The sequence below is a fragment of the Hordeum vulgare genome, chromosome 3H (assembly GCF_904849725.1).
Source record: "Hordeum vulgare subsp. vulgare chromosome 3H, MorexV3_pseudomolecules_assembly, whole genome shotgun sequence".
NCBI classification, from domain to species: domain Eukaryota; kingdom Viridiplantae; phylum Streptophyta; class Magnoliopsida; order Poales; family Poaceae; genus Hordeum; species Hordeum vulgare.
In genome coordinates this window covers 322,783,084-322,855,172 of record NC_058520.1, presented here as the reverse complement: position 1 = coordinate 322,855,172, position 72,089 = coordinate 322,783,084, and the positions used below count along the sequence as shown (strand labels likewise).

The window sequence follows — 72,089 nt, the reverse complement described above, 5'->3', positions numbered from 1 at the left end:
AGATGGGGAGTGATCGGTAAGTACCATACAACTTTCTGGGGGGATTTCTTCCTTGCCTTCTTGTATCGAGAAGCATTGCACACCAGACAACTTGTTTTTTCCGCGTGCTCCTTGCGATAAATTATGCAATCATTGATGCATGCATGGTATCTAACGTGCGGCAGATCAAGAGGGCACACGATCTTCTTGGCCTCATCCACGCTAGTAGGACAAAGATTCCCCGCGGGAAGAACATTCTTTAGGTACCTAAAAAGCTCATCGAGACTAGTGTCGGTCCATTTGTTTTTAGCCTTCGTCTTCAGGAGATTGAGCGTGAAACTCAAGCGGGTCACCTCGGGATTGCAACCATGATAAAATGGAGTGTTCGAGTCTACCACCAATTGCTGCAGCTTGGCCTCCTCTCTAGAAGCAGCTCTCTCAGTACTTGTCTCCTTACGAAGCACTGCTTGAACATGAGGGTCACGCACGATTGAACTTAGTACCGACGAATTCTGCGGCGTGGAGCCCATGTTTTCTCTGCCGCCATGTCCGGCCCCTTCTCTGCCGCCATGTCTGGTGCCCTCTTCCCCGCCTCCATGTCCGGCCCCTTCTCTGCCGCCATGTCCGGCCTCTTCCCCACCGCCATGTCCGGCCTCTTCCCCGCCGCCATGTCCGGCCCCTTCTCCGCCATTATCGATCATCTCTTCATCTTGCCCCGTGTCGTCATTGCCTGCCCCACCGGCGCCCTCAACATCATCATCCTCATCTTCCATTATCCACCGAGTATAGCCATCCATGAAACCAGTCCTGAGCAGGTGCGCCATCACACGACCATCGTCATAGGGGTCAAGCCAAGCTCGTCCTTTGCATCTTCGACACGGACATAAAACCTCTGTCAGGTTATTTTCTTTCATTTCGTGCACCGCCGATCGCAACCACTTGTCCACCACCATTCCACTAACCATCATGAACACCTGAACCGTAATAATAAACAAATTGATTATAAAAATGCATTCATGCATCAAAGTCATACAAAAATTCGGCATGACCTTCCCTAAAAATAGGACATATAGAGTTTGCCCGGAATTCGCCGAAACGGAAATAAATCGACATTTCGACAAAACAAAGGCAACTCACAAGCACAATTCAGCGGCAACTCATGCCACACACACAATTTCCATCATATCGCTCGATTATGTCATATCGCACACATACACATATTTCCATTCTTACAAAATCATAAATCTTTAATCACCTATCTCGAGATCGAGCACGGTGATGATAATGTCGATAGGTGTCGCCACACACACCTATGGAATGATCAAAAGTGGACAAAGCTCTTCTTGACAAGGCTATAGATCTAGTTAGGGAAGTACATAGGTCACTTCACTAAATGCTAGCTAGATCTACGAAGCTTTCTAGTTTGGGAGGAGACAAGTTCAACTAGTGGAGGGGGAAGGAAAAAGAGAAAGGAGATGCATTAATGGAGGTTGGTGTCGTTAGCTAGGAGTAATAAAGAGAGAGAAAGATAGGTAGAAGAAGGAGAGTAATGGGAGGAGAAGTAGTGAGGAAGAAGAAAAGTGAGGGAGAGAGGAGGTGGGAGCTAGGGGAAAGTGAGTAATAGAGGAAGGGAGGGGAGGGGAGAGGTGAGGAAAAAGGTGGTATGTCTACGGCTTAGCAGTAGCGCGGGTAGAAAAATGCGCTACTCCTAATAATGTAGCAGTAGCGCGTCTTTGTCACACGCGATACTGCTAAGCGGGGCCCGCCATGTGGCCAGTTTCAGAATTAGTACTAGCTACTACTATTACATTAGCAGCAGCGCGGTTATTCTAAGCGCGCTACTGCTAAACCTAGCATGGCGGGAGCGGTCGGTCAATTTTAGTAGCAGCACGGTTCTACAGAGTCGTGCTGCTGCTAAGTACATAGCAGTAGCGCGTGTATTTATAACGCACTGTTGCTAAGTAGCAGTAGCGCTCCATCCTATCCCGCGCTACTGCTAAGATTATGTGTATAAGGTTTTCCCTAGTAGTGTTACTTTACCCACGAGGGATTGACAACCCCTCCACGCATTGGGTTGCAAGGATTTGTTATTTGTGTGCAGGTGCTGCTTACATAGTCTTGTGGATCTTCCTACTGGATTGATACCTTGGTTTCTTAACTGAGGGAAATATTTGTCGTCGCTATGCTACATCACCCTTTAAGCTTGGAGGGAAACCAACGCATTAGCAAGGCTAAGCAAGATTTCTGGCGCCGTTGCCGAGGAAGATCAAGTCAAGATATAGCATGTTCCTACACACAAACTCGCATCACCTTGCAATTACATTATTTTCCATTTGCCTACCGTTTTCCTATCCCCCACTTCGCAAAAAAATCCTTTTTTATTTTCCTTCTTGTCGTTTGCCTTTTTCTTGCTTGCTTGCTTCTTTTGCCTTCATGTGAACACTCAAAAACAGAAAAATAAATAGGAAAAGTAAAGACATATGAATCTTTATCCACTTGCTAATATTTTCAATAGTTCTAATTATATTGAAACAATTGCTAGTGAGTTGAGTGCTCTTGATTATTTTGTGAAGTTTTTCTTGAAAATCGTGAATCTGAATATTGTGATGAAGTGTTAAAAGAATAAATTTATGAAGTGCTTCATTATATCTCCTTGAATGAAAAGCATGATTGCAATGATGATATTATAAATTCTATTAATGTCAATTGTGCTAATAGTATGCAAAACTACAAGATTGGGGATGGCAATTCTGTCATGCCCACTACTCATTGTAATGCTCATGATTGGGCTTCTTATTATCTTGAAAATTTATTTAATCATCATGATGAATATGATATTGATAATAATGTTTGCAATGGTATTGAAAGTGAGTTTGGAAGAGTGTTAATTTTAGGTAATAATGATCCATATTTCATAGAATTATCTACCTCTTGAATTGTTCGATAAAAGTGGGTTTGAAGAGGTCATGACTTTAGTTAATGTTAATCCCACTACCTTGGAAGATTATAAGATTTTTATGCATGTGGATCACGAAGAGAATATTTTATGTGATAGCTATATTGTTGAATTTGAATATGATCCTACATTTAATTATTATGAGAGAGGTAAATATGGTTACAGAAATATTCATGTTACTAAATTATATCTCTTCATGTTGAGATTGCTTTTGTTTCTTTATTCTTCCATGCATATGTTAGATATTTCTTGTCTTGATAATTTGTTTTATTATGACATGCCTATGCATAGGAAGTATGCTAGAATTAAATGTGTTTGTATTATTCTAAATGATGCTATTTTTTGTTTCAGCTACTATCTTTCATGTGAATATCAATAAAATCTCAAGCCTATCTTAATGGCTATAAAGAAAGAGCTTGTTGGGAGGCAACCCAATGAATACAATTTATTTTTACTTCATTTTATGTTCTTGAGTGTTTGAGAAATTATGCTACTATTATAATTGTGTTTTTTGTGTTTTTTTAGTTTTGTGCGAAGTAAAGCCTTTGGGATCATGTGGGGCGTAAGTTGCTTTAATCATGTTCAAAAATAAAAAAAATGCATAAAGTAGAAAAAATCCTAAAAATCACACAAACATCAAAAGTGCCTGAAGTTTTTACACAATATTAATATACAAATTCCCTGCGTTTTCCTAATTTTTCAAAAAAATTGGAGTTACAGAATTATAAGTAAATTATGAATCTTTATAGATTGTTCTGTTTTTAACAGATTCTGTTTTCTTTGCGTTATGTGCTTATTTTAATGATTCTATGGTTTATAATGGGGGAATAAGCCATGGTAAAGTTAGAATACAGTAGGTATAATACTAAAACAAAATTGGAATTGGTTTTCAACAGTACCTATAGTAAAGTTTGGTTTTTCATACTAACGGATCTCACGAAAATTTTGTTGAGTATTGTGTGATTGAAATTTTCAAGTTTCGAGTAAGATCACAATGGATGAAGGAATAAGGAGTGATAAAAGCCTAAGTTTGGGGATTCCCCATGGCACCCCAAGGCAATATCTAAGGAGTACCAAGCATCTAATCTTGGCGATGCCCTGGAAGGCATCCCCTCTTTCTTCTAAAAACCATCGATAATCTTACTTGGAGCTATATTTTTATTCGTTACATATCATGAGTTTTGCTTGGAGTGTCTCGTATCATTTGTGTCTTTGCTTACTTTACTAGTTATTTTGTCATAATAAACCTTGCTGGACACACCCATTTGAGAGATCCAAATTATGTTATGATTTGTTATAATCGCTCTCTATGCTTCACTTGAACTTTTTGAGCCATGGAATTGCTCAAGTACTTCACTTATATCTTTTTTATCACGATGGTGCTGTTATTTTGAAGAAATTATCTCTCATTCTTCACTTAGATTATTTTGAGAGTTTCTTAAATTTTTAATAAATCCTCTCTTGCTTCACTTATATAATTTTGAGAGTTGGAAATATTATAGAAACTTGTGCTCTCGTTCTTCACTTATATTTGTGTGAGAGCTTGTTATTTGCATTGACAATTTGCTTTAAATGAAAATTAGTCCCAAAGTGATGAATGTAGAGGAAAGATATAATAAAAACTTTCTTGAAGATCATTGGATATTAAACTTTATTATTTGCAATAGTTTTGTGATATGAAGATAGTGATATGTGAGTTATGTTGATGAGTAATTATGCTCTAGTACGAATTTTTGTGTTAAGGTTTGTGATTCCCTATGCATGCACATGAAGTCAATAATTATGCTATGAAATTGCATCCTACTTGTGTTACATTATTCCGTGTTAGTTATGTTTAATGTTCACTTATGATGATTTTTGTTCTTTGGTTGGGCGCTTCTCAATCTATTTGCTAGCCTTCACTTGTACTAAGCAGGAATGTCGCTTGTGCATCCAAATCCTAAACTCAAAGTTGTGCCAAATGAGTCCACCATACCTACCTATATGCGGTATTTCAACGTTGTTCCAAGTAAATTTGCAAGTGTTAACTCTAATGTTCAAAATAAGTTTATGTTTTGTGTGCATGTACCGCTCATGAAGGGGCGAGGGGTGGCCAGTATCTTCCTTGTTAAATAGGTTATTATCAAGATGAGTGTTTATTCACTTATCATTGCACGAGAATATGGCGGTAATAGGGATGCCCGGTCCCAAAAAGAAAAGAAAAGGTATATATGTTGTCGAATAATAAATTCATTGGGAAGTGTTTGTATGGACGGTACCCGTGGATATGGCTAGACGTGGAATGTGAAAGAATGGTGGAAAAACGAATAAATATTATTTTTAATTTGGGAACCGCCTATGATTTTTTTAGCATGGAGGATATTGGAAATTCTTAGTCATTCTCGTTGACAGGAAAAGCATACCACCTAAAAAAATATCTCTAAGTTTTTCACTTTGAGCTCTGGCACCTCTACAAATCCCTGCTTTCCTGTGCGAAGGGCCTATATATTTACTTTATTTTGAATTTGAGTCTCCATCTTCTCTCATAAATCACCAACTAAAGAATACCATTATCATACTTGAGCATTGGATGTAGTTAATATTTGAGTGTGCTGCATGAATGGATCAATGATAGAGCATGATGGGCTAGGGATAATATTCTTTAGCGTTCATATTTTGAAAGACTTAGTTGCTTGTTGATATGCTTTAGTATTGAGATTTTCATGTCAAATTATAGACTCTTGCTTTGCACCATCTATAAATCCATATGTCCATTCTGAAAGAGAAAGAATATGATGAACATGTGATGCAATATTCCACATCAAAAATTCTATTTTATAATTTACCTACCCCAGGGCGAGCGGGGATTAAGCTTGGGGATGTTGATACATCTCCAACATATCTATAATGTTTTATTGTTCCATGCTGTTATATTATCATTCTTGGATGTTTTATAATCATTTCAGAGAAACTTTATATCATTTTTTTGAGACTAACCAATTGACATAGTGCCTAGTGGAAGTTGTTGTTTTTTGTTGTTTTTCCTTCGTAGAAAATCCATAGCAAATGAGGTCCAATTGCCACGAAATTTTACGGAGATTTTTTTGAACTGGAAGGAAACTTGGAAGCCAAGAATGAGAAGAAGACAAGGCCCAAGGGCCCCACTAGACATCAGGGCATGCTAGAGGCCCGTGGCGCAGCCTGGTGTCTAGTGGGGCCCTCGGGCACCTCCTCCACTGCCTCTGAGCTCTATAAATACCCCAATATTCAGAAAACCCTAGAGGATTAGATGAAAAATTGTTTCAGCCCCCGCAAATTCTAGAGCAACGAAATCCAATCTAGAGCCCGTTCCGGAGAGGAACACAATCACGGAGGGGTTCACCATCCTCATTGGTGCTCCTCCGATGATGCATGATAGTTCATATCAGACCTACATGTCCATAGGCAGTAGCTAGATGGCTTTATCTCTTGTTTTGTTTCTCAATACAATGGTCTCTTGGATATCCATATGATGTAACTCTTTCTTTTGAAGTGTGTCTGTTGGGATCCGATGAATTGTGAGTTTATGATCAAATCTATGAAAACATATTCATGCTTGATTATTATAGCCTCGTATTTCTTCTCCAATATTTAGTTTTTGTGTGGCCAACTTGATCTTTTATCTTGCAATGGGAAGAGGTGCTTTGTGATTGGTTCGATCTTGCGGTGCTCAATCTTAGTGAAAGAAACAGACATGACACGCATGTATCATTTCTATCAGGGATAAAATGATGGAGTCTATTCCTACATGAATAGATCTTGTCTGCATCATGTCATCATTCTTAAGGCATTACTCTGTTTCTCCATGAAGTCAATACACTAGATGCATGCTGGATAGTGGTCAATGTGTGGAGTAATAGAAGTAGATGCATGCAGAAGTCGGTCTACTTATCTTAGACGTGATGCCTATATACATGATCATTGTCATGAATATCGTCATAATTATTTGCCTTTCTATCAATTTCCCAACAGTAATTTGTCTACCCACTCTTTGCTATTTTATCGACAGAAGCCACTAGTGAACCTATGGCCCCTCGTTCTACTTCACATCATCTATTTGCAATCTCTATTTTGCTATTTGTGTATCTACTTTATTTGGTCTTTTGTTTTCAGATCTATATTATCAAGAAAACCCAAAAATACCTTGTTGTGTTCTATTCACTATCACTCTTATTTGCATCTACCAATCTATCCTTACTTTAGCCACGCGGGATTGACAACTCCTCCACGTGTTGGGTTGCGAGGATTTGCTATTTGTGTGCATGTGTTACTTACATAGTCTTGTTGATCTTCCTGCTGGTTGATACCTTGGTTTCTTAACTAAGGGAAATACTTGTCATTGTTGTGCTACATCACCCTTCACACTTGGAGGGAAACCAACGCTTCAGCAAGAATAAGCAACGACCATCAGATCCAAAGACGAAATCAGCTCCCGCAGGTCGTCCGAAGTGATGTAAGTAGGGTCGGATGTGATTGCCTCTAGATCCATCTGTGGGCCACTTCTGTTAGGGGTTCGTATTCGAGGATCAGGTCAAGAGCCGTCTTCAAAGAGTTTGCGTCCGAGGATTCCTCAAGTGTGATCATGTATTGTCTCGGTAGGACTAGATCGCCACACACATTCCCAAAATATTCCAGGCTTCCAAACACGATGACGTGGTTTGGAGCAAAGGTGTCGACGCGACCTAGATGGCCGTCGGGGTTGGCGTGTAGTACAACACTACTGAAGAAAAGAAAAAAGCCGAGGGTGAAGGCATCACCACAGCCAATGCTGCTGTCAAACTTCACACAACCCATCAATCCTAATGATTGCACAATGAGCTCTCAATGAAAGCACCAATGTCAGTGTCAAAACCGACAGATCTTGGGTAGGGGGCGAGCTGTGAGATCAGATCGGGGGTAATACGAGACAAAGAACATGAGGCTTTTACCCATGTTCAGGCCCTCTCGATGGAGGTAAAACCATATATCCTGCTCTTGTTGTATTGATTTTGTAGCGATTACATAGTTGATCTACCTCAAGATCGTGAGATAGTAGGGTAAAAAACTAAGGGTTATGATGTTGTCTGTATGGTTCTCTTCTACGGGTAAAACCCCATGGTTTATATAGGCACCATGGGCATCTAGGGTTACATGAATGTCGGTTTCTATTTATGGGTTACATGTCGAATGAATAATCATTTCCATGGAGTGCACGCCAAGCCTTTGATATAATCTAGAGTATCCACGCTTCATCATAAGGCCTCTGAAGTCCTTCTCCATGATGAGCCCCCAGTCCGGCCCATAGACTAAGCCACCTCGGTTGGGCCCCCTGTAAGAGAACAATTTCTCCAAAGTAATTTTGGTGGTTGATGACGATACCCTTTGTGGACTAATCGTGTGTGATATCCTTTCAGAGAATTATCACGTGGCACGAGATGCTTATTTTCCCCTCGGTGAGTGAAAGTGAAGACGGTGCTTAGCTATCGATTCTTGGTTGGTGGACTCGAGTCATAGATAATCCCGTACTATCAAGAGGGGATCCGCATTTGGAAAGGATGGGTGGAACAATATCTCTCACTCTTTCACCCCATCCATTTCCCAGAGCAAAGGAGCTCCCATGAAAAAGTGCCCAGAAGTTTGCCTAAGCGGTAGTACCGCTCTGGTGAGCGGTAGTACCCCTCCAATGGTACTGCCGCCCACCAGAGTCGGGCACACTACCACTTATTTTATACTTCTCGTGTGTTTGGGCATTTTTCTATGTTTAGGCGAAGTACCACCCACGGGGAGCGGTAGTACCGCTCTAGTGGTACTACCGCCCTCAGTTGTCGCTCCCACTTTCGCTTTGAAAAATTCTATGGTGTCTTACCTCCCCTCAACCAGGCTAAGCAGAAGTACTGCTCACTACATGATGATAGTACTGCCCAGGCATTGTTGAGGAAATCTTTAACTAGTAACTGCTCGGTTTGCTGCCGAGTAGGGGATAAGTAGGCTAGTCGGCAAGTTAATCGGCCATTTATTCCATTAATCAGGCAACTTATTAGTTAATCGGCTACTCAGTGACCCTACGAGTAGGGATTAATTGGCAAGTTAACTGGTTAATCAGATGAATTCTTGAACAGGGCGCCCAGGTGCATGCTACTACCGCTTAGCTGAGTCAGTAGGGGTTGGTAACGGCCAGATTTCCCCCCACTATAAATAGGGGTCTTCTTCCCTGAGGAGACTTCACCTTTTTCACTTAGAAGCTCCATTGTTTCTCCAAATCTCAAACTTGCACGATCTCCCTCCCTAGCCGTCAACTCTTGTTGATTCTCTAGGGTTTGGAGGAGAAGGCCTTCCCCCACACTTCCACCAAGAGAAAAGTTTTCCCCCATTAATACCTCGCGGATCTTGTTACTCCTGGGTGTTTGAGCACCCTAGACGGAATAGGTCAGCTCGAAGCAATATTCCATTATGTTGAAGCTTTGTGGTCTCGTTGGGAGCCTCCAATTTAGTTGTGGAGATTTCCCCAACCTTGTTTGTAAAGGTCCAGTCGCCGCCTTCAAGAGCACCACTTAGTGGAATCATGACACCTCTCATCGTGTGAGGGCATGAGGAGAATACGGTGGCCTTAGTGGCATCTTGGGGAGCATTGTGCATCCACACCGCTCCAACGGAGATGTACTTCCCCTCAAAAGGAAGGAACTTCGGAAACACATCCTCGTCTTCCTCGATTCCACTTGTGGTTATTTCTTACCTTTACTGGTATTTACTTATTGCTTACTTTTTTTGTTAGCATCATATAGGTTGCTCACTTAGTTGCATATCTAGACAACCTATTTGTTGCTAAACCTAATTTTCTGAAAGAAAAGACTAAAATTTGTGAGTTGCCTATTCACCCCCTCTAGTCAACCATATAGATCCTTTCAATTGGTATCAGAGCCTCGTCTCTTTATTGAGGGCTTCACCACCCAAAGAGTATGGTCGACAGTGAGGTTAGTCCGGTGGAGTTGCATGAGGCAGCTGTTGCAAACTCGGTCTCCTGAGAGGACCTAAATGAGTCCATGTCCACATTTAGATCCTGAGTGGCTATCGAGGTCAAGAACATGCTTAAAGATATCCTTGATAGTTTCAAATTGTCCACAGACCCGTTGCATGTGGTTAATACCACAACTTCAGATATGGGGACCAATTTCGAAAAATAAAATGCAAGTAGTGAAAAGGATAAATTTCCTCAAGGAAGGAGTGGGGCAAATACATTTGCCTCGGTTCCTCCTCCCATGGTCTATGGAGGACCGGTTCACCCACCACATATTATTAACCTAGATCCTCCACCTAAGCTTGTTAAGAATGATTTTGCTAACTAGGTTTTTTGTATAAAGGCTCATTTGAATCACAACTCAACACATCTTTGGAGAATCCTCGAGCATGGCTACTACCCTCATGATTCACGAAACCTCACTCCAAGAGAAGAGGTTGACAATCAACTCAACCATTCAGCCTTGTTCATCCTTCAAGCGGTTGTTCCTATTGAAGATCTTGCTCATTTGCGTCCCTTCACTCGTGCCAAAGATTGTTGGGAGCACATCATTTCCATGTACAAGGGGAGTTCTAGTATTCAACGGTTGAACTATGAAGTGATACTTGATGAGGCCGATGAATTTGTTATGATTGAGGATGAAGATCCTCATGAGCTATACCGAAGGTTGACGACTCTTGTTGTCGCTCTTCAAGATCACGGAAGCACGGATGTGGATGAAAGTTGGATCAAGCGTAAATTTCTCAAGGCTATTATGCCATTCAACAAATCTATGTCCTCCATCATCCGGCAGAGTCCAGACTTTCACTCCATGTCCTCAAGTGATGTATTGGATAAGTTCATTGCCATGAACATATTGAACAAGACCATTGACAATGCTCAAGCTCGTGTTCAACGGTCAAAAAAAGACTCTCCCAACCTTGCTTTGAAGGCCAAGGCTGTACTAGAGGAAGATGATGAAGAAGAAGAGGAATTGTGCCCCGAAGACACCAAGTATGCTTATCACGAGCATATGGATCATGCATCAAGACAGTTTGGGGGCAACAAGAGAAACTCAAATCCAAATTGCTCCAAGAACAACTAAAATGGGCCCAAAGCCAAGCAACGTGTGAGAACTTGCTACAACTGTGGTGATGTGAGTCACTTTATGGATGATTGTCCTTATGAGAAGAGGGAAGACAATGGTGGCAAACTTATTCGCAAAGACAAGGTCAAGCGCTTCCCCAACAAGAACAACTTCTTCAAGAACAAGCCCCATAAGGTGTTGGTGGCTCAAGAAGAGTACCTCTTCGATGAGAATGATAACGATGAAGCAAGTGGTTAAGTGATGGGGATGGCCACCGTGGCCATTACATCCTCTTCTCCAAGCAAGGTGTCCCTCTTCAACGCCCCCAACGAGAACTGCATTGCCAAGTGCCTTATGGACAAGGCATCCAACAAGGTAACATCCAACATTAAAACTTCCAACCTCAATGCTACCATTACCACTACCCCCGTTAGTGGTGATGAAAAGGAAGAGGTAGAGGATGAAGAAAACTCCTTTGATAAATTCATGAGAAAGATCAAGGGTAAATCTAAGAAGCATTTTTTTGCTCTCTTGGAACAACTAGGAGAGGCTAATGACCTCATTTAATCTCATGAAGAAACTATCTCTACATTACAAAGACATAGTCGTGACTATGTCGGTGAGATAGAGGATCTTCTATTGCTCTTGAAGAAGAGAAAGGACTTCGTTTGACTCTTGAGGAGTCACACAATGATGACCTTGCTAAATTAAAGAAAGATCTTGATCATGCTCTTGTTCTTACTCGTATGCTCCAATCCGAAAAAGTTGCACTTGGCTTGACCATGTTAGACTCAAGGAAGAGCTTGCAAAACTTGGCAAGGCTCACGAGGCCTTGAAGAGTGTTCATGCCTCTTTGGAAGAGTCTCATGCTCAATTCCATGTAAAACTCACTAAGGAAATAGCCACTTGCTCTCCATTTGTTTTAATTGATAATGTACATGCTACTAACCCTTGTTGTGAGCATGCACATCTTGTGGAAGAGAATGCCAAATTAAAAGAGCAGCTTGAGAAAGGCCTTGTGACATGCATCCAAGGTCAAAAGAATCTTAATGAACTCTTGAGCAATCAAAAGGAAGTGGTGGCAAAGGAAGGAGTTGGGTTTGCACCCAAGTCCAAGAAGAACAAGAAGAGGAAGACCAAGCAACCTCCCCAGCTTATGGAAACCTTTGTTAAAACTGGGGAGGGTACTCATGTGAAGAAGAAGGACCAAGATAAGGGTGATAATGCCAAGAAGGGCAAAACCCTCCTTCCCAACTGATGACGAGTTGATGGATATACTTCTCGCCCCTCGTTGGTTACCCCATGTGGAAGGTGGAGATGTAGTCAGCAGCAGATTTCCCTTACATGGGGACTGTAAGGTTTATGGAACCAGGAGGACTCCAAGGATCAACAAGTAGGTGTCTGGTGCTCCGGGGCTAGCAAAAGACGTGGACCTGCACACACTACAAATAACTTTTCTCCCAACGAGTACAAAGAGGTTGTCAATCTCTCCGGCCTTGTAGTTTGCAAAGGATCAAAACACAAGCGGGAATAGTGATAGTGATTAACGAAAAAGTAAATGAAAGCAGTAAATGAAGGAGGTTTAAACAATGGTGGTAATATGGACCTGAGTCACATGATGTTCACTAGTGATGTCTCTCTCCCAAAAGACAGTAAACAATTATGCATGGGTAAACAAATTACAGCTCGGCAATTGACAGAATTATGAACGCACTGCAATGCTAATTATGCTACTTGAAAGTTAGAGGCTCAATAGTAATGGGCAATACGCCAAGACAAGTAGACCATTTATTCATCAGCATCTACTTACTAATCATCCACCTTGAGATATCTATCCAGAACATCTCGCTGGTATTAAGTTGCGAGCCCCACCCAAAGTGTAAACTCAATGCAACGGACAACTTCATTAACGAACTTTACGTAAGGTAAACAATCCTTGCAACCATGGTCAAAAGAACTGTTGTTTTCTCCCTGGTGGCAACAGCACATCCCCTAGTCTCATGTTTCTATCACTCAAGTTAGACATCACGGGGCATAAACCCACAATCATGCATAACGCTCCCTCTTGGAGTTACAATATACTACTCGGCCAAAGCAATAAAAAGCAACGGGGAACATGCATGAATTACTCAAGAACATAATATAAAAGGAGAACCAATCATAGCAATAGCAGGAAAATTACATAGATGCCTTGATCATGTACGGCGGCTCACAAGGGCTAATCATTGAAGCACAAGATTGGAGAGAAGACATCACATAGCTACTGGTCATGGACTCATGGTGCAAGGAGGACTACTCACGGCACGTCCGAGAAGCGTCCATGGCGGTGGAGAGGCTCCCGGAGGTCAGTCCTCCCTCCGGCAGGGTGCCGGGAAGAGTCACGCTCCAGATCTCAGAAGCGCTGCAGCGGCGGAACGATGGAGAAATTCGCCATTTTGGATCTGATGGAAGGGTTTTCGATCGGAGAGGTAAATATAGGACAAAGGAGGGCGTCAGAGGAGTTGGGCCCCATCCAGGCAACCCGTGGGCGTGGCCAGGGGCCAGGCCGCGCAGGGAGGTCGCGTGGGCATGCCCTGGCTCCCCTCTGGCCCATCTTTGGTGCTCCGGAAGCTTCTGTCACGCTGATTTTTATTTATTTTTTCTCGGGATTTTTGGGACTCTGTAAATTGGGGTAAAAGTCCCTGCAAAAAAAGACATCAGCAGACAGAAACTGGCACTGGGTGCACTGAGTTAGTAGGTTAGTCCAAATATGTGTAAAAACATATAAAATTGTGGCAAAACATATAACAATGACACCCAAAAGATCATGGAACAAGTAGAAATTATAGATACGTTTGGCACGTATCACCAACACAGTCAGCGACTTTAGCCCCTCTTATGTTTTATGTCGTGCCAGTGATGCGAATATTTTTGCTAAGTTTGTTGGTTCTCCTAATGAGTACATTGAATGGTCTATCTGGGTTCTTAAGACCCTTGTCACTAACTTGAAAGGACCCATTAAATAATGGGTACCTAAATCCAAGCATTGATCTTATGCAGGAGTTTGCTTCCGGTTGGGTGTCATGGTTGGTTGATAGTGGAGCAACAAATCATATGAACGGAAGCAAGGAGTTGGTGGTGGGCGTTCATCCCGACCCATCCGTTGCCACCCAAGTCTCCTTTGGTGATGATGTGATTTCAAAGGTGTTGGGTCTTAGCAAGGTGATAATTTCTTCGGAACTTACCATTGAAAAGGTTATGCTTGTTGAGACCCTCGCATACAATTTACTTTTTGTTCATCAACTTGCACTTATGGGTTTTAGTACCTTCTTTGGCATTGACTATGTGGCCCTTTTGTGGAGCAAGACTCTTAAAGTAGCTTTTGTTGGGCATGTCAATAACGGTCACTATGTGGTTAACTTTTCGGAGCGACCCACTAAGACCGCGACTTTCTTAATGGCTAAAGTTGATGCGGGATGGTTTGGCATCGCCGGCTAGACCATGCCAATATGATATCTTTCCAAAGTCTCCTGAAAGGGGATCACGTTCTTGGATTAACAAATGTGAGTTTTGCCAGAGATCGTGCTTGCACTGCCTGTACTGAAGGAAAGATTCATGAGACATCTCACCGCCCCACGACTACCATCTACTCAAAAAGGACCTTGGATCTCCTCCACATGGATCTCTTTGGTCCTCCATCCTACGATAGCCTTAGATGAAGAAAGTATTTCTTGGTTATTGTGGATGATTATTCAAGATATACTTGGGTATACTTCTTTAAGAGAAAGAGTGAGACTCAACAAACCGTCATCGACTTTGCCAATGAAGCTCAACGACAACATGATGCAAAGATATTGATGATTAGAAGTGACAATGGCACCGAGTTAAAGAATTAACCTTAAATGAATTTTTGAGTGATGAAGGAATCAAGCATCAATACTCTGCACCTTATACTCCTAAACAAAATGGTGTGGCGGAAAGGAAGAACCGGACATTGATGGACGCGTCAAGAACCATGATGGTGGAGTTTAAATCTCAGTATAACTTTTGGTCCGAAGCCATCAACACCGCATGTCATGCATCCAATCGGCTCTACCTTCACAAAGGCTTGAACAAGAATCCATATGAAATTCTTACCGTAACAAGCCCAACCACAAGTACTTTTGGGTATTTGGCTGTAATTGTTTCATTCTTAAGAAAGGTGCTCGTTTGACTAAATTTGAACCTAGAGCTCAAGAGGGCATATTTGTTGGTTATGCTACAAACTCTCGCGCTTACCGTGTCCTCAACAAGTCCTCAGGACTCATTGAGGAAACACGTAACATAGATCTTGATGAAAATAATGTCTCCCAAGTGGATCAAAGTGGTCTTTGTGATGTAGGTGATGAAATTCGTCCCCAAACCATAAGAAGAATGGGTGTGGGACACTTCGTGACGGTTGAGGAATCCCTTGTGGCTGAAGGAGAAGGACAATGTTCCACTCATGTGGAACCATCACCAATGCAAGACCCACATGCTTCTGAAGAAAAAAATGGAGGCCCTCAACCTTGTGGTCAAGATCAAGGAAAATATCCAATACATGATGGTGGTTCACCAAGTGATGACCTTGATCAAGCTCACCCCTCCGATCAAGTTCAACATCAAGAGCAGGCTGAAGCTCAAGATCAAGATCAAACTCAAGATCCATAGCAAGCTCCTAAAGGCGGTAAAGTTCACAAAGAATCCTCCTCAACTCACTCCTGAGGAGATTTGAGAACGACTTATCGCCAAGAATGCTCCCAAGATCATCAAGTATTCACATATTTTATAGAATGTCTACGGCAGCGTGAAACAAGGGGTAACCACTCGCAGACAAGTATCAAACTTTTGTGCGCATCATGCGTTTGTTTGTTTCATTTAACCCCTTAAGGTATAAGATGCACTCGAAGACATGGACTGGGTTGAAGCCATGCATGACAAACTCAATAACTTCAAGCACAACAAAGTGTGGCAATTGGTGCCAAGACCAAAGGAGAACTAAAATGTCATCGAAACCAAGTGGATCTTTAAGAACAAGCAAGATGCAAATGGAGTTGCCATTCGTAACAAGACAAGATTGGTAGCACAAGATTACCCCCAAGTCAAGGGCATCGACTACGGTGAAACCTTTGCTCATCTTGCTCGCCTTGAATCTATTCGCATGTTGCTTGCATTTGCTTCTCATCATAATTTCAAATTATACCAAATGGATGTGAAGAGTGCATTTCTTAATGGTCCCCTCAAGGAGTTGGTATATGTCAAGCACCCCCCGGGGTTCAAGGATCCCAAGTTCCCCAATCATGTTTATGTTCTCAATAAGGCACTCTATGGCCTTAAACAAGCCCCATGTGCGTGGTATGAGCGCCTTACCGAGACGTTACATGATCGTGGGTTTGAAGTTGGGAAATTTGACCCCCGCTCTTTTTACTAAGAATGTCAAAGGGGGTTTGTTCATATGCCAACTATATGTTGATGATATTATCTTTTTTTCTCCTAACAAAGCTTTTAATGAAGAATTTTCCGCACTAATGACTAAAGATTTTGAGATGTCTATGATGGGAGAGTTGAAGTTTTTTGTTGGATTCAAAGTCAAGCAACGAAGTCAAGGAACCTTCATCAATCAAGCAAAATATACTCAAGACATGCTCAAAAGGTTCAGGATGGATGATCTCAAACCGGCCAAGGCCAACACTCCCATGCCTCTTAGCTACCATCTTGACCTCGATCCCAATGGTAAAGTTGTGGATCAAAACGTATACCGCTCTATGATCGCCTCTCTGCTTTACCTTTGTGCATCTAGACCAGATATTATGTTGAGTGTGGGAATTTGTGCACGATTTCAATCTGCACCTAAGGAAAGCCACTATGTGATGGTCAAGCGAATCTTTCGATATTTGGATCATACCCCAAACTTTGGCTTATGGTATCCCAAAGGGGCTTCACTTGATCTCATAGGATATTCGGACTTGGATTGGGCGGGAGACCGTGTGGAGAGGAAGTCAACTTCTCGAGGTTGCCAATTCCTTGATCGCTCTTTGGTAAGTTGGTCTTGAAATAAACAAAATATTGTTTCTCTCTCGTCCAACAAGGTCGAATATGTAGCTACTGCTAGTTGTTGTGTTCAGTTGCTTTGGATGAGGAAAACTTTAAAGGATTATGGTGTAATTTGTGACAAAGTGCCTCTTTATTGTGATAATATTAGTGATATCTCGATCTCCAACAACCCAGTTCAGCATTACAAGACGAAGCATATCAATATTCATCACCACTTCATCTGGGAGCATATCAAGCGTGGGGAAATTGATCTCATTTTCCTTAACACTAATGATCAACTTGCAGATATATTCACGAAGCCTTTGAATGAAGCAAGATTTCGTGAGTTAAGCCATGAGCTAAATATCATTGATTTGAGCAATGTGGATTGAAATTAGGCACATCCCACCACTCTCATCATTCTATTCTGTTTAGATGTATGCATGGATTTAGGGGGAGTGTTGTTCTCTCAATGAACTCTCCCTCCCCCTATTATGCATAAATCTATCAAGTCTTTCACATTAGTCACTAATGGTGACACGTGTGCTTCAAAGACTAGTTTTTTTCATGGGCCCAAGGTTAAAATCTTTGTGGTGCCATACCAATTAACTCAAACATAGGTGGCCTTGGCCACTGCCCCTCTCTTTCGCACAAGTTACTTTCGTTAATTGAATGAACGGTCACTACACAATTCGTTCTACTTCTCGTTTTGCACTTTTTTAAGGTGGAGTGCCTTCTTGATTTTGTGCCATTCTTCTCTCCATTTCGTAGTCAAATAGGTCCCATTTTTTTGCTGCATGTGTGCTTGTTGCTTGGATCACAGGCGGTACTACCACTCCAAGGCCGGTACTACCGCTCTAGCGGTACTACGTGCTGGTGGGGAGTACTACCGCCTCGAGGCATTTGTGGGCAGTTAAGTACAGGGCAGGGGAGTTCTGACTCCCCCATACCCATTCCCTCCTTCTTCCACGCCTCTCTCTCTCTTTGTGTGTGCCGACCAAGAACACTACCGGAGGCCGGCTCTGGATCCCTCTATCTGTGCTGCCCTTCACTCTTTCGTCCGGTGGGATCTCTCCCCCCATCTCCCTCGTGCCATGGAACCTGGTACTACCCTCGACCCTTCTCTCTCATGGTATTTGGTTGAATCTTGATCTAGGGCAATGCGTGTGTATTTCTTGCTTAGTTTATTGTTGTTACCTATTTTACAATTGCAGTCTTTTTACACATGTTTTTCCTGCCATTCTTCTTGTGAGTTCCAGGTGATGACTCTCGTCCTATGACTCGTGGCATGAACCCTAAGCGTGGCTCCAAGCGCTCATGTGCATCTGAGGAGGCAGCGGCTGGTTCCAGTACTCAGCCACAAAAGCAGCATGTAAGGAGGACAATGAGCAAGAATAAGGGCCCCAAAGAGCCCCAAGATTTGCCCCAAGACGAGTTTGTTGTGCTTCACAAGCAGGATCCCTATTGTCTGTCTCGGGATGAAGCTCTTGTGGGGTGTCTGTTATGGAACAAGACTCAATCTCTCATTTACTCCAAGATCATCAAGACAAGGATCAATATCTTTGTGGACGTCAAGAGCATTGACATGGGGCACATGACCTCCAATCCCCATACTGCTTATTTTGCTGAAGATCATGCTCTCTGCAAGAAGTGGGGTCTTAGTCCTATCATCAACTTCAATAAGGACTTTGACATCGAGCTCGTGGATTAATTACATGCCACTGTTCACTTCCATCAAGATGATGAAGAAAGGCGCATGACCTGGATGACTGGTGCGCGTGTGCTACACTCTGATTGGAAGACTTTTATGGGCTCTATGGGCTATGCTGACATGGGTCTCGATGAGCCTATTGGCTCACACTAAGGGTATTGCTTCTATTCACAAGTCCAAGCTCATTCGTCACTTGAGGATTCTGAAGACTGCCAGGGGTGAACGTATTGAGCTCATCCCTTTTCTGGACATCAAGCACACGATCTTTCACAACACTCCATTTCCTCGTGTTGGAAACAAGGACCAGGTGCACTCCTATCTTGTGAACCTCCTCCTTTTCTGCATGAAGGGGCGAGACCGTCGGTCCACCTTGGATGTTTCCCACATTATGTCGATGGAGTTGAGGTCTGATGTGTTTGACAAGAAGAAGGTGCCCATCGATGTTTCATATTTGTTCAAGCTCATTGAGGACACCTGGAATGCTACCTTTCCTTCTGAGATTTTTGTGACTGATCACATGGTCCCTCATGGTGTACGCAAGCTCTGTGTGAAGGAAAATTGGGGCATTCCACCTGCTGTTCCAGAGATTGCTGCTACTGACTCGGATGACGATCCTTAACCGGATTATGAGTTTGTTCCCAGATCCGGGACTGAACCTTCTTGGGCATATAAGCTCAGGGAGAAGATGAAGGCTCTTTTCTACTTCCAGGCGAAGGGTCGGTACAAGGCGCATGTTGACACCAAGATGGTGCACATTCGTGACAAGATGATCATGCGGAAGATTGGCTTTGATGTCCAGAGCGGTTCAGAGGACAAGATCACTGATGAGGATGACTGGATGAAGGCCAACTGCGAGTGGACGGAGTCTGAGGAAGAGGTGTCTGTTGAGGAGGTGTGTGCTGCTTCAGATGAGTCTGAGGGAGATGATGACGAGGACTACTGAGCTTCTCTGGTCTCCTCTTTTTGGTGTCTCGATGCCAAATGGGGAGAAAGTATCTTAGTTTAAAATGGAATTGCCTTGTTGAGCCACGAGTGTGTTTAGTTGCATTTATTTTCTCTATCTCGTGAACTCGTTTATTGCTTGCTTTAGTTTGTGTTTGTCCAAGACTTGTGTGAACTTATGTATGCTGTAAGACATATGCTACCCCATCTATCATGTTATGTCTTTACCTTTGTGGTGTGAGATCCCGTGTCTCATATGCTTGCTTAATTGTTTTACTCTTATTCTATTCACGCAAGTATATAGCCTTGTCTATAAAATATAAGGGGAGTATTTATCCTAGTGTGTGATCTTTGCATTCCAAAAGCATATTCAAATTGAGCACACATCTAGGGGAGCTTGTCTATATTTTGTAGGTATTGGGAATGCCTAAGACTTCTTAGTTTCTTCTTTTTTATCAAAACCCGTATTTTCATCAACCCACCAAAAAGGGTGAGATTGTAAGAGCAGAATTTCTTCTAAGTAATTTTGGTGGTTGATGACGATACCCTTTGCGGACTAATCGTGTGCGATATGCTTTCAGAGAATTATCACGTGGCACAAGACGTTTTTTTTTCTCAGTGAGTGGAAGTGAAGACGGTGCTTAGCTATCAATTTAGGGTTGGTGTACTCGAATCATATATAATCTCCTACTATCAAGAGGGGATCCGCGTTTGGAAAGGTTGGGTGGAACAATATCTCTCACTCTTACACCCCATCCATTTCCCGGAGCAAAGGAGCTCCCCTAAAAAAGTGTCTAGAAGTTTGCCTAAGCGGTAGTACCGCTCTTGTGAGCGGTAGTACCTCTACAGCGGTACTGCCGCCCACCCAAGCTGGGCACACTACCGCTAGTGTGTTGGGGCATTTTTCTCTGCTTAGGTGGAAGTACCGCCCAGGGTGAGCGGTATTACCGCTCTAGCGATATTGTCGCCCTCCTCTGCCGCTCCCACTTCCACTTAGAAAAAGTCTCTCGTGTCTTACCTCCCCTCGATCAAAATGGTGGTACCGCCCCAGCGGTAGTACCGCCCAGGTGCACGGTACTACTGCTTAGCTGAGTCGGTAGGGGCTGGTAACGGCCAGATTTCCCCCACTATAAATAGGGGTCTTATTCCCCGAGGAGACTTCACCTTTTTCCCTTAGAAGATCCATTGTTGCTCCAAAGCTCAAAGTTCCCCGATCTCCCTCCCTAGCCATCATCTCTTGTTGATTATCTAGGGTTTGGACGAGAAAGCCTTCCCCCACACTTCCACCATGAGAAAAGTTGTTCCCCCATTAATACCTCGCAGATCTTGTTACTCTCGGGTATTTGAGCACCCTAGACGGAATAGGTCACCTTGAAGCAATATTCCATTGTGGTGAAGCTTCGTGGTCTCGTTGGGATCCTCCAATTAAGTTGTGGAGGTTGTCCCAACCTATTTTGTAAAGGTCCGGTCGCCGCCTTCAAGGGCACCACTTAGTGGAATCACGACACCTCGCATCGTGTCAGGGCGTGAGGAGAATACGGTGGCCTTAGTGGCACCGTTCCAACGTACTTCCCCTCAAAAGGAAGGAACTTCGGAAACACATCCTCATCTTCACCGTTTCCACTTTGTGGTTATTTCTTACCTTTACTTGTATTTACGTCTTGCTTACTATTGTTGTTGTTAGCATCATATAGGTTTCTTACTTAGTTTCATATCTAGACAACCTATTTATAGCTAAACTTAATTTGCTAAAAGGAAATATTAAAATTTGTGAGTTGCCTATTCACCCTCCCCCTCTAGTCAACCATATCAGTCCTTTCACCCCCTAGTCCAAAACTTCCTCGACATGGCCCACGATGACAATTACGACAACTAATCATGCGACTCAACTTCCCCTGCAGGCTTTGTTCGATTAATCCCTGTCCCAAGGGGATTGGAGGGGATTTGGGAGAATTTGACTAGCATGCGATTCAATCCCTGCCAAACCCTCTCCTAATCCCCGTCAACCGAACGCAACGTGATGTGTAGGTTCCGCCCTTGCCCGGGATGCACCATGTAACCGACCTAAATTGGTTGTGTGAGCGTTCTGGATTGTCAATGGCATGGGATCATTGGATACGGTGGAGGTCCCTATGTGCTAGCCAGCAACACATGTAACAGTGGCATAGTCCTAATTGTGTGGTCCAGGGAAATACTCTTTTGGGTCTTGGGTATGTATACACATGGTATGGAGTTTTTTTATTTTAGTAACTTCAAAAAAAGTGAAAAGATTCTTGATTTTTTAAATAAACTTGACCATCTAGTATACTTGTACAAAAAGTTTTGTGAAGTAAAAAAATTCCCATCCACTTCAGGGAAAGAATATAAAACCTCAAGGACACCTAGTGTGAATAGTAACCTCTATATAGTGTTTATACAAATACAACAGAATGCCAAGTTTATTTCAAAAAACAAGTTTTGGAATTTTGTGACATTTTTTGTAGTTATTGTTTTCTGGTTGCATATAGAGCGTATATACACCCATGGACCAAACGTTTTCGTCAGTTAGGTCCACCAGGAATGCGCGTTTGAGCGGCTGTGCGGTGATGGATTGGCATGCGGTGTCAACACACGGCAACACTAGCTAGGTGGTGCCTTTTGAGTGCAGCGACTCGAGTTCCATGGATGAAAACTTTGTGTTCGACTTTCACTACATGAACCTGGCAATGACATCATTTACGTGGCATTACCTTGTTGAATACATTTCATGGGAGTTTACTCGCACTTCTCTTCGGGGTGAAAACTTATGATCTTGCCACAATGGTTGGGTCTAGCTACAATGGCACTCGTAAGTCGTTCCGAAGGCATTGTTGTTAGAGCACCTATTTGGTTACCTGGGTTGTCATCATTGATGATTGTTGATGTTGTTTGATGCAGTTGTTCCATTGATTTTCTTTCCATTCTTTGGTAATATTTCTCTTCCAAAAGGTCAAATCTATTGTTTAAGTTCACGAAATTATAAAGCATCACAAACATAATAAAACTTACATCCAGATTCTGAGACCACCAAACGACCACTACTGCTGCCAAAATGAGCCGCGACGCTCCCTCCATAGGAGTGAAAGTATGTTAAAGGGCTGGTGAATAAAGTACTAGCAAATTTGAAATGTTTTTCCCTAATTTTAATTCTCAGCATATTTCAGCTTTAGCTAGCAAGTTAAGGAACATCCTACACATGTGAGTCTAGAGTATAATCAGCTAAAAGTAAAAAAACATTGCAAGTGATATTAATGTAGAGAGTAGAGTTTAGATATATGCAAACGCAATGTTGACATGGAATATTTTGACTCGTGGTTCTAATAGATGGTGATATCCTACGTCCACGTTAATGGAGGATTCAATCTCAAGAATCCAAGATCACGAGGATTACTATTGCGAGATTCCACGAAGGAATCGAGTCTATGAAGGGCTCACATCCACAAAGGGACCACGAAGAAGTAACCTTGCCTATCCCATCATGGCTTACGTCAATTAAGGACTGGACTCACTCAGGTAGATTTTCACGAAGTAGGCGATCTTCAAGCCCTCACAAACTTCTTGGTTTATCCACAATGATTTGGAGACTGCCAAGCTATCTAAAAGGTAATAGATGGTGTTTTTTATGATGAAATCTTTGCTCTTACGACTCAAAAGATAATATACTCAACACTCAAAACACTCTCTCACGGTTTTTGGGTTTTGGTAGGAGAGGTTTGGGTGGAAAACAATGAGGAGATTAGAAATCAAAGGATCAATGATTAGAGTGGAGTCCCTTTGAAATCAACACAAGGAGTGTGAGCTCAATCTCAGAAAAATGTATATCAGTGGTGTTTGCTCCAAGATCCAATGGTGGAGTGTGTGGGGGTATATATATGCATGACCAAAATCTAATCGTTACACATACTTTTGCACATATCGGTGAGTCTGGATGAAATGACTCGGTAAGACCGATCTGTACAAAAGGTACAAACTTTGAATTCTTTAGCCATACCGGGTGAAACTTATTGGTGGCTTCGAGCGATGCTGGCCTAAGCACTTTACACAATTTGGTGACACCGAGTGAAAGAAATTTTGATCAAATGACAAACGGATACAAAATGTTGGCAAGTGCTCTTCGTTGAGACCGAATGGTCATCTCGATGAGACAGATGCTATCAGAATGGCTCGGTTACTCCGATGTGTATTACTTAAGTGAGTCCAAGATAACTTTAGGGTTTGATGTAGTGGGAGCTTGGAAAATTGGTTGAGACTTTTGCAGTTTGATCTTTAAGCACTTGAACAGGAACTCATCTTGTCAAATTCATCCTTTTTTGATAGTATTGGCATACTTATGGACTCGATGTAATCTTTGATCACTTGATAAAATGAAGAGTCTTAAGGCTTGATACAACACTTGTCCTTCGCACTGTGAGAGGTCCATTTTCACATCCTTTGTTGTACCTAAATTGATTTTTTTAAATGTTCTTTGAGCATGCATTAAGTGAACAATATATTCATTGTTATGAAGTACCAAAACCACTTGGTATTACTTGCATTTTCACGTTGTCACCACCCCCGTACTGGAGCCGATTTGACCTTATCATTGACAACCGAGAAATATTCTTGCACGTGCCCCCTAAGGACAAACACCTTGGAGCCGCAATTATCGTCGCTACCATACTAGAGCCGGTTTGACCTTGTCGATGACAACCGAGAAATCTTCGTGCATGTGGCCCCTAAGGACAAATGCCCTGGAGCCGCATTATCGCCGCTCCCGTACTGGTGCCTGTTTGACCTTGGTGATGACGATAAAAAATATTGTGCATGTGTCCCTAAGGACCAAAGCCATGGAGCCACAGTTGTCGTCGCTCCCGTATTGGAGCCGGTTTGACCTTGTCGATGACAACCGAGAAATCTTCATGCATGTGCCCCCTAAGAACAAATGCCATGGAGCCGCAGTTGTCACCGCTCCCGTACTGGAGCCGATTTGACCTTGTTGATGGCAACCAAAAAATCTTCATGCACGTGTCCCTCAGGACCAACGTTGTGGAGCCGCAGTTGTCGCCGCTCCCGTACTGGAGCTGGTTTGACCTTGTTGATGACAACCGAAAAATCTTCGTGGACCAACGCCGTGGAGCCGCAGTTGTAGCCATTGAATCTTTGCACAGATCTGAAGCACATGACATCAAATCTCGCAATGTGACAAGAAATCCTAACCTCACCTCTACATTGAGTGGCGGGAATCTACGGGGAGGTCCATCAATTACGTCTATACAAACGGACTCGAGAAGGATCCTAGCCCGGAAGACAACTTGAAGAAGAAGCACCACCATTCACTTGAGCGTTGCATCTATGGTGGGTGAAATAGCGTGGCCTAAACTAGTAACCAAACGGATGAACAAGAATTCTCCTCCTCGCTACAGCCGTCGGACGGACGGACAGACGGTAGGCAAATTCACGGGCTCGTCGGTGAAACTTGGAGTAAAGAGTCTACCCTAGACTCCTAGGGTTAGGGGGGGAAAGGTGAACGGGGTCTATACAGGGCTCATCGGTAATAATTTAACTATGTGCATCTTCCATGTTTTTTAGTCATGTTGATGCAAAGGTAGGGACGTAGGGCATAATTGATACTCCCTCTGTCCTAAAATTCTTGTCTTAGATTTGTTTAGATATGAATGTATCTAGTCAAGTTTTAATATTTAGATACATCTATTTTTAGACAAAGTTAAGACAAGAATTTTGGGACGGAGGGAGTATCTTCTAAGTAGTCCTTTCCTAAGTGATCTAAATGCTTTTATATTCTTTTAGGGAGTGAGTATATTCTTTTTTATAAAGGAAACGGAGGGTCAAGTCATGCATTCTATAGGAAGTTGGCAACCACCAGGAATACAAATGGAGTGGAGTACGTGCGTCTCACAACGGAGGGAAATATCCGATCACGCAATCGAGACCGACCAGATGAGTGTGACCTTCAAATACGTTGTTGATAACCACATGCCCTCAGTCACAGGGAACGCTTCAATGCGCGAGAGAACACGGCAGATGCACACGTGTTGGTCCGATCAGTAGCGTACGTATCCGCGGTTAATCTCTTCTTCTTTCTCCAAATAAAAGCATGTATCCATCTGTGTCGGTTTTCCAGACGCTACTGCCTGTCGAACAATACGCAAATTGGAGCTCGGATCCGTTACAGCGATGGGCATCCAAACTACTCCCTCCGTTTTTAAATATAGGTCTTTTAAGAGATTTCATTAAAGGTCTACATACAGAATAAAATAAGTGAATCTATAGTCTAAAGTATGTCTATATACATCCGTATGTAGTTTACTAGTGAAATCTTTACAAAGACTTATATTTAGGAACGGAGGGAGTATGTACGTATCCTATCCGCGAAGACTAGGACAAAACTATTTGCTTCAAGTCTGCCTTGTGTTGCGACGTACGTACACGCTAAAGTGAGTGCACGAGATAGGCTAATGAGACTCCTTGTGTAGCACTTCAGCCTCGACTTAAAGTTTCCTGTTACCTGCAAATCCTACACGCTACACGTGGTCGTCACACGCCGATAAGCATGCTTGTGCTGGTTAAGTCAACACAGAAACCATGCTCATAAACTAGTAACCGCGTTTTGATCTCGTGTTGTTGGTTTACTAGATAAAGAAATGCAATGACCAGTTTCATAAGTTTTAGCCAGGAAACTTCGAAGCTGCCGGTTGCGGGTTGGGGCGCCCGGATCCGATTGAATTGAAGCAACGACTCCAATGCTGGAAGCCATAAAGGGAGGAGCATTTTATTCCTCTGCATATCCCCTGTCCCTCTTCTCCTCTGCTGCAACTCCTCTCCATTTTTCTCATCGTACCCAGCAAAGTAGGTAAGATATCTCTTGCTGTCCTCCCTTTTCTTTTCCTCCTTTTTTAGCGCTTTTTGGAATGATTAGATGGGTGTTAATGAGTTATATAGGTGGTTAGATGGTCGGATCATTTTCTTTTTGTTGTGAGTATCAGCGCATTTTGCTTGGGTCCCTCCTCAATTTTCAGTAACCATGAACGAACCTGGTTGCTACATGAGGCAATACAGATAATGCTTCAGGACAACCATGGATTTGCTTCCAAATTCAAACTAAGCTAGCTATTACAAGGAGATTGCTGTCTTCATCTTGTACCTTTTAAGACACAAGTTATTCACAACTAGTGCAACTGTGCAAAGTTATGCTAAGGTTGACACACTTATTTTGGAACATAGGGAGTAGATCCGAAGCAACAACAATGGATCAGTACAACTTGCTGTAGCATTTAGCATTCTTGAGTACGCTACAGCAGGCGGTATGTTGTTTTATACATGCTCTTTTTTACACCAACTCTTGCAGTGTAAGAGGAAGCACAGAACGAAATGTTTTTCCAGCGCAAGAATTCCAAGAAAGTGAAAAACACCGATGCATCGTCGCCCAAGAAGGACAAAGATAGCCGCGGGAAGAACGACTTCTTCGATCGCGCCAAGGGAGGCTTTGGTGCCCTTGCAGGAAGCATCAAATCAGCCAAGAACGGTTAGTTGTTTCGTTTCGTTCATTTTAGAGGCAAAAGGATGCTCTCTTACAAGAATGCCCCTCCAGCTTCCAACAAAACCTCTTCATCATCTCAGCTCTTGAACCTTTCATACTGTTTGTCATAATAAGTACTACTACTTTAACTGATAGCAGTAGAGTTTTGTCATAACTAGGTGTATTTTTGGTTGCTCAAATCCCATGGTGAGTTCAGTAAAGACATCTCGCGAGTCAAACAAATGAAAATAGAATCGCTAATGTATCCTCTTATTTTCTGATGAATAGATATGTTCAGAAAACAGAAATACTTATTCTGAAAACACTTTTGCGTTTACACCAGAAGAAGAAAAATTCTGACACTGACATAAACAAGACAGCTGGACAACAGCAATACTTAATCATACTATAATGTTTCAGAGTTGAAATGATGTAATTTAATAATTTTGATATTAGCTCTCAGAATTTTTAATGCATTGCGCACTTCTCCCGAATTAGCTGTCCCAAGTCTTGACAGACAGTTGGCTATATGTAACCTTAATAATTTCCTCCACCCTGACCTTTCGGGCCTCATCTACAGACGCTGAAGACAGGGCAGCAAAGGTTCAAGAGGATGTGAACGCCGGCATTGAAGCAATCTTGGAGAAGGGCTCAGGCATTCTTGAGAAAGCGAAGGAGGACGTTGGAGGCCAATCAGAAACAAGCCGCTCAAAGGAACTAGGTACATAATATTCAATTCAGGGTCGTCACTTGAAACGAACATTTCCGGGACATGCAAATATCGCAAATTTCCTTGCGATTCTGGTTGACCATTTCACGCGGAAAACTATACCCTGGAATACATATGATTCGATAGCGCAGCTCAACTTTCATCTTCCAATTAGGTCAAAACAGTTATAAACTGAAACGGACGCTTAGGCAATACAGAAAATACTGTAGTACATCACTCAGGAGGCAGTACATGCTCTCTTTTTTACGTTGTAGGAGTACATACAGAGAACAAACTCCTGTAGATGTTTGCTTCACTCTGCGCTTTCTTAAGCATAAAACACATACGAAAATGGGCAAAAGTCACTAGTCCGTGCGCAGGTGAGATATCCTTTTCTGATATGGCCTTAGAAGGAAATCAACAAGGCATGTGAGTAATTAAAAAAGGTGATGTAACAGGCAGTGATTGCAGAAGTTAATTCCATCCATAATTCCTAGAGTAGGTTGATTCAGGTCATGTGTGAGATTTTTCCCACCATACGTATTGTTTTTTTGAACCTGCGCAACAATCAAACAAACTAAAATTTGAGTGCTGGATATTTGATACTGTAAACTTAATAAATATGTAAATATGTCTGTGTGCGTCGTTGTAGAGGCCTGCTTAAGGCGTGTGAGTTTTATTAAGTTGACAAGTGATCTTTCCAGTTTGCGTCCAACGCAATATTACGTTTAACTTTATCCTAATGACTGCTTGAAAGATTACTGTTTTGGCGGCCCACCCATCAAATTACAGTTTAGATTTGAGCATTTCATAGTTGCGACTTGCAAGAACTGCATGCGCATTATTTTTTGGCGGCCTGTCTTCAGCTTTACTTCCAAGGAAAAGCCACTTTATGCACAATGATTGTGCAGGACGCTGGAGTAGCTGATACCACCATTTTCCAGCTTGTGTTTGCGTTTCTCCATAGAATAGAGGGCCACCCTTGATCCGAAATCGCAAAGAAGCGTCATTTATAGGCTAAAATACTACTGTACGTAGTAAGAACATCCCTGATTGCGAGCATAGAGAATAATATATAGAGATTGTCGGATGTTTGTTTATAATATATATTCCGATGAAGAGAAGAGGCAGTTACAGCTCAAGGACCCATGTTGTTGCCTGTGTCCTTGTAGCTGGCGTCCATGTGCCAGCGCCAGCGCCAGCGCCAGATGGTTCGTTGACCTTGATAGTCGATACACACGCATATTGTACTAGGTACAACCAAATCCTTAATGTAACGCAATTCGTCCAGCAAGGAAACAGAAACAAAACTCGTGAATAAGGCAGGGCAGGATCCAACTGTTAGGTCGTATATTCTTATGTCCGCGGATCAAGTAAAACAAATGCAGAAAGATATTAGTATCAAGAAGACAGAACATTGATGTGTATCCCTATTTTATTTGACCCAGTTGGGCTGTATGATACAAAAACTCTGCATCGTGCGAGCAGTAATGCGAAATCATCGCCCACCAACCACTATACTAGAATCAATCAATGCCTGCGATTTGCCAGTGTGTAGTAAGTAGTGTATTTAGCTGTCACCCTCCTGCCCTGCCCTACCAGCACTTGTGCAGTCTCTGTATATATAGTGCCCAGCCCAAGACATTATTAGCCTGCTTCTCTTGGTCCAGATCAAGGAGCTCCGTTAGAGCCCTGGTCCGACTCGGAGATCCCAACCCAGAATTCTTGAGCTCCTCATACAAATTATTAGGTCGTGCTTTTCGGCTTGCTTCTGTCTCCTTAGCTTTCCCCATTTATTGTCTGCGAAATCTGAAGATTCCAACTGGTAAGTGTCTCTTGTTCCTCTTCACTAGTTTGATTCAGCCTATACTAGATAGGCTTCTGCCCCTGAATCTCTTTCGTCCTTTTGAGAGATCCGGTTTACCAAAGCCTTCTGCTTGCTAATGTTCCTCCGGCTACTATTAGGGTCCATATGCAAACTTTGGGCTTTACAGTTTCTTGATTTGTGATGCCTCAGTTGAAATGCCAAGTGTAGTCTCTGAACACTACTTAATTTCTTCTCTCTCTTTTTCTTTTTTTTTCGCGGGGAAATTTCTTAAGGTCAAGGAAGTGAAGAAGAACAAGGAGAGAAGGACATGGATGCTTTAAGTTCGATGCTCGACAAGGCGAAAGACAAGGTGAAAAGCAACCCTGATGTGATGGAAAAGGTCAATTCGGTTCTCGACAAGGTTAAGAACCACCCAGAAGTGATGGAAAAAGTTGCTGAGGTTTTACATCTGGGAAAACGTGGTAATAACTTTTCATCCAATTCTAATTTGTAAAATTAGCATATTTCCTGACAAATACGTACGTACCTGGCTTGTTGTTGTATCATCAAACCTCTCTAATGATGATGTTTTTGACGATTTGGATCATCTTGGATTTGTACAGAATCCAAAGAGAAAGAGGCCGAGGCCGAGGAGAAGACAAAGGAAGGCGAGACCTCTGCCGACAACACCCAAGACTCAAACATCCTAGACCAGGCCGTGGAAGAAATTCAGGCTGTTGTGGCAGCTGTGCAGCAGCAGGAAACAACCGGGGATGAAACTCAAGTTCCAGTGGAGGCTGCTGCTGAAACTAATACTCCAGCTCAAGGAGACAAGCCCGACGAAGTAAAACGGGAGGCAGAGAAAGACAACCCCAAGAACCGAATCGACTTCGTGGGCTTCTTCGCCATGATGTTTGAGAGGTTCTGCTCCCCAGCTGACAAGAAGAAAGACTAGTTCCGTCTTCCGTGTGGCAGAGCTGCCGGATTTATCCATTTGTCTTCATGAAAACTGAATGGCCTGCATATGGGGTGCCTGTGGTGTGGATGGATGGTGTACAGTTTTGAGTTGTGTGTTCTTTTGAGATTTATTTCATTTTGGGATTGTCCTTAATGTTGATGGATGCAACAAAAAAAAATGTGTTTCATTTTTGTGTAATTATTGTCACTCCTACTCATGGATTTGATCCTATTTATGTGAATCAAAGGAATTAATTGAATTTCTTTTTGAAGGCTTCAAGTGTAAAAAGAAGTGTAATTTCCCTTGTTAATTTTTTGGGCAAATTTCCCTTGGTTAACAGTATGATGTTACTTAAAATGCACTCAAGTTCTGGTTCTATGCTGTAGAAAGAAAGAAACGAAATAGAGAAAGATCGTCATGTGATCCTTGCGATGCCAATGAAAAGATTTGAACCAAATGAAGCTATAGGGAACTGATTCATAAACTTAAAGTAGCCAGGGTTCACCATTTCATTTTTGCCGACCTCTGTCACAAATACAATTTATGGGACAGCTGATATGTGAATGCCCCAACAACGCAGCTCAAATCTACTCCCTCTGTACCTAAATACTTGTAGTTGGGGAGAACTAGACTAGTTCTCCCCAACTACAAGTACTCCCTCTGTACCTAAATACTTGTAGTTGGGGAGTATTTAGGTACAGAGGGAGTACATTTTTACAAATTTTATTTTTGTATTGCCAATGCAACACAATCACAAATAAAATGATATATCAATTCTATTATTCATCACACACAATCAGTACACAATCAAATCCAAGTCTGGAGCAGCTCAAATGCTCAACTGGGCTGTCATTCTTACAAATGTAACAGTTAAGTCACTATTAAGACCATCATATGTAGCATAGCTTATAAATGAGACCCAAATGCGCAAATAGGTCGATGTTGCTTCATTTGTTGCTGTTACCAGTCAATGGATGAGCTTTCTCGCGTGGAGGTACTCCCAGCAAATTTTTCATCATGTCATATGTTGTGAAACCAATAGCAACTGAAGGGACGACCTGAAATGGATCAATTTTTAGACAAGTTACATATTTAAGATATATAATTCAAAAAAAAATGAGAGCAAACAATATCTGCCATCTCTAATCCTCAATTACCTTGACATAATTAAGGCTCAAGCCAGCGAACAGTTGTCTCCACCCTTGGCACCGAATGATAAGAAAGAGACCCTGAAATGTTCCTCTTATGCGGAAGGCGTCATTTGCATTCTGGGGCTGCTTGTTCTGAACCTGAACACATGACAGGTCAGAAGCTAATCAGAAGTGCAATCGAACTTACAACCCCATAGATTAGCATGACTACAATGTGAATTATACCTGCATTTGCCTTCGGACAACATCCAGTGGATAAGTGAGGGTTTGTCCAAAAAGACCAGCCAAAGCCCCACAAGAGAGCTTCAATATAACAGATCTCTTGTAATCTTCGGGAACACGAGATTTTAGGTCCTCATATATGTAAAATTTCAGGCCAGCGTATGGAAGAATACCAATCAGGGTTGGGCCTGGCAGATAATTGAAATTTCATTGTCATGCATTGTCATGCTGTGTAATGCCATGGCGCAGATGAGCATCACATAACATCTACATACATGATTTTTCACATGTGGAGCACTAAGTGGTACATAATTTCAAATACCGATCAGTGTTGGGCAAAGTAATGTAAGTAATTTCAAATATATTTTCAGGATGTGTTGGCCCATCATACACTACTCTCATATATCGAGTCCTCGCAATTGATTTTAGGGTCACGTAAAACCACTATGACAGTGTGTGACAGTATTAATCAGTGATACCATATATGGATGAAATATAGACTTGCATATGCATTCCAAGCATTCACCTGAACTTTTTTATAGCACCCTTGTTACAACATAAAAGCTTTGCAAGTATGGAACATTAGCTGAAGTTACACCGATTGAGTAGGCTAAGAGACATGATTTCGTAAGTTGATAGCCTCGACATACCTATCCCACGGTACAAAGATCTTACACCTCCTTCCTTGTAAACAGTTTTAAAAACATCCTTTACACCATTATATACTGGTTGGCGGCCAAAATTTCCCAATGAATTGGCAGGTTGGACTACATTTGAAACCTAGTGAAGCAAATTAATAAGAATAACCATGAGCCAATGTGACGATCAAGAAGCTATTCCAATAGCACTTCCATTGAAGGTGACTCTTTATTACATATACAAAATAGAAAAGCACTAATCAGCACGGTTGTACATACCTGGTATGCCAGCTTGGTCCTAGCCAAATCTAAAGGATAGGTACACAGAACTGCAGTTCCGCCAGCAGCTGAGCCTGCCAAGAGATCAACCACAGGTCCTGTACCCACTGATGGGGCATTATTCAGTATCCAGCACCTATACTGCTCATATGTCATGTAATGCAATGCTGCATACGGAACAATCCGAAGCACACTCGCACCGTTTCCTCTGCACGAACGATCAATAAAATATCAAAATAAGTATGCTGAACTTACCAGTAAAACTTACAAAATCAAGACGCCGAATTCAACAGTCAGAGTTTAAGGCGTTCTCTCCACTTTACTTACTTGTAGAAGCCTCGAATTCCCTCGTATTTCCACAGCTTCCTCAAGGATTGGAGAATCCCAAGGGATTGAAACCCTTGGGTTCTTGTCTATAAAGCAACAGAAGACATATTTTCCTAATATAAGTTAATAAAGGAGCTAAATACCCATGCAACCAGCACAAGCATTAAGCAGTCCATACCTGCAATAAGATCTTTACCCTCTCTAGTGGCGCGACGGCAGTCTTTGCGAATGCACCAGCTGCACCACCAGCGATAAGCTCCTTGGCATAGACAGGTAGTAAGTCCAAAGCATTCACTTGTGCGGCTGTTGAGGCCGATGAAAATGTGGATTCTTGGGAGGAACCCATGTTTCCAAGTGGGTGGGCAGGTGGGAATATGTAATATCTGCCCTCCTCGGCACTATTAGTAACATTAACACAAAATCAATTCAGGGCAAAGAATATATTTTACAGGGCAGAGTGTTGCCAAGAATATGTCCTTGAAATAGGATTATCCAAATTGGAAGAACAAATCCAAGCTTTAGTCTGTCTCCTCGGGACTCGCATTAACGGGAGAATATGATAACCCGGGATAAACTAGAAGCTCGCTCCCAGGTTATCAAAAAAAAAAAAAAAAAACTAAAGAGGAGAAAGTTGTGGCATAAGCAGGATCCGGACACAGCATTGGCGTGGCCAATCGGCCGCTTTAGGCAGGGTAAGTATTGGCAACAGTTTGATATAGTAGTGTGCTAGGGTCCAACAAGACAAGTAGAGCGAGAGGAGACGGGCAGATCCGAAAAGGCTCCGGCCCGCCGCTGGTGGGTGCAGGAGGAGTCCCTAGCCCATCCTGGGGCCTATCTCCGGCGGCGGGAGGCGAAAGGCGGCAGCGCCTTTACGGGGGGCGGGGAGATGGGAGAGAAGGCTCCGGGCAGAGCTCCCTCGCATCCAAGTCGCTCCACCAAGAAGCTGGGGGAGGAATACTCATCAATCGCAGAGGATCTGCAGGTGCGGGTGGATTGGTCTGGTAGGCAGTGATTCCTTGGATCGATTCGGGCGAACCCGTGGCGCGGACTTGCAGTCAGGGTGGGGGGATGATGAGCTGTTCTCCAAGAAATTCCAAGTGGAGAGGGTGCCTTGCGTGGCCACCGGCGAACACTCCATCCCACGTGCGCAAAACGGGAGGCTCCACTCTGTTAGAAATTAATTAGTAGATTAATTAAAAAAAAGTATCTTCTTTTTATGTCTATTGCCAAGAGGCACCTGTTCTGAAGGGATGCCTCCGATCAGACACATCTTCTTCGCACCTCTTCCAGATGTATATATACTTGAGAATCAATAGAAAGAGGATTGATCGTCCATTACTTTCATTCAATCTCGTTTTACTCTAACACGTTATCAGCACTGCCTCTACTGAGAGCAAGAAATCGCCGGCAATTGCCGGAACGAGAAGAACTAGACGAATAGGAGGGAAAGAACAGACAAATGGTAAGAAATAAAATGTCTGCGCTTCTTTCTCTCTTCGTGCGACTCCTTCGTGACGAAGGCCGCCGCCGCAGACAGCCGGCCCATGTCCGCGTCGTGCGACCGCGGCCGCCGACACCGCGCCTCCGCTACCTCCAATAGAGACGAGCGCCCCGGATGCAACTCGCGTGCTGGTTCGCGCAGGCGACGCGCTCGCCTTCGTGTCCACACCGACCGGGGCCACCGTCTTTAACTTCGGCTCCGGCGCGGACGGCTACACCAACCACGCGATTGTCGATGTCAACGCCGTTGCGCCGCGCCTGAAGACCCCGACGCCGGCCCCCTCCTCCGCCCACGCCTTGCACGGGCGCTCACCGTCGCCTCATGGCTCTCGGCGTTCCGCTGGCAAGCCTGCCGTCAAGCGCCGGGAAACGACGGCGCACATGTGAGCGCCAATGGCCTGGCTTCTCACGGAACGACAGCGCCGGGAGGCACACACGCGCCATGCTGCCTCAGCGCGTGGCCTGGCAGTAGCGCGGCGCCACCCGACGGCAGCCTCCCGTCACCGGCGCGCCGTCCGGAACCGCCCGACGGTAGCTGACGGAGACCTCTCGTCACCAGCGCGGCTACCGAAGCCGTCACCCGAAGCTTGTCGCATCCTGCACTGATTTGCGGCGGCAATGGCCTCCCACCCGCACGGCTTCCGCGCAGACACATGGGAGCCCGCCTCCCTTAGCCTCCCCAATGGCGCCGTGCTTAGAACCCGCCTCCCGGCGCCTCCTACAACGAGAAAGAGCACGGCGGGAGCACCTCTCTGCGCTGACTCCACCGTTCAACCATGGGAGCGTTCGCTTGTGCAGTTGAAGTTGGGGATCGAGACGTGGTCGCTTTGTTCCGTCCTTATCCGTTCGGCATCACAGGATGTGGTCGTGACTTGTGTTACGTGTACGTGGGAGTAGTACCAGTTAGGCCCATGTGCACTCAAGTTCTGGCCGCCACCACACTATGCACTATTTGCATATAATATGGAGTAGCTCGTATACATCACCACTCTAGCAAATTAGTGAATCTACTAGTACAATTTAGATGTGGGAGAACCTTAGTTCATCATAAATTACATATAACATAGTTATATGTTATTTTGCAACGGGTAAAATTGCCATTTGAAGACCTCATGTCTTCATATACTTTGCGTAAGTATGTAAATTAACTTTTACAAGTATATGTATTACCGCAGTAATACTGTTGCAAAAGAATGTTTTGCCTATATTCCAGATCATATTCCTTCAAAATTTAAGACATCTTTTGTCTCTACTCTCTAGCATTGCATGCAATTTGTGACAACCACTACGATTTTGCAATAGAAATAAATTTTCTTGCAAATCATAATAAATTTCTAATAAGAATTATAAAATGTCATACTCAATATGACTACATACATTTATTTGTGAATTACAAGGTACTGATGACATCTACTGCACAATTCGTAGATTATTCATCACTACTATGAGGTCTACATCTTGTGTTTTACAAGATGATTACCTTCAAAGTGCCCTTCCAAATATTAATATGTGACTACCTCTAGATATCATAAGGTAATATTGGCATCTACTGTAAAAAAAATTACAGACTATCCACTATTACTGCAAGGTCTACATCATGTCACTTTGACAAATGATTGCCTTCAAAGTGATTTCATACATTTAGCATAACATAAGGTAATAGAATTATAAACATCTACTGACAATAGTCAGACTATGTTTTCTATTACTGCGAGATCTATACCATATTGGTGATTATCTTTAAAGTGTTATCCTATATAAATTGAGGTCTACACATATGGCTATATGTCATCAGCCGTACTAAAATTTGCTCCTCTGAAGCAATTGTTGTTGTTCACTAAAATGATTTATTATCATAGCAAATTCATGCATGATTATTGCATGTTGAATGGTATTATCTACCAATATCAATTATTCAAGCCTCTTTTTGCTTGAATATGTCATAGGGAACTACATAAATATCTGCATTTACTTGTGATTACCTTCTATTACATTGGTAAAATACATAGCAATGAAGCCTACGACAATATTTCTAATTATAGTGTCGTCCATCCATCATGATGGACCACATAATTTATGACAATGATTAAGTGTCTCAACACTTTTGCAAGGTCCACAGGACATCGTGGTTATAATTTCATAGTGACTAACCAGTGTTAAGCATGCAAGTCTATACGTTTTGGCAGTGACTCTAAAGTCACACACTTCCTCAAGAATGAAGTCCAAAACATTAGCAATAATTTAATCACATGTGTTATATTGAAGGATACACCCAAGTTCACCAAGGATCACCTTGACCATGATTGTTCTCAAACAAATCATTTATTTATAGATGCCACTTACTCCTAGAAGTAAATTAAATAAATGCATTAGCATTTTCAAGTAACGCATGGCTCACATTTCCAAATACAGTAAGTACATGTTAGGTGAGATTATTTATTGTAAGATGATTTACGACATCGGTCGTTGTATCCACCCGAGGTATTATTGCTACTATAACCTCACCTTCGGAATATGTGTCATGGCTATTCTCTTAATAGCTAAGTATGATCATATGTATTTCATCTCTCACCAACTTCACTTAGTTCTCAAACTAAGTACATAATGGATGAATATTTATTCACCTTGAATATTTCCCTTAAGAGAAACATGCTGCCCCGAGCACATTTGGAATGATCACCCAATAATTTTTCAAGACCTCAAGTCTATCGCAACTTACAATTTTGGTAATTATAAAATAAACTTGAAGTTGAGATCTCATGATCTGACATTTTCATATGCAGATCAGGTCGAAAAGCCCTTGATACACTTTACATCTCCTTATGATGGTATTACCATTTTCATGGTAAAGAAACATGTTATTTCTTAAACTCATCATATTCACCCAACGGGTGCTTCAAATATTTGCTAGCATTGAGAATACCATGCATGTCAGTGGTCACAAAATAGAACAATGAGGCATTCAAAGTAAAGTGGAGGATAAAGACAACCAATGCCATAATTACCTTTTAATTAGTAATTGATCATTTTAAAAAGATTACAAAGACAACTCTCAAGTTTGTCAAATGTGTGGTTACATGAATATCGTACCTATGATTACCAAACCCTCAAACATATGGTCAAACCACACCATGAGTTTATTAAAAGGCAAATAAGTTCATTGTGGTATTTGAAAATTTGCAAACATACACCAGAAACTATTCTGGTAAATGATGTTCTCGAATCTTCATCAGAAGGAGAACCAAAAATATAGTGCAATAAAAGAATGATCAATTCGTTTGTGCCTATGATATGTTTGCATAACTCATTTTTCCGTAATATGGGAGACCTCATGTAATATCCCGATTATTCACAAAATATTGTTTGCCTATAGCCGTACTACTACATGTAGTATAAATGTCCAATATCCTATTTCTTGGACATTATATTTGATAATTTTTGCATGTATGAATCAATTCATACTCAGTTTTGTTGCGTACACAATAATTTTCTAAATCTTACAAAATATTTGGTTTTAAGCCTTACAATCGAGGTTTGGGGTTGTTTAGAAAATTATTGACAATTCTATTGGTCACAACTTAACAAGTTGCAAAATTTCCCAAATCATCAGATTTTATGTGCACCACATGTGCCATAAGGGAAATTAATTTAAGGAACTCTCACCTTACAATTCTAAATGAGCCAACTCATTCTTCCTTGAACACATTCAGAAGATATATGCATTCTCAACCATTGTGTGGTATTTTATAGATACTTTATGGTACTCAAGGAAACATTTATAAAATGATTTCTAGTGTGTCTCTTGTCACACAAACCATGAATGATATAACTAAATCAATTGCTCAGATTCTCAAAGTAAGAGCAAGTTATCCTAAACAAGGGATAAATCCATTCGAATGGACAACTTTGTTGAACTCATTTCACAAGAAATATCTGATTATATATAATACTTTATGTACATACCCAAAATGGTTTAGTTCAATATCTTATCAAAGATAGTGAAATTAATAATATGACCAAACTTATAGAATCATGATTTACTAGCCTCATGCTAGAAAAATACGGCATTACACACCGTAAGTATGATATAAATCATACCAATTGCATAGCATACTACTTTCCCCTTTTTAGTAATTATGTGGAAATCAACAAAGTATTTCCTATCTGCGATAATTCGGTTACATACCGATATCACCACTCCAACATACATCAATGGGCTCTCACAGAAAATTAGGGATCTAAGTGAGGAATGACAATTTATCCGTCAATCAAAATTATTCATAGCCCGTATGCTGATTGCATCAGCAATAAGGACATTTCTGGCATTAGGGGGAGATAAGTACCACAAAGAATGCCAAGAAATAAATTAGGAATGTTATTCACATTCAGTCCTTATATCCACGTACTCAAAGAATATGAACAAGAAGTTTAGAATCACATATTTGCAACACATTGCAAATCTGCCACATACATTTACTGATGACAAAGGTGTCACTCAATTTTATATTCCTGCAGTAAAGTGTCAGAAAGAGTGGAGGTACCTGATAAACCACTCTTCTCCCAAAATGAGAGCAAGAGAGGGAGAAATCTGACCACACGAGATATAATCTCGCATATGCTTCCGCGGAAATAGAGGAAATCAAATCCTCAACTAGTAAATGTAATTCAACATCGAGTTGAAAGACACCTCACTGGATGCTCATCATCCAAAGCCCGACATAAATGTGCACAAATGTTTTGGTGTCGGGACATCGAAACACCTTGACTCCATTGTTGTAGGAAATCACAAGGAGTTAAAAGGAATAAATACATTTCCACAAATTTCATTGATTTCTCGAGAATCATATAACATAAGTCTACATTTGTCGACATATATTTCTTCTCCAAATTGCTAAAACCTATTTGGGCCCTGAACCAAAATCCATGGTAGAGTGCCTCTTGTACTCATGTTGGTTCACATAAAAGGAAGCAAGTAATGAAGAATAGCACTCGCTCATCAAAGAGTGGTATTTACCACAATAATACCTACTCCTCATAAGTATCTTCCATATGGAATACTAAAAACTTCTCATTCATAGACAAAGTCAATGAGGTGGTGAAAAAGCGAGGCTTGTAGCAAAAGGGTTCACGGAGAGACCCGCCATCGATTACGATGTAACATACCTTATTGGTATGAGTGGAATTATGTTTCGATAATAAATACCATTGGCAGTACAAATAATATTATCCATGTAGTTAATGGATGAAGTGACTACATACTCATATGGGTTACTCATTTTGGAAATTTATAACGAAGTACCTCAAGGGCTTACAATTCCGAATCCAAAATAAATCGCAACATATATGTGTAGAATTTCAGAAGTCACTCTATGGCTTGAAATAGTCGGAAATCATATGGTACTACCGACTAAATGAGTTCCTTCTTCAAAGGATTACTCAAAGGATGATAAATTGTTTATGTGTTAATAAAGGTATCCCAAATATGAATTCCTTGTATCACCTCAGTGTATATCGATGATTTCATCATCAATGTCTCTACAAGACCTAAACATACACAAAATCATCTCAAGACGGAAAATTTGGATTTAACCAAATTTAGCATAAGTTTACAACTTGAGCATTCTATCAAGAATTAGTATTAGTCTACATATATCCAAAACATATACGAGAAGTTCAATGTGAATATATCATAACAACCAAAGACATGTATGGTCATACTACCTTTGATAAGGTACAAATCCATTCATACCTAGGGGTGATAATGAAGTGATACTAGGACCTGAAGTTCTATATATCACTAATGTCAAAGCACTCATATACTTGCAAACTACGCCAGGCCTCACACTATATTTGCTATCTTTATTCAGAGTGCAACCCCAACAAAAGGTATATGGTTGATATAAGTAATATCATCTTATATCTGAAGATTACAGTAAATCTTGGATATTTCCATCAGGAAATAGAAGATATGACCATGATATGATGTAATGATATTGGCTCTTTATTTGATCCCAACGATGCCATATCAATGACTAAATTTTCTAAAATAGCCTTCACATGGAAGTCATATAAATGGATTTTAATGGTTATTTCCACTTATCATTCTGACATAATTGCTTTATCCTAAAGCATTGCAAAAATATGTATGGCTTTGCAGAATGATTAACCACACTCAAAATCGTGTGGTTGAGATTCATCAGAATCACATAACTTGATTTATCAAGATACTTCCACTTGTGTTACTCAATACCTACAGGTTATATGAAGAGCAATATCATAAATCACATTGCTCAGAAATTACTTATCCTCATGGATTATAGAAAGTTGAGGAAATAATTTGCAAACAAAATATTGTGATAATCCAACAGATTATACACAATCTCATGTTCATGTCAATGGCATTGGTATGAGACATCCTCCATATTTGCAAATTTCAGGGGGAGTAATCTCCCACACTATAACCTATTAACAATCATCAGATTGCATATATTGTACTCTTTTTTCCTTGATGAGTTTTTCCATAATGGTTTCTCATAAAAGGTTTTTAACGAGACAATATAAACACAAGTGTCTTTATATGCCATATCATTTTCTCCTTGTATTTTTCTCATTGGGTTTTAAAGGAGTTTTCAATGGCATGTACGATTGCACTCTTTTCCCTTATGAGTTTTCTTTCAAAGTTTCTCATAATGGTTTTTAGTGAGGCAATATCTTCTCAAAGATCATATGTCATACTTTCTATTTTTCCTATCAGGGTTTTTAAAGGAAGTACTCAAGACATATTAATTGTTCTCTAAACTTATCAATGAGTTTTCTCCTTCTTCAAAGGTTTTTCTCATATGAGTTATCAAGAGACAATAATCATCATATGTTGCATCATTTTCTCCTTATTTTTCCCCACTGGGCTTAAAGGAGTTTTAACAACATATCTACTCTATTCTCCTCATATTTTTCCCACAGGGTTTTTGGGGGAGACTCTCAAGATTATCTGGAAGATTTCTCAAGATGGAAGATCTATATGCAAGAAGCTTTCAACGATAAAACATTCAAGGAGCGGTGTTGTACAAGGGGGAGTGTTAGAAATTAATTAGTAGATTAATTCAAGGGATATGTCCAACCCGAACAGTCGTGTCTCCTCTTTGTGTCTATTGCCTTGTCTATTGCCAAGAGGCACCTGTTCTGGAGGGATGCCTCCGAACAGACACCTCTTCTTCGCACCTCTTCCATATGTATATATACTTGAGAATCGATAGAAAGAGGACTAATCGTCCATTACTTTCATTCAATCTCGTTTTACTCTAACACAATCTACACTCTACGGGGAAGCCTATTTGCAGCGACCTAGCGCGCACCTCCCTCGCGTGCTGTGCGTTGGTATGGGCCCGCCCATTTGCTGTGTCTGTTTTTCGTTTTTCTTTATTTTTTTCGTATTTTCCATTTTTTGTATTTCTTATATGTTTTTTTTCTCCCATTAATTTTTTTATTTTATTTTATTTTTTTATTCTTTACTTTTCGATTTTTTCGACCTTTATTTTTTAAAATTCCGAACATTTTTTGTTCACCAAATTCAATAATTGTTCATCAATGTAAAAGAAATCAACAACTCAAAAATGTTCATCGAATCCAATATTTTGTTCGTTGGAATTAAAAAACATTCATTAAAATTGAAAATTTGTTCATAAAATTAAAAAATGTTCAACAAATTTAGAATTTGTTTGTCGTTTCCAATAAATGTTCATCAAATATAAAATATGTTCATTGATTTCAAATTTTTACATCCATTTTTTTAAATATGTTCTTGAATACAACATTTTTTCATCAAATTCAAAATATGTTCATGAGATATAAAAAATGTTCATTATTACAAAATGTTCATAAAATACTGTTCATAAAAACAAAAAATGTTCATTACAATTCAAAAATTGTTCATTGTTTTGAATTGCAAACATTTTCTAATTCAAAACTATTTTTTTAGGATTCATAGTGTTTTGAAATTTTAGAACCAACCCCGAATTATTTTATTATAGAATAAAACGAAAACAAAAAATAAAAATGGAAAAGTAAAAAATGAAAACGAAGAAAAAGGGGGGCACCCCACCCCGCGCATGGGCCGGTCAACACGGCGTGCATTGTCGTGACAAGGGGAGCCTCATGCACCAAATAGGGGATCCCCACTCTACTCTTGACACTATAGCAACGACAAGACCAAACCTGACCAAAATGGGTCGGTCTTAGCGTGCCGGCTCGATAGCTCACGTGCTCGGGCCTGGCCCGACACCTTTATAGTCGGGTCATGCCAGCACTTCGCATGTCTAAGGTTTGTCCCACGAGTCTGAGCACGAGTGATAGCACGACATGGCCCATTTCTTGTTTTTGTTTTTTGTACAACACTAGTTGGGTTGTGTCGTGTTGGGCTGGCCTATTTGGTCATGCTTGGACAAGACTAGATTGTCCGGTCGTGTGGGCACACCTATTGTCTTTCAAAGCATCTACAACCTAGAAAAAATTGGCCCCTAAATGTCTCATGTTGCGCTCCTGTCACCTCCTTGGGGTTTTTTCAAATCTAAAATGTTTAAATTTTTATACAAAATTAAACAATTAGTATAAATACTTAAGTTTGCTTGCCTTCGGTTAGATTTGACTAGGAGTTGATTGAATATAATAAGAATGTGGCACAACTGAACATTGGGAATTATTTAGAAACCCTAAATTGTCATTTAGAGAAAAAATAAATATAAAACCCAATGTGATGCTACACGATTGTGAGTGACCTTGTAAGATTGTTTTAGATTCGATAAAAGCCCAAGAGAAATAGTTGAAACCCTAGGACAAATAATCTAAATTGGGCAAATAAAACAAAATGAGAGGAATTGAAAAAGAAACCCAATTAGAAAAAGAAAATGTATTCATAGATATATTCAAGCAAGCCTTTAAAATAAAATTACCAACATAAATAGTCAAAAGGGGCCAAATAAATATCCACAATTTTATAAGTATTCCAAAATAAATTTAGAGGAAGTTCATTTTTGAAAGAAAATTCAAATTCAGAACATATTTGATTTTAGAAAAGAAACATAAAAAAGGAAAGGCCACCTACAAGCAGATTAGCCCAGCCGAGGTAGCTAGACAGCCCACATATGTGCGCGGCCCACTAGACGAACCGGTACGCCGTGGTTAAATTATAGTCACCCGGTCAAGATCTGACGATACACAACGCACATCTCTCTCTCTTTCACACACACACACACGCGCGCACGTGTGCGCGTGTGCAAGGGACCCACATGCCAGCTACTTCGTCTCTAACCTCGAGTGTGCATGATGTGCACGCACGCACCTGACGACCACGACACCATGACGTCGCATTGGTGCATCTCCCTTATGCGCATGAGCTCGCAACCTTGTCCCATAAATAGCCCAGACATCCCTCTCTCATTTTCCCCAAACTTTGACGCCTATCGTCGATAGGTTGCCCCGCCGCAACCCCTGTCAGAGCTAAAGCTAGCAGATCTCAAGTAGGGGGATCCCATGCTAGTAGTCTTGGCACGATGGAAACAAGGAACATGAGTTTACCTAGGTTTAGGATCTCTCAAAGAGGCAATACCTTATGTCCTCTTGTGATTGTATTGATTTCAACGGGTTACGAAGTACAAGTGATATACCTTGATATCGTGTGTATGTGTTGAGTTGTTGTCTACATCTCTCACCCCTTGATTTATATAGACACCAGGGGTGCCTAGGGTTACACACCTAGGGTTACACATAGGTCGGTTGCATCTTGGGCCAAACCTTTGGGAGACTATCTTTATGTCCTGAAGTGTGCGCCATGTCTTTGAGAGATTCCTTCATGGTACTTATGGGATTCCACGAGCGAAGTCCGAGAGTATATCGACCAGAGGGGTTGATTAGATTCAAATTTTCTTTCGGAACTTCAAATATAAACCAATCAACATAGAGAAATTAATACAAAATGAACAACACACACACGCACGAAAGCTGTTTGCGGCCGAAAGACTAAGCAAAACTTTGGATGAAAGTGACGATAATCTTTCGGGTATAATAACACACAACTTTAGAGATGATAATAGTGGCACATAAATATAGTAGAGAGAACAACATACATGGAAAAACTTTGAATGAAAAATGTTTCTTGACTACAGATGAACCACAAGTAAACGAAAAAGCACACTTAACAACTAAAGCATAATAAGGGAAGAAGCTAAATCTCACTTAATCAACAAGAGCAGATAACCGATCAAAGATATCTATTAGATCATAGAACACTGAAAATAAACTACTAAACGTATTGTAGTAGAGTACAGTGAACCAACGGTGCTTGATGACGACAAATGAATTGGTAGACCATTTCACTCTTGTGCAAAAGAGTTACGTTTGGTTGGAGGGACTTTTGATTGAATACATGAGCAAACCTCTGTGTGTCATATTCTCCTTTAACACGAAGTTGGCCAGATTTTGGTTGAATTAACTCAAGGTAGATACTTATTGGAGATCTCCAAACCTACGACAAACTTGCTTCACGGACCACAATTATTCTTGGTTGCTAAAGAATTTGACTTGGTGGGGACAATTACTCTTCGTCACAGAGGTCGGCACATATTTGTCTAGAGAGTGTGCATCTCTCAAGAGTAATAGGTACAATAACTCTGAACTCAGATCTACTATGATGCTCAACCACTATCTAAGTTTCGACTCTTGATTTTCTCTCAGTTGGTCTTAAACTCAAATGTCTCGAGAAGGGTGATCAATCAATCTTCTTCAAATCTCATGTGGAGCTTCCAATGAAAAAACATTGGAGCGGGGTGGCTATTTATAGCCGCAACCTTCCCTGGTGGGAAATTACCAGTTAGGACGAAGCCTGGCCAATGGTCAACCGACATGTTTTCAATGGTCATATTTGGAGCACTAGTAACATTACTTGAGGAGCAAGTAATGCTAACTTATCGGTTCGAAGGATATCTCTCGCGGTCCAAAAGAACATCATCTCTCGCTAACAAGTAATATTTTGGAGCACAAAGAGATTTCTCTCAGTCTTCCATAATATTCGGCTAAGCAGCATGACATACCTAAGCATCAAATACCGATACCCCCTCTTGATAGAACGGAGGTACTATGACTCAAAGAAGGAGAATGAATGAGGGATCAAAAGGAATCATCTAGAGGGTGGGGTGAATAGACACTCACAAGGCAAAAGATGCAATGTTTAGTTTTCTCAAAACTTAGGCAGATTTTAGCACACGTTAAGTGACTAGCAATGCAAGCTACACGTGCATATCTAGAATATGGGCAACAGATAATAGACAACATGTAAGTGCAAGGGAGTAAGGCGTAGAGTTTGGGGATGATCAAACGCAATGAAGACACGCTAATTTTTTGCATGGTTCTGAATTTCCGATGTGCTATCGTACATCCATGTTGATGGAGACTTTAACCCATAGAGGGTAACGGTTGTGCGAGTCCATGGAGGGCTCCAGCCGTGAAGGGTCCACGAATAAGAAACCTTGTCTACGCCACCATCACTACTGGAATTTATAATTTTGTCGTCTGCCATGGCTGACGGCAAAGGGGGGAACCACGGACGGCAAAGGCTTTGTCGTCAGTCAGCAGACGGCAAAAAAAATCCGGTGAAGAGGTTCTTTGCCGTCTGCTTTTTTAAAGCGGACGACAAAGAATCTTTGCCATGAGGGGGCAGACGGCAAATTCAATGGGACGACAGATACACCAACGGTCCCGTTAAGTGTTAATGGCACGCCTCCTCTCTTTGTCGTCTGCCTCCCCCCTTTGCCATGTGGGGGCTGACAACAAAGGGGGGAACTAAGCCCCTCTCTCTCCCCTCTTTGCCGTCTGCCATCCCCCTTTGACATGTGGGGGCAGACGGCAAAGGGGGCAACAAAGCCCCTCTCTCTCCCCTCTTTGTCGTCTGCCATCCCCCTTTGCCATGTGGGGGCAGACGGAAAAGGGGGCAACAAAGCCCCTCTCTCTCCCCTCTTTGTCGTCTGCCATCCCCCTTTGCCATGTGGGGGCAGACGGCAAAGGGGGGAACTAAGCCCCTCTCTCTCCCCTCTTTGTCATCTGCCATCCCCCCTTTGCCATGTGGGGGCAGACGGCAAAGGGGGGAACCAGCCCCTTTTTATTTTATTTCTTATTATATCCAGCATTTTTCACAATAATCAAGATATATATATATTTGACAAAAATAAATTTGTTTCCGTACTCATAACCATATTAAAATAACTTTCATCCATAGTACACACATATTATGCAAGTTCCATCCGTACCAAACCATATATTACACCAGTTTCATCCACATGCATACAAAGTTTCATATATATCCATATACTACAATAGTTTCAATACAAGCTTCCGTGAAGCCATGGTACAAGAAATCATCTTCAAGCATTCCATCAATATAATCCAAGCTTCCCGTGAAGTGAATGTAATCTGCAAAATGACAAATAAGAAAGTTAGAAGAATAATACTAGATGAAGAAGTATATAGGTTATTTCGGAGAGAACTTAGCTAAGTATAGGCCATTTAATAGCTAAGTTAGGTGGAATAGGTCATCTTGAAGCTACATAGCCTTATTATGTCATTTAGGAGAGAACTTAGCTAAGTATAGGTCATTCTAGAGCTAACTTGGATAAAATATGTCATTTTATAGCCAACTATGATTATTAATCCATTTTGACCTTATTATGTCATTTTGGAGCTAAATTAGTCATTTTAATGAGCTAACCAAGGTTCTTATGATGTTTTTACCTAACTATGCTAATTATGTCATTTTGGAGGATAATTAGCTAAGTATGTCTTTGTTGGCGAAAATAACCTACGTAGAAGAAGAAAGAGAAGAAGCAAGAAGAGAAGAAGCAAGAAGAGAAGAAGAAAGAGAAGAAAAAGAAGAAGAAGAAGGAGGAGGAGAAGGAGAAGGAAGAGGAGAAGAAGAAGAAAAGAAGAAGGACAAGAAGAAGGAGAAGGAGGAGAAGAAGGAGAAGGAGCTTCTCTCCTCCTTCTCCTTCTCCTTCTTCTTCCTCCTTCTCCTTCTTCTTCTATTCTTCTTCTTCTTCGTTCTTTTCATTTTTCCTCTTTCTTCTCCTCTTGTCCCCTTCTTCGGGCTTAATTATCTAAGAACGCCTTTTTGGAGCTAATTATGTCATTTCGAGGATAATTAGCTAAGTATAGGTCATGTTTTATTAAATAGACCATTTTGGAGCTAACTAAGCTAATTATGTCATTTAGGTGGAAACCTAGCTAACTATAGGTCATTTCGGAGCTACTTGGGTAAAATATGTCATTCCGGAGAAAACTATGCTTATTAAGCCATTTTGGATCTAGCTAAGCTAATTATAGGCCATTTAATACCTAAGTTAGGGGGAATAGGTCATCTTGGAGCTACGTAAGCCTTATTATGTCATTTAGGAGAGAACTTAGCTAACTATAGGTCATTTTTTTATTAAATAGGTCATTTTGGAGCTAACTAAGCTAATTATGTCATTTAGGTGGAAGCCTAGCTAACTATAGGTCGTTTCGGAGCTCACTTGGGTTAAATATGTCATTTTGGAGCTAACTATGCTTATTAAGCCATATTGGAGCTAAATTGGCTAATTATATCATTTAGGTGGAAGCCAAGCTAAGTATATAATATGCATGAGCTAACCAAGGTTGTTATGCCATTTTGAGCTTATTATTTCATTTTTTAGCTAAATTGGTCATTTTAATGAGCTGACCAAGGTTCTTATGATGTTTTCACCTAGCTAAGCTAATTATGTCATTCTGTAGGATAATTAGCCAATTTAGTCTTTGTTGGATGAGTCTAAGCTACGTAGAAGAAGAGAAAGAGAAGAAGCAAGAAGAGAAGAAGAAGTAAAATAAGAAGGAGGAGGAGGAGGAGAAGGAGGAGGAGGAGGAGAAGGAGAAGGAAGAGGAGAAGAAGAAGAAAAGAAGAAGGAGAAGGAGAAGGAGGAAGAAGGAGGAAGAAGAAGGAGAAGGAGGAGCTCCTTCTCCTTCTTCTCCTCCTTCTCCTCCTTCTTCTTGTCCTTCTTCTTCTCTTCTTCTTCTTCTCTTCTTCTTCTTCTTCCTTCTTTTCATTTTTCCTATTTCTTCTCCTCTTATCCCCTTCTTCGGGCTTAATTAGCTAAGAATGCCTTTTTGGAGCTAATTATGTCATTTCGAGGATAATTAGCTAAGTATAGGTCATGTTTTATTAAATAGACCATTTTGGAGCTAACTAAGGTAATTATGTCATTTAGGTGGAAGCCTAGCTAACTATAGGTCATTTCGGAGCTACTCGGGTAAAATATGTCATTCCGGAGCAAACTATGCTTATTAAGCCATTTTGGATCTAGCTAAGCTAATTTTAGGCCATTTAATACCTAAGTTAGGGGGAATAGGTCATCTTGGAGCTACATAAGCCTTATTATGTCATTTAGGAGAGAACTTAGCTAACTATAGGTCATTTTTTATTAAATAGGTCATTTTGGAGCTAACTAAGCTAATTATGTCATTTAGGTGGAAGCCTAGCTAACTATAGGTCGTTTCGGAGCTCACTTGGGTTAAATATGCCATTTTGGAGATAACTATGTTTATTAAGCCATATTGGAGCTAAATTGGCTAATTATATCATTTAGGTGGAAGCCAAGCTAAGTATATAATATTCATGAGCTAACCAAGGTTGTTATGGACTCGTAGGTCTGTGGTGAACTAAACATGGTATTGAAGAACAAAGAGAGAGAAGAAGCCATCTAGCTACTAGCTATGGACTCGTAGGTCTGTGGTGAACTACTCACACATCATCGGAGGGGCAATGGAGTTGATGTAGATGCCCTCCGTGATCGATTCCCCCTCGGGCAGATTACTGAAAAAGGCTCCCAGATTGGATCTCACGGGAACAGAGGCTCCCGGTGGTGGGAAAGTATTTTTGTTTCTCTCCTGGTATTGGGGGAATATTGGGGAATTTATAGGAGGAGGATTAGGGTTAGGAGGCCTGCAGGCTTGTCGTCTCCCGGCAGGTCTCGTGCCCCCCTCTCCAAGTCTGACACATTTCTTCTGGTGCAAGACAAATCATTCCGGAGATTTTATTGTGTTTGGACCCCGTTCAATATTCCTTATCTGCAATACTCAAAAAAAGGAAAAAACAGAAACTAGCACTCGGCTCTAGATTAATAGGTTAGTCCCAAAAATAATATAAAATAGCATATTAATGCATATAAAACATCCAAAACAGATAATATAATAGAACGGAACAAAAAAAATTATAGATACGTTGGAGACATATCAAGCATCCCCAAGCTTAATTCCCGCCCGTCCTCGAGTACGTAAATGATAAAAACAGAATTTTTGATGTGGAATGATACCTAACATATTTATCCGTTTAATATTCTTTATTGTGGCATGAATAATCAGATCCATAAAATTCAAAACAAAAGTCTAATATTGACATAAAAACAATAATACTTTAAGCATACTAACTAGGAAATTGCGTCCTTTTGAAATAACATGGCCTTAGAAAGTTATCCCTACGAAATCATATGGTCTGGCTATGCTCCATCTTCCCCACACAAAGTATCTAAATCATGCACAACCCCGATGAAAGTCAAGAAATTGTTTCACACTATTTATGTTCTCAAACATTTTCAAATCTCACGCAATACATGAGTGTGAGCCATGGATATAGCACTATAGGTGGAATAGAATATGGTGGAGGTTGCAAAAAAGGAGAAGATTGTCTCACATCAACCAGGCATATCAACGGGCTATGGAGATGCCCATCAATAGATATCAATGTGAGTGAGTAGGGATTTCCATGCAACAAATGCACTAGAGTTATAAGTCTATGCAAGCTCAAAAAGAAAACTAAGTGGTTGTGCATAACATGAAAAATTCCACTAGTTATATGAAATTGACAAAATAGGAGACTCTCTATGAAGAACATGGTGCTATTTTGAATCACAAGTGTGGAAAAGATGGTAGCATTTTCCCTTCTCTCTTTCTCTCATTTTTTTGGTGGGCATCTTTGGCCTCTTTTAGTTTTTTATATGGGCTTCGTTGGCCTCTTTTATTTTTTGTAAAGTCCGGAGACTCATCCCAACTTGTGAGGGAATCATAGCTTCCATCATCCTTTTCTCACACAATACAATGCTCTAATAATGCAAATCATCACACTTTTATTTACTTACAACTCAAAGATTACAACTCGATATCTATAAAAAAATATGACTCTATAAGAAATATGGAAGTGATGGTGTGTGTCATAAAAAAACGGAACGGTGGTGTTCCATGGCAATATATCTCGGAATGGCTATGAAAATGCCATAATAGGTAGATATGATGGCTGTTTTGAGGAAAGTATATGGTGGTTGTTTTAAGGAAGGTGGGTTTAATGTACCGGCGATAGTTGTGCGGTACTAGAGAGGCTAGCAAAGGTGGAAGGGTGAAAGTGCGTATAATCCATGAACTCAACATTAGTCATAAAGAACTCACATACTTATTGCAAAAACCTATTAGTTATCAAAGCAAAGTATTAGACGCATGCGCCCAGGGGAAGGGTTGGTAGGAGTTAACCATCGCGTGATACCGACCTCCACACAAAGGTTGACAATCATTAAACAAATCATGCTCCGACTTCATCACATAACGGTTCATCATACGTGCATGCTACGAGAATCACAAACTTTAACACAAGTATTTCTTCCAATTTACAGTTACTTACTAGCATGACTCTCATATTACCATCTTCATATCTCAAAACTATATGCAAGGAATCAAACTTATCATCATATTCAATGCACTTAATATGAAAGTTTTTATTATATCCCTCCTGGATTCCCATTATATTAGGACTAAATTCATAAACTAAACCAATTACTTTGCTGTTTAAATACTCTCAAAGTAATATAAGTGAGGTATGAGAGTTTAATAATTTCTATAAAATAAAACACCACCGTGCTCTAAAATATATAAGTGAAGCACTAGAGCAACATTGCCTAGCTCAAAAGATATAAGTGAAGCACACAGAGTATTCTAATAAATTCATGATTCAAAGTGTCTCTATCATAAAATGTGTGCAACAAGTATGATTGTGGCAAAATAAAAAGTAAATACTCATATCATACAAGATACTCCAAGCAAAACACATATCATGTGGTGAATAAAAATATAGCATCAAGTAAATTTACCGATGGATTGAAGATGAAAGAGGGGATGCCTTCCGGGGCATCCCCAAGCTTAGGCTCTTTGGTATCCTTGAATATGGCTTGGGTTACTTGTGCATCCCCAAGCTAAGGCTCTTTCCACTCCTTATTCCATAGTCCATCAAATGTTTACCCGAAACTTGAAAACTTCACAACACAAGACTAACAGAAAACTCGTGAGATACGTTAGTATAAGAAAAATAAATCAACACTTTAGGACTGTTGTGGAGTCATTCTTTATTTATATTGTTGTAATATTTACTGTATTCCAACTTATCCATGGTTCATACCACCCCGATACAACCCATAGATTCATCAAAATAAGCAAACAACACAAAGAAAAAAGAATCTGTCAAAAATAGAACAGTATTTAGCAATATATAAACTTCGAATACTTATGTAATTCCAAAAATTATGAAAAATTAGTAAAATCAGGGCAATTTGTATATAAATCTTGAGTAAACATGTCAGACCAAAAGCACATTCATGTGAATTTACAAAATTCCTGGACTCAGAGCGAAAGTTTGTGTTTTTTAGCAAAATCAACTTGCAAACACCGTTTACCATCCCAAAGGTCTTACTTGGCTCAAACACTAATTAAACAAGAAAACACAATTATTACAGAAGTAATAATGTGTTCAACACTCAAAGACAGAAGCAGAAACAAAAGCATAAAAATAAAATTGGGTTGCCTCCCAACAAGCGGTATTGTTTTACGCCCCTAGCTAGGCATAATGCAATAGATCTAGGTATTGTCATCTTTGGTATGCAATCCATAAGTAGCTCCCGTAATAGATTCATAAGGTAATTTTATTTTCTTTCTAGGAAAGTGCTCCATGCCTATCCTTAATGGAAATTAGAATCTAATATTTCCTTCCTTCATATCAGTAATTGCACCGATCATTCTAAGGAAAGGTCTACCAAGAATAATAGGACATGTAGGATTGCAATCTATATCAAGAACAATGAAATCTACGGGCACAAAATTCCTATTTGCGACAATAATGACATCATTAATCCTCCCCATAGGTTTCTTAATGGTGGAATCCGCTAGATGCAAATTTATAGAGCAATCATCAAATTCACGGAAACCTAGCACATCACATAAAGTTTTTGGAATCGTGGACATGCTAGCACCCAAATCACACAAAGCATGGCACTCATAATCTTTAATTTTAATCTTAATAGTAGGTTCCCACTAATCATAAAGCTTTCTAGGTATATAAACTTCCAACTCAAGTTTTTCTTCAAAAGATTTCATCATAGCATCCACAATATGTTTAGTAAAAGATTTATTTTGATTATAAGATGTGGATAATTCAACATGGATTGCAACAAGGAAACACAATCAATCAAAGATCAACTATCACAGTTAATGTCCTTGAAATCCAAAAGAGTGGGTTCATTGCTATTTAAAGTTTTGACCTCTCCAATCCTACTTTTATCAATCTTTGCATTAAGATCTATAAACTTCGAATCGTTGGGACGCCTTTTAACTAAAGTTGACTTATCTCCAGCCCCATATTTTTCAAGATTTATATTAGAAAACAAAGGTTCAATAGGAGTCACATCAATCACTTTAAGACCTTCATCATTATTATCATGAGAACACACCTTTTCAAGCCATTCACGCTTAACACGTATTCTAGCAGTTCTTTCCTTACACTCATCAATAGAAATTCTCATAGCTTTTAAAGACTCATTAATATCATGCTTGGGTGGAATAGATCTAATTTTCAGAGAATCAATCTCAAGAGAAATTCTATCAACGTTCCTAGCCAAATCATCAATCTTGAGCAACTTTTCTTCAATCATAGCATCGAAACCTTTTTTGCGAGCTAATAAATTCTTTAATATTATTCTCAAGATCATAGGGCATTTTATTATAATTTCCATAAGAATTGTTGTAGGAATTACCATAACTATTAGAGGAATTACTAGGAAACGGCCTAGGATTGAAATTACCTCTATACGCGTTATTGCCAAAATTGTTCCTACAAACAAAATTCACATCCATAGATTCATTATAATTTCCAATCAAAGAATAAAACAACATATCATTGGGAGCAATAGGAGCACTATTACTAGCAAACAATTTCATCAATTCATCCATCTTTCCACTCAAAGTATTTATTTCTTCAATAGCGTGCACTTTTTTACTAGTAGGAGATCTTTCGGTATGCCATTGAGAGTAATTTTCCATAATATTATCTAGGAGTTTAGTAGATTCTCCTAATGTGATTTCCATAAAAGTACCACCTGCTGCGGAATCTAAAATATTTCTAGAAGGAAAATTCAATCACGCATCAAAAAATTGTATAATCATCCATAAACTCAAACCATGCGCGGGGTAATTCCTAATCATTAGTTTCATCCTCTATCTAGATTGTGCAACATGCTCATGATCAAGTTGCTTAAAATTCATTATATCGTTCCTAAGGGAGATAATCTTATCGGGCAGAAAGTACTTGGAAATAAAAGCATCTTTACACTTATTCCAAGAAACAATACTATTGTTAGGCAAAGATGAACACCAAGTTTTAGCACGATCTCGTAGTTAGAAAGGAAATAGCTTCAATTTAAAATTTTCGTTATCCACAGCTTTCTTCTTTTGCATATCACACAACTCAACGAAAGTATTTAGATGGGATGCGACATCTTCACTAGGAAGGCCAGAATTTTTTTCTTTCATAACAAGATTAAGCAAAACGACATTAATTTCATAACATTCCATACTAGTGGCGGGAGCGATCGGAGTACCAATGAAATCATTATTATTAGTAGTGGAGAAGTCACATAACCTAGTATTCTCTTGAGTCATCATGACAAAGCAAGCAATCTAGCACACAAGCAAGCAAACGAAAAGACGAACAGAAGAAGGGCGAATAAAAAGGCAAATCTTTTTGGTATTTTCTAAAAATCATTTTAGAAGTGGGGGGAGGAAAATGATAGGAAAATGGGAAATAAAGTACATGTAAGAGATGAGTTTGTGATGGTGTATCCTCCCCGACAACGGCGCCAGAAATCCTTCTTGCTACTTCTTGAGCTTGTGTTGGTTTTCCCTTGAAGAGGAAAGGGTGATGCAACAAAGTAGATAAGTATTTCCCTCAGTTTGTTGAGAACCAAGGTATGAATCCAGTAGGAGGAACAAGCAAGGCCCCAATCTTCACACCTACACTTGCACCCAACGCTAAAAAGCGGTTGTGAATCCCTTCACTGTTATTTGCAAGGATGAGATCTGATAGAGATAGATATAAAAGATTGCTAGAACAAAAAAGTGAAACAAAATTAAATAAATGGCAGCCATATATTTTTGGTTTATATGTCTGAAATTATAATATGGAAAATAGACTCGGGGGCCATAGGTTTCACTAGAGGCTTATCTCATGAAGGAAAATAATACGGTGTGTAAGCAAATTACTATCGAGCAATTGATAGAAAAGCGAATAATGATGAAGATATCCAAGGCAATGGTTATGCATATAGGCATCACGTCCATGTCAAGTAGGCCGAAACAATTCTACATCTACTACTATTACTCCACACATTGATTGACTCCTCCTTGCATCTAGAGTATTAAGTTCATGAAGAACAGAGTAATGCATTAGGTAAGATGACATGATGTAGAGGGATAAACTCAAGCAATATAATGAAAACCCCAACCTTTTATCCTTGATGACAACAATGCAATACGTGCCTCGCTACCCCTACTTTGTTACTTGGTGAGGACACCGCAAGATTGAACCCAAAACTAAGCACTTCTCCCATTGCAAGAATTACCAATCTAGTTGGCCAAACCAAACTAATAACTCGAGGAGACTTGCTAAGATATGAAATCATGCATATAAGAATTCAAAGAAGATTCAAGTAATATTCATAGATAATCTAAACATAAATTCACAATTCATCGGATCTCGACAAACACACCGCAAAAGAGTATTACATCGGATAGATCTTCATGAAGATCATGGAGAACATGGTATTGAAGAACAAAGAGAGAGAAGAAGCCATCTAGCTACTAGCTATGGGCCCGTAGGTCTGTGGTGAACTACTCACACATCATCGGAGGGGCAATGGAGTTGATGTAGATGCCTGATACGTCTCCATCGTATCTACTTTTCCAAACTCTTTTGCCCATGTTTTGGACTCTAATTTGCATGATTTGAATGGAACTAACCTCGACTGACGCTGTTTTCAGCAGAATTGCCTTGGTGTTATTTTTATGCAGAAATCAAAGTTCTCCAAACGTCCTGAAAATTTACGGGGAGCAGCTTTAGAAAATAAGAAAAATATCTGCGCCAAGTTCCAGCTCAGGGGGTGGGCCAGTGGGCCACAAGCCCTGGCTCCGCCACCACCCCCTGGTGGCGGTGGGCAGGCTTGTGGGGCCCACACGGCTTTGCCGCCCCCAATCTCAGGTCTATAAGATCCCTTTCGTCCCAGAAAAATAAAAAGAGAAGTTTTCATCGCGTTTGCGATACGGAGGCGCCGCCACCACCTGTTCTTCATCTGGAGGGCAGATCTGGAGTCCGTCTTGGGCTCCGGAGAGGGGAAATCATCGCCATCGTCATCATCAACCTTCTTCCCTCTCCAATTCCCTGAAGCTCTTTGTCGTTCGTGAGTAATCTATTCGTAGGCTCGCTGGGCGGTGATGAGTAGGGTGAGATCTATCATGTAATTGAGTTAGTTTTGATGGGGATTGATCCCTAGCATCCACTATGTTCTGAGATTGATGTTGCTACTACTTTGCCATGCTTAATGCTTGTCACTAGGGCCCGAGTGCCATGATTTCAGATCTGAAATTATTATGTTGTCACCAATATATGTGTGTTTTAGATCCGATCTTGCAAGTTGTAGTTACCTACTATGTGTTATGACCCGGCAACCCCGGAGTGACAATAACCGGAACCACTCCCGGTGATGACCATAGTTTGAGGAGTTCATGTGTTCACCAAGTGCTAATGCGTTGGTCCAGTTCTTTATTAAAAGGAGAACCTTAATATCCCATAGTTTCCTTTTGGACCCCGCTGCCACGGGAGGGATGGACAATAGATGTCATGCAAGTTCTTTTCCCTAAGCATGTATGACGACACACATAATGCATGCCTACATCACATTGACGAACGGGAGCTAGCCACATATCTCTCCGTGTTATAGCTGTTGCATGATGAATATCATCCAAACAAATCACCGACCCATTGCCTACGAGTTTGTCCTACTGCTGTTACTTGTCTTGCTCTGCTGCTGCTGCTACTACTTGCTACTGCTGTTCCTTGCCGCTGCTATTACTCTTTACACTGCTGCTACCTGCTACAATTTTGGTTCACTGGACGTTGACGGGAACTGACAACTTCCGTCAACGCGGCAACTTGGCGCCATTGATACAATCGTTAGGAATAGTGTGCCGTCAACACATCATTTCTGACACTGTTGTTATCATACTACTTTGTTGTTACTACTTTGCTGTTACTACTGTGCTTGCAGATACTAATCTTTCAGGTGCGGTTGAATCTGACAAATTCAGCTGCTAATACTCAAGAGTATTCTCTCACCTCCTGTCTGGCGTACCAACAAATTTGTGTTGAATACTCTACCCTCGAAAACTGTTGTGAACCCACGCGCTGGTGGGCCATCAACAACAGTTCTTCTACTTTCATTACCGGGGAGTGCTAGCGGCATTCTTTTGGTGCCGTTGCAGGGGAAGGTTTGTTGTCATCAACATTCATCTAGCCAGCGCCAGAGATTGCAATCAGCATTTTTCTGGCACCGTTGCTGGGGAGGTATTGCTATATTCTCTGAGTCACTTGGGATTTATATCTGCTGATCGCTATGAAGAATCTGAAGGATCCGAAGACCAAAGTCTTGCCCTCAACTACGAGGGGAGGTACGGAATTGCCATCTAGCTGTGCACTTGATTCACCTTCAGTTATGAGTAAGTTCGCGACATCACCTCTTGCTAGAAATCTTGATATGTCGCCTGTGCTTGATGATGCTAGAGATGCTATGCCGGATGATACTATGCTTGGTACTGCTAGAGATGTTATGCCTGATACTGCTTTGCCTGATGATGCTAGAGATGTTATTTTGCCTGATGATGCTATGCTTGATACTGCCAGAGATACTCCTTTGCCTGATGTTCCACTAGGAGTGTTCCTTGATGCTCATATTGCTAGAGTTACTATCAATGCTCGTGATGCTTCTGAAACTGCCGATACTATTGAGATAGAACCTGCTTTTGCTCCTGCTAGATCTAGCTCTCCTAGATATGAATTGCCTGATATACCTGAGGTTTACGTTATGGAGGGAGAGATAGCTGAGGATTTTCTTGCGTGTAAGGATGCCTATGACGCTGAGAAATTACTTCTCAAGTGGAAGGAAAAATCTCGGGAAGCTAGGATGAAAAATGACCCGAAGTTTGCCACTTCGCCTATCTTTGTCACCGATAAGGATTATGAATTCTCTGTCGACCCTGAGATAATCTCTGTAGTCGAATCTGATCCTTTTCACGGTTATGAGTCTGAGACGGTCATAGCCCATCTTGCCAAACTATCTGAAATAGCCAACCTTTTCACTCATGAGGAGAAGACCCGCCACTACTATATCCTTAAGCTGTTTCCTTTCTCTCTAAAGGATGACGCTAAAGTCTGGTTCACCTCTCTTGCTCCTGGATGTGTGCGTAGTCCCCAGGAGATGGTCTATTACTTCTGTGAGAAATATTTCCCTGCCCATAAGAAGCAAGCTGCCTTGCAGGAAATATACAACTTCGCTCAACTCCAAGAAGAGAGTCTTCCACAAGCTTGGGGGAGGCTCGTCCAGCTACATAATGCTTTGCCTGATCACCCTCTTAAGAAGAACGAGATAGTTAATATCCTCTATAACGGACTTATCGATGCCTCTAGAGACCACCTAGATAGTTGTGCCGGTTGTGTTTTTAGGGAACAAACTGTAGAACAATCGGAGACCCTACTGAATAACATCTTGATCAACGATAATGCTTGGACTATTCCCGAACCACCTCCTAAGCCAACTCCTAAGAAAAGAGGTATTCTATTCCTCAGTCCTGAAGATATGCAAGAAGCCAAGAAATCTATGCAAGAGAAAGGCATTAGATCTGAAGATGTAAAAAATCTACCACTTATCAAAGAGCTCCATGGTCTCGATAACCCGAAATAGGTAGTGGAAGTGAATTCTCTGCGTAGGTTTGATGAGAGTGATATTCCTTTTGATAAACCTGCTAGCCTATGCTTTGATGAATTTGACAACTTTGTTGCCAAACAACAGAGTTTCAATGATTATGTTAGCAGACATTTGGAACAAAGTACTCGTATGCATAGCCATTTAAGTGCTTGTGTAGACAGAAATGTCAACGATCAGAAGCTGCTGAGTAAACATGCCTCTATGATCACTACTCAGGTAGAACAAGTACTTCAAGCTCAGAATGACCTGCTCAATGAATTAAATGACAACTCCGTCAGTGTCATTACTAGATGAGGCAAAATGACTCAGGAACCTTTGTATCCTGAAGGTCATCCTAAGAGAATTGATCAAGATTCTCAAGGAATCAATGCTGATACACCCAGTCATCCTAAGGAGAAGAAGAAGGATGATAGAAACCCGCACGCCAGTTCACCAAATACTATCACACCTGAAGAACCTAATGATATTTCTGCGTCTGATGCAGAAACACAATCAGGTGATGAACATGAACCTGGTGACAATATGGACAGTGATGTTCATAATAATGCTCAACCTAGCCATGACGAAGATGTGGAGATTGAACCTACGGTTAATCCTGATAATCCACAACCTAAGAGATACGACAAGAATGACTTCACTGCTAGGAAGCATGGTAAAGGAAGAGAGGCATGGGTTCAGAGACCTATGCCCTTCCCTCCTAAGCCATCCAAGAAAAAGGATGATGAGGATTTTGAGCGCTTTGTTGAGATGATAAGACCTGTCTTTCTGCAAATGCGGTTAACTGATATGCTCAAGATGTCTCTGTATGCCAAGTACATGAAAGATATCGTGACTAATAAACGGAAGATACCAGATCTTGAGATCTCCACCATGCTTGCCAACTACACTTTTAAAGGTGGAACTCCTAAGAAACTTGGTGATCCTGGAGTGCCCACTATACCTTGCTATATTAAAGGAAACTACGTAAGAACTGCCTTATGTGACCTTGGAGCCGGTGTTAGTGTTATGCCGCTCTCTCTTTATCGTAGACTTGAATTAGATAAGTTGACACCCACTGAAATTTCTCTACAAATGGCCGACAAATCAACCGCTTTCCCTATCGGCATTTGTGAGGATGTGCCTGTTGTGGTTGCTAACACCACTATCTTAACAGACTTTGTTATCTTGGATATTCCCGAGGACGATGCCATGGATATCATCCTCGGAAGACCCTTTTTAAACATTGCATGGGCTATTATAGATTGCAACAAAGGCAATGTCACTTTCCATGTCAACGGTAATGAGCACACAGTGCACTTTCCGAAGAAACGATATCCAGTACATTGCATCAATGCTATCGAAAAGACTTCATCGATTCTCATTGGGAGCTTTGAATGCCCTATTCCTCGTGTCAAGATGAAGTATGATTTGCTTGTTGGGGAGATACATATCCCCATTGAGGTGACTTAGTGGCTATTCAAAAATTCTCCGTTCTCTCTTGCGATTCGAGAAGGTTTTGTCATAAGGACTTGGTCAATCCCATTGACGGATTTCTTTCGATGACCATGAAACGAATGAATCAAGGAGTCACATACCTCTGTTTTAAGTTTTCCTTTTCTGTTGCTTAGATGATAAATGATAGAATTACTTTAGTTTTTCCTGTTTTCTGTTTTAGCATCCTACCTCGAAAATAAAAGTTCTCCGATGGTCCTAAAAATTTAGTATGATTTTTTCTGGAATTTTTGAAAATTTCTGGGCCTGAGAGCTGGCTTGGGGCCACACTAGTGGGCCACAAGCCCTGCCACCGCCACCTACCCCCTGGTGGCGGGGTACAAGCTTGTGGGGCCGACAGGCATGCCCTCCACTCATTCCAGCTCCCAGCCTCTTCTTCCACCTCCAGAAAAAATTGTTTTGCAGCTCAAACCCGTGTTCTTGCTCATTTGGCTGTGATTTTTGATCTCCTTGCTCAAAGCACCATTCTCCGAACTGTTTTGTGGAAATTGCTCCTTGGTAAGTGACTCCTCCGTTGGTCCAATTAGTTTTTGCTCTAGTGCTTTATCCTTCGCGAATTCTTGCTACCTTGGTGACCCTGTTCTTGAGCTAGAAATGTTGATTTTAGCTGGTCCCAAGTAGTTTTAGCGCGTGATACGGTCTCTAGGCACTAGTAGGAGTAGTTGCTACAAGGTGTGGTGGGTCTTTATTCACTTTTCTCTTGAACTTCAAAAATTTCAGCATAAGGAAATTATGTTCAGGGGGAAGTTTCATGGTGGTTCCTCAAGTAAGAAGGGTCCTCGTCTCTCCTTTCGGGAGCCCGAACCTTTTCAACTAAGGGACGCACCTGTACAACCATGTGAATGGCCTTCCGATGAGTTCATGATCGAAGCAGGTTTCAAGGATGAGTTTGATACACTTGTCCGCAATGCCGGGTTAGAAGAATTCCTCTCAGATAAATGTGAACAGTATGGTATGCTCACTGCCTCTTTCGTGCATAGATTTAAATTTTTAGCTGGCCGTGACTCATCCATACTGTTTGATCTGTACGATAAATCCTATACCGTGGATTTGGAGGATTTCAATAGGATTTGCAAGATACCCGATTGGGGTAGTGTTAATGATCCTCCTAAGTCTTTGGTCAGAGACTTTGTCTCCAGTATAACTGTTGGAGAAACCAAAGATATCACGCAAGCCACCATAGGAAGCATCCATTTCCCTGCCTTGCACTAACTTGCCCTCTTCATAGGTAGGTGTATTAACGACAAGGGTGCACATTGTCACCTATGCGCTTCCGACCTTAGTATCCTTAAGAGCGCAGTAACAGGTGACAGGAGCTTCAATATGGGAGCTATTATAGCAAGGAGGCTGAATAAAAATGCCGGTGAGGGGGATTTCTTTGGTGGAGTTTATGCTACATGCTTAGCAAATTTTCTTGGAGTATCCATCCGTCCAGGAGACCCTCCTCTCCGTACAACCTACCTTGATCGTGTCGCTCTAACACGCTACCAGTTCCTTGAGAGAGATCATGGATCCCTCCTATACCGCTTGATATTTAACCGGCAGCGTGTTTTCGATATTACCCTTCCTGCTCCTGCTTTCTTTGACTTTCAGGTAAAACGAAGATACTACATAACCATAGGAGAGGCAGAGGAGTATGAGAGGGAGGCGACGACTGCTCGACTTCGTGAGGCAGCTATTCAGGTAGTGGCTGCAGCACTCCCGTATAACACCCATTATGACTTTGGGTTTCGCCAGGATCATCCTTGGGAGTAGACCAAGCTAGGCCAAAAGCCTAAGCTTGGGGAGTACGTGTTCTCACCGACTTTACATTCATGCTTATGCTTTCACTTTGTTAGCCGGTGTTTACACTTTGCCACTGTACTATCCATGCTAGTTTCTTTTCGTTTTCTTGTTTTCTTGTTTTGTGTCCTTCTGAGAAAACCCAAAAAGATTTTTCTTTCTTCTTTTGCTTGTTGGGAGATTTCCCGTGTAAATAGTTTTCTTTTTCTTTGTGTCAAGGTAGAAGATATTGGTTACAATGTTTATTGGTTCTTGCATGCTTACCTGTTTAGCTTTCAAAGAGCCATATTATTTTGTCTTCTCCTTTTGTTTGCCTACAGATTCAGCTTAGTCCAATGTGCTTATTATCGTTTTCATCGTTCGATCGTGCAAATGAAAGGCAACAATGATGATATATGATGAAGTGACTGAGATTGAAAAGCTGGTATGAACTCTATCTATTTTGTTTTTGTAAATATGACTAGCTTGTCGACCCAGATTTAGCTTTGTTGTGAGAGAACCATGTTTGCAATGACAACTTAGAGATCATAGTTTCTGATGCCATGCTTATTTAGCTGAGAGCTTATAATGGTTTGTCTTGAATGCCAACATAGATTTTGAGATGACTATGATGTAGTATGATAGGACGATATTCTCCTTTGAATGTTTCAAGTGGCTTGACTTGGCGCATGTTCATGCATGTAGTTGAAACAATATGAACATAGCCTCTATGATGTTCGTGTTCATGGTGATTTATATCCTGTTCATGCTTGCATTCAATGTTAGTCAAACTCATTGCATCTTGATGACTGTTGTCGCTCTCTAGTTGGTCGCTTCCCAGTCTTTTGCTAGCCTTCACTTGTACTAAGCGGAATACTGCTTGTGCATCCACTTCCATAAACCCAAAAGTTTTTCCATAAGAGTCCACCGTACCTACCTATTTGTGGTATCTACCTGCCGTTCCAAGTAAATTTGCATGTGCCATTCTCTAAACCTTCAAGAAATAATCTGTTTTGCATGCCCGAACCGCTCATGTGGTGACACAGGGTTATTGGTATTTTCCATGCTAGGAGTGTTATCCCCGACATGTGTTTATTCACTGTCATTGACGAGAAAGGGGCCGGTATATGGAATGCCCAGTTCCACGCTTAAATCGAAAACATAACTGTAAAACAAGACTCCCCCCGGATTGATGTTAGTATGGACGGTACCCGAGGATTCAGCTAGCCATGGAGTGTGATTGATTGGTGGTGGGGGAGTTCAAACTTTACTTTTCTGTTTGGGAACCGCCTATAGCATGAGTAGTATGGAAGATATTGAGAACTCTTGGTCATTGCATTGACAATGAAAGCATGCCACCCAAAATTATTATCTCTGTTTTCAAAGCTTGAGCTCTGGCACCTCTGCAAATCAATGCTTCCCTCTGCGAAGGGCCTGTCTATTTATTTTCCCGTCGAGTCATCCTCCTCTTATATAAGCACCAATAAGAGAGCACCTCTGTCATTTTTATACTTTGCTTCTGATTGATATTGAGTATGACTATGACTGGATCTTCGTTGCTATGAATTACAATGTTTAGTCAGCCCTTGATCTTTGAAAGTGCTCTGGATTTATGTTTTGCGGTCTCAGAAAGAGCTAGCGAGATACCACCTATTCATATTGCTTCATGCTTGTTTTCATTGAAGTGTTGGTATTTGAAACTCATTATTATTTGCTCGTTAGCTGATTATGCCATTGATATTAGTTTACCGCGAGACCTTTGTGTCATTTGCTTATGTGGTTAACTTGTGATCTTGCTGAAATTCTGGTTATGAGTTAGACATAGTTGCAACAACAAGATCAAACAGAGTTTGTCAAAGTTTTTCTTTCTCTCTCAGTTTGTCAACTGAGTTGCTTGAGGACAAGCAAGGTTTTAAGCTTGGGGGAGTTGATACGTCTCCATCGTATCTACTTTTCCAAACTCTTTTGCCCTTGTTTTGGACTCTAATTTGCATGATTTGAATGGAACTAACCTGGACTGACGCTGTTTTCAGCAGAATTGCCTTGGTGTTATTTTTGTGCAGAAATCAAAGTTCTCCAAACGTCCTGAAAATTTACGGGGAGCAGTTTTGGAAAATAAGAAAAATTTCTGCGCCAAATTCCACCTCAGGGGGTGGGCCAGTGGGCCACAAGCCCTGGCTCCGCCACCACCCCTGGTGGCGATGGGCAGGCTTGTGGGGCCCACACGGCTCTGCCGCCCCCAATCTCAGGTCTATAAGATCCCTTTCGTCCCAGAAAAAATAAAAAGAGAAGTTTTCGTCGCGTTTGCGATACGGAGGCGCCGCCACCACCTGCTCTTCATCTGGAGGGCGGATCTGGAGTCCGTCTTGGGCTCCAGAGAGGGGAAATCATCGCCATCGTCATCATCAACCTTCTTCCCTCTCCAATTCCATGAAGCTCTTCATCGTTCGTGAGTAATCTATTCGTAGGCTCGCTGGACGGTGATGAGTAGGATGAGATCTATCATGTAATCGAGTTAGTTTTGATGGGGATTGATCCCTAGTATCTACTATGTTCTGAGATTGATGTTGCTACTACTTTGCCATGCTTAATGCTTGTCACTAGGGCCCGAGTGCCATGATTTCAGATGTGAAATTATTATGTTGTCACCAATATATGTGTGTTTTAGATTCGATCTTGCAAGTTGTAGTTGCCTAGTATGTGTTATGATCCGGCAACCCTGGAGTGACAATAACCAGAACCACTCCCGGTGATGACCATAGTTTGAGGAGTTCATGTGTTCACCAAGTGCTAATGCATTGGTCCGGTTCTTTATTAAAAGGAGAACCTTAATATCCCGTAGTTTCCTTTTGGACCCCGCTGCCATGGGAGGGATGGACAATAGATGTCATGCAAGTTCTTTTCCCTAAGCACGTATGACGACACACAGAATGCATGCCTACATCACATTGACGAACGGGAGCTAGCCACATATCTCTCCGTGTTATAGCTGTTGCATGATGAATATCATCCAAACAAATCACCGACCCATTGCCTACGAGTTTGTCCTACTGGTGTTACTTGTCTTGCTCTGCTGCGGCTGCTACTACTGTTGCTACTGCTGTTACTTGTTTTGCTCTGCTGCTGCTACTACTGTTGCTATTACTGTCGCTTGCTACTGTTGCTACTTGCTACTGCTGTCACTGCTGCTGTTCCTTGCCGCTGCTATTACTCGTTACACGGCTGCTACCTGCTACAATTTTGGTTCACTGGACGTTGACGGGAATTGACAACTTCCGTCAACGTGGCAACTTGGCGCCATTGATACAATCGTTAGGAATAGTCTGCCGTCAACAGATCGTTTCTGACACCGTTGTTATCATACTACTTTGCTGTTACTACTTTGTTGTTACTACTGTGCTTGCAGATACTAATCTTTGAGGTGCGGTTGAATCTGACAAATTCAGCTGCTAATACTCGAGAGTATTCTCTCACCTCCTGTCTGGTGTACCAACAGATTTGGGTTGAATACTCTACCCTCAAAAACTGCTGCGGACCCACGCGCTGGTGGGCCATCAACAACAATTCTTCTAGTTTCGTTACCGGGGAGTGCTAGCAGCATTCTTTTAGTGCCGTTGCAGGGGAAGGTTTGTTGTCATTAGCATTCGTCCATCCATCGCCAGAGATTGCAATCAATGCCCTCCGTGATCGGTTCCCCCTCCGGCAGATTTCCGGAAAAGGCTCCTAGATTGGATCACACGGGAACACAGGCTCCTGGCGACGGAAATGTATTTTTTGTTTCTCTCCTGGTATTGGGGGAATATTTGGGAATTTATAGGAGGAGGATTAGGGTTAGGAGGCCTACAGGGGGGCCACAAGCGAGCCCCCCTAGGGTGCGCCGTGCAGGCTTGTCTCCCGGCACGTCTCCTGCCCCCTCTCCAAGTCTGCCAGGTTTCTTCTGGTCCAAGAAAAATCATTCCCGAGAATTTATTCCATTTGGACTCCGTTTAATATTCCTTATCTACGATACTCAAAAGCAGGAAAAAAATAGAAACTCGCACTAGGCTCTAGATTAATAGGTTAGTCCCAAAAATAATATAAAATAGCTTATTAATGCATATAAAACATCCAAAACAGATAATATAATAGCGTGGAACAATAAAAAATTATAGATACGTTGGAGACATATCACGCACCACCCTACAAAAGGTAATAGATGTGGTAGAACGATGAACTCCTTGCTCTTGTGCTTCTAAAGATAGTCTCCTCAACACTCAATCACTCTCTCACAGAATAGGCATGGGTAGGAGAGATTGATTTGATGGAAAGCAACTTCGGGAGGCTAGAGTTCAAGTTTCAAATGGATGGATTGGAATATCTTGATCTGAACACATGAGTAGGTGTCTCTCTCTCACAAAAATGGTTGTGGCAATGAAGTGTGTGTTCTGAGTTCTTCCTCTATGAATGAGAGGTTGGTGGAGGGGTATATGTAGGTGTCGGTGCACTAGAGACCGGGGTCCCTTGTACCCTAGACTTATGCATGGGCATCAGCAACGCCCTCGAAAGTAGTGTGCAGGGAAGAGCAGCAGGAAAGCAATCCAAGGCAGTCCAAGACCACGACCTTCCTCCTTATCTAGGGGCGTGGAATACAAAGGCTCCAGACGCAAGGCCCTGGCAAGCCCTCCTTGCCATGAAGATTCCCAAGGCCCCGGCAAGCCTGCTTCACCAGGAAGACAACCTGAAGAATAGCAAGACCCCGACAAGTTTCCCTTGCTAGGAAGGCTCGCACAGACTAGCGAGGCCTCCGGCAAGCCCTCCTTGCCAGGAAAGTATTCAAGCCCCCGGCAAGCCTTCCTTGCCGGGAAGGTGACCGAGTCACCCGATGGAGACTCCAGGCCAGCAAGTCCCTGTTCGCTCGCGAGGTGTCACAATCTGACCGCTCTAGCACATCCCTCGTGTGCCAGCGCAAGGCCCAGGTGTCAATTCACCTGGGTACGTGTCACAACCATCTTGCAGCAGGTCAGGGGTCAGACAAGACATTTACTACCCATGACACCACCGAAGAAGTAGAGCGGTGAACACCATTCACTATTCATCCCATGAGCACACTATTGGTGACCTCTTTGCCTATAAAAGGAGGCCCAAAGCTCATTCTTAGGGGTTGGACTTTTTGGGGATCACAGACTCCCTAATCACCTACCAAGTTACTATAGCAAAAACCACCCTACAGTAAGCCCACAATACAAACTAAGCAGGAGTAGGGTTTTACGCGCCACGCGACCCGAACCTGGGTAAAGAGGACCTTGTCGTTGTTAGTCGCTAGTTCCGCTCTCGACGCCATACCTCTCTCTCCCCGCAAAACGATCAAGGGACTCATCGAGTTTCCCATAGGTATTGGTTTTCCCCGACATCTTTGGTGCGCCAGGTAGGGGGTGGAGGTCGCGTTGATCCGACCTAGACGTCAGCACACTAGTTCCTCTTCATCGCCATGGCACTCAAGAGGAGGGGTGCTCCGGCGATAGACACACCCACGCCCAACGCTCCTGCCCCGGCGCGGGCAGGCGAGGGTGCGGGCGTAGGACAAGGAGGCGGAGGTCTCGAACCTCCATAACCCTCTTGAGAGCAGACTCGGGCGAGTGGTATCGTCCACGACCACGGCGACCATCCGCGTCGGGACGTCAAAAGATGCTGCTGCACAGCCCGCGGGTGGCGCCGCTACCCCGAAGGGCGTAAGGACATCCTCGAGGATGACGACAGAGACAGACCCACCATGGCCTTCCCAGGGTGCACACAGCGGACCACGTCGAAGCGGCGGCGAGTCGCCGCCCCCACGAAGGACTCCGGGGCCTCGCTCCCAAGATTCAAATGGCCGACACGCTCGCTCCGTGACCGGCCAAGGCGGCGCGCCACCGCGAGACCAAGGGGGTGCTCCTTTTAACATAGTTAGAAGTAAGAGCCCCTTGCGGTCTTTGCACATATCGCCACCGCACACGCCAGTGGAAGCCTTGAAGCGGGCCCAACTGCTCTTGGACTTCTCACCAACGGCAGACAGGATTGAGGAGTGGAGGGCTACCATCCAGAGTCCTGTCGCCCTCACCAATGGGGACGACCCCCAGCAGACGGGGACGTCGAAATGGCCCTCCAGCAAACGCGCCCACGACTGCACCGAGAGGACTGGAGCTGTCACCGCCACGGTGCACTCTCCTCCACAGCGGCGGCAAAGGATTGTCGTCTCTAACGATTCGACTGGGTCTACCGACCCACGGACCCGCCGCGATCAACGTGATGTCCTTCACGAGCGGTGGAAGGAGGATGCGCACTATCATCGAGCGGCGGCAAGAGACACGCCGTCAGTCAGACAGGCAAGTGGGAGCCGCTACGGACGATCCCGCATCCGGGTATCCTGGCGACCTTCCTTATGAGGTGGGCTGCTCGGCATTTACCCGCTTGTTGCAGCAGGTCTAGTGGCCCAGTTCCTGTACCTTCAAGCCAGAAATCCCAGAGAAGTATGATGGCAAGACCCACCCATCTGAGTTCCTAAGCATCTACACCATCGCGGTGCATGCTGCCGGTGGACGGGATGACAAGATATTAGCCAACTACTTCCCGTTGGTGCTCAAACCCAACGTCACGTCATGGTTGATGCACTTGCCCAAGAACTCCATTTCCTCTTGGAAGGAGTTCTGCTAGGACTTCGTTAGCGCCTTCGGGCAGCCATCGGGCCCCTGGCCAGGAAAGCGACTTGCACATCATCCCCCAGAAGGAGGGTGAGACGCCGCGCAAGTACATCCAGAGATTCAGCCGCATACAACACAACATCCCGGATGTTCACCCAGCCGCAATCATCAGCGTATTACATCAGAACGTGCGGAACCAGAAGATGCGCGAGGAGCTTGCGATGAACAAGGTCCGCGATGTCGCCGAGCTTTACCTCTCAACAGAAAAGTGTGCTCGAGTAGAAGAGGGGAGAAGGCTTCCCGGCAAAGACGCCGACGCAACAAGAAACAGAATGGGAAAGCCGTGTTCATCGTCGAAACATCCGACAGCGGCGACGCCTCCAAGAAGGCGAAGGCCGAGGCTCCCGGCAAAGATGCTGATGGATGCGGCTCTTGCCAGGCCTTGGCGGCTGCCGACAAGTCGGAGGGCTCCGACGCCCAGTACTGCAAGATCTACCGCACCAAGGGTCACGACCTCCAACACTGCCGGCAAGTCAAACAACTTGCCGAGAAGCAGAGGGCGGAGTACCAGAGACGCGACAAAGAAAAGGCCCGGGATGGTGGCGAAGGATCAGGCAGGAAGAAGGGCGGCCAAGGGGGTCCCTCCGGCAAGTTCAAGAATAATAAGGCGAAGCCCGCGCCAGCGTGGGAAAGGAAGGAAGGAGATGAGGATGAAGACCGCCGAGACGATGACTCCAGTGACCATGAGTTCCAGAAGGGCACGGACATGATGTGCCTCGATGGAGGGGAATTGCTTCACTCTTCCCACTGCCAACTCAAGAAGTGACACGTGAGGTGAGCGCGGCGGAGCCCTCCACCGGAGCTCATAGGCCCTTGAAGTGGTCACACACACCGATCATCTTCGATTCAGAGGATCACCCAGACCGCATTACGGCAGTCGGATGTCTGCCATTGTTGGTCTCCCCAACGATCCGCAACCTCGAGGTGACGAAGATGTTGGTGGATGGCAGGTCAGGTCTAAACCTCATCTCCCCCAACGTGATTCAGAGGTTACAGATCCCCGATGAAGATCCCGAGGAAATGGGAGCCTTCCAAGGGATCAACCCAGTGAAGATTCAACTGAAGGGAAAGATCATGCTGCCAGTGATTTTCGGCAGGGACCAGAACTACCGAACAAAGAAGATCATCTTTGACGTTGCTGACAACTCGTTCGCTACAACGGGGTCCTCGGGCACCCTGCACTGGCTAAGTTAATGGCGGCCTCCCACTACGCCTACAACACCCTGAAGATGCCCAGGTCTGTCGGCGTCATCGTCATCAACGCAGACAAGATAGATGCGCTCGTGTGCACCAACCGCCTCTACCGGGAGGCAGTGGCGGTGCCTGCCACCAAGACACTATCCCCTGGAGAGAAGAATCATGGCAAGAGGGCTTCCCGCGTTGATCCCGGCAAGCATGTTTCTCCGGAGTACCTCACTGCTGCTGAAGACGCGCCGGAAAGCTCTACTGCCGAGAACAAGAAGTCCAAGGCCACCCCACCAGATACCAAGAAGGTACCTGCCCGGGACGACGGCACGGGTGGAACTTTCACCATAAGTTCTGCTCTGGACAACAAATAGGAAAGCACACTCATCGCCTTCCTGTGGGCGAATCTTGATGTTTTTGCATGTCAACCATCAGATATCCCCGGTGTTCTGAGGAAGGTGATTCAACACTACCTCGCTGTGTGCCCCCACGCGTGGTCAGTCAAGTAGAAAGTGAGGAACAAGCCTTGGAGCGGCAAGAGTTCGTCGCCCAAGAAATCAAGAAGTTAGAAGTAGCAGGACTCGTCAGGGGAGTCATCCATCCCACCTGGTTGGCCAATCCGTTTGTAGTGCGCAAGGCAAACGGAAAGTGGCGGCTCTATATCGATTTCACCGATGTCAATAAAGCTTGCCCAAAAGACCCTTTTCCCTTGCCGCGCATTGACCAGATTGTCGACTCCATCGCTGGCTGTGACATGCTGTCCTTCCTCGATGCCTATTCAGGATATCACCAGATTTACATGGCCGAGGAAGATGAAGAGAAAACCGCTTTCATCACCCCCTGTGGCACATATTGCTTTGTACGCATGCCCTTCGGGCTAAAGTATGCCGGCTCCACCTGTGCAAGACTGATCTAGATTGGTTTTAAACCCCCAACTCCACAGGAACCTGGAAGCCTACATGGATGATATAGTGGTAAAAACCAAAGAGAGGTCAACACTCGTGCAAGATCTGGAACAGAAATTTGCCAACCTGCGCAAGCTCAACCCCGAAAAGTGCATCTTCGTGTCCTGTGTGGCAAGCTTCTCGGGTTCTTCGTGTCTCAACGCGGGATCGAAGCTAACCCCAACAAGATCAAGGCCATTGAACAGATCGAGGCACCGAAGTGCGTCAAGGATGTGCGACGCCTTGCCGGCTGTGTAGCCGCACTGAGCAGGTTCATCTCCAAGTCCGCCGAGCACGCCCTGACTTTCTTCAAAATCTTGAAGAAGGCGGGACCGATGGAGCGGACCGCCGAGGCGGAAACATCACTACAAGACCTGAACCTATACCTTTCCTCTGCGCCAATCCTGGTAGCACCCAAACCACAAGAACCGCTGCTCCTGTACTTAGCGGCAACCAACCAGGTGGTTAGCGCCGCCCTGGTGGCGGAGAGGGAAGACGCCGAAGGTACACAAGCCAAGGCGGCTCCACCAGATGAGGAAGCGCACACCTGCAATCAAGGAGCCCCGGCAGAATCCAGGGGTAATCAGGAGGAACCCCCGCCAATGGACGAGCTAGTGCAGAAGAAGAAGATGGTGCAGCACCCGGTCTATTTCGTCAGTTCCCTCCTGCAGGGGGCCAGATCGAGATACTCCGGGTGCAGAAACTGCTTTTCGGCCTTCTCATGGCCTCGAGGAAGTTAGTCCACTACTTCCAAGCACATGAGATCATCGTCGTCA

At 42.3% G+C, this 72,089-nt stretch overlaps 2 protein-coding genes across 3 annotated transcripts; one reads left to right on the top strand and one right to left on the bottom strand.

Annotated features, from left to right (window-relative positions):
• Window positions 1-26,474: 26,474 nt before the first annotated feature.
• On the top strand, window positions 26,475-30,975 carry LOC123443739. Of its 2 annotated transcripts, XM_045120256.1 has the most exons (5): window positions 26,475-26,564; window positions 27,060-27,236; window positions 27,811-27,951; window positions 30,040-30,228; window positions 30,370-30,975. In XM_045120256.1, exons 2-5 carry the CDS (start codon window positions 27,083-27,085, stop codon window positions 30,699-30,701), a joined length of 816 nt encoding a protein of 271 aa, XP_044976191.1. In that variant the 5' UTR covers window positions 26,475-26,564; window positions 27,060-27,082; the 3' UTR covers window positions 30,702-30,975. The 2 variants fall into 2 exon arrangements, with proteins under 2 accessions (XP_044976191.1, XP_044976192.1); XM_045120257.1 differs by lacking the exons at window positions 26,475-26,564; window positions 27,060-27,236; window positions 27,811-27,951 and adding an exon at window positions 29,517-29,764.
• Window positions 30,976-31,462: 487 nt separating this feature from the next.
• Window positions 31,463-34,433, bottom strand: LOC123443738 (mitochondrial carrier protein CoAc1). The gene is made up of 7 exons (XM_045120255.1): window positions 33,500-34,433; window positions 33,322-33,407; window positions 32,995-33,202; window positions 32,728-32,857; window positions 32,081-32,265; window positions 31,862-31,993; window positions 31,463-31,762 (listed from the first exon to the last, which is right to left on the bottom strand). The coding sequence occupies exons 1-7, from the start codon at window positions 33,665-33,667 to the stop codon at window positions 31,652-31,654; spliced, it is 1,020 nt and encodes a 339-aa protein (XP_044976190.1). The 5' UTR covers window positions 33,668-34,433; the 3' UTR covers window positions 31,463-31,651.
• Window positions 34,434-72,089: the final 37,656 nt, after the last annotated feature.

Coding starts and splice junctions, on each gene's coding strand:
- LOC123443739 (XM_045120256.1), top strand. CDS start 27,083: ATGTTTTTCCAGCGCAAGAATTCCAAGAAAGTGAAAAACACCGATGCA. Junction 27,237..27,810: donor CATCAAATCAGCCAAGAACG/GTTAGTTGTTTC, acceptor CCTCATCTACAG/ACGCTGAAGACAGGGCAGCA. Junction 27,952..30,039: donor AAGCCGCTCAAAGGAACTAG/GTACATAATATT, acceptor AAATTTCTTAAG/GTCAAGGAAGTGAAGAAGAA.
- LOC123443738 (XM_045120255.1), bottom strand. CDS start 33,667: ATGGGTTCCTCCCAAGAATCCACATTTTCATCGGCCTCAACAGCCGCA. Junction 33,408..33,499: donor GGGTAAAGATCTTATTGCAG/GTATGGACTGCT, acceptor GTTGCTTTATAG/ACAAGAACCCAAGGGTTTCA. Junction 31,763..31,861: donor TGAGCCTTAATTATGTCAAG/GTAATTGAGGAT, acceptor GATCCATTTCAG/GTCGTCCCTTCAGTTGCTAT.